Here is a 72,089-nt window from a genome sequence, read left to right on the forward strand (position 1 = left end):
GAGTTGTGTTTTGAGGACTTCCAAAGCCTGAGTCTAATTTGCTGGAGTTTCTGTGTTCTTTCTTGGTGTTCCTTGGTCTTCCTCTGTTCCATTTGCTCTTTAGCTGTCAATAGTAATTTAATTTTTCTTTTTCTGTTGTTTACTCATAGTTGTTGTTTTTTTTATCTTCTTTGCCCCCTGACATTGGCTGTAATCTTGCTCCTATGATTATTTGCTGGATCTGTGGGTTTGAGCTATTCTGTCCTGAAGGGGCTTCTTCTCTGCTCTGTTGATTGACTAGATTAGGCTGATTAATGAGTCCTGAGGTCAGATCTTCCCCAGATGGCAACATAAGCTGAAAGTGTAGGTGAAGATGTGGAGGCTAAAGGGAGCTGTGCTTCCCACCCTGTTATCAAAGTATTCGGTCATGGTTGCAGCCTTCTGGAGTTTTTTGAGTGTGGCAAAAATGGTCCCCTTAAGGCTGGATCTTACTTCAACAGTTATTCCCTCTAATTCATTGTCAACTTTAGTATATTAACTACTTCCCATCTGACTGAAAAATTTTCAATTCTAAATAAGTACAACTATCCCTGGTTACTGATATCTTTCATTTATTATATAATTTCTCTCTTCCATGCCAAACCTCTTGAAAAAGTAATCTATATTTTTGCCTCTACTACAAATCAACAAATCAACATAAATACTCTCTTTAACCATGCCTAAAAGTATATATCCTTCTGACTATTAGTCCATAACCTCCCTTTCAGGAGATGAGCAACTTTATTTCCTGTTGGTCCTTTGGAATAATGAATGAATTTGCATTGATCAGAGCTGTTCAGTCTTTCAAACTTGCTTGTTTTTACAAGGTTGTTTTTAAAGGATGAAAGATTTTTCTGGTTCTATTCCCTTTACTCTTCTTCATTTCATTTAAGTCTTGCCAGCATTCTCTGTAGTAATTGGAGTTCTTAATTTATTATAGCACAATAGTATTTCATTAGATTCATATTATATTAAACTCTAATTTCTGGGTGTTCACAGTCTTTTTTCTTTGACCTGGAAGTTCTGAAATTTGGTAAGATCTTAAAGAGAATTTTCATTTTGGAGTTTCTTTGAGGAGGTGACCAGTAGATTCTTTTTAAAAAATCTTTAATGTTTGATCTGAGAACTAGGTGATTTTATTTCATGAATTCTTGAAATATGTTCTTTTTGCTTTTCTATTTGGTCATGGTTATCAGTGATATGATGGTTCTTAAATGATATTTCCTTGATATATGTTCTAGTTTTTAATGTGAGAAGGGAGAGAGATTATACAAGTATCCCTTAAGAAATGTGATATCATCAGGGTTCTTAGAGGAAGTCAGACAAATTGGAAGTAGTGGCAGTGATTTTTAAAAAAATATTTAAATGAATTTTAAAGGAGAAAGGAAAAGAGGTAAAAAATACAATAGGGAAGAAATGAGAGTGCTAGAAAAATTTTTATATTATTGGGGAAGATTAGAATTCTATGCACACAAAATATTTTTAATTTGAATTTTGTTATATTTTTTCAGTCTTGAATTTGATTTTTTACTATATTTATTATTCTTATCAAATAGAGTCATTAATGTATGTTTAGTTCATTACATTTTTCATGGAATATTTTACTTGATTAAGGTTTTGTATCTCTTGTGCTAAACTGTTGTATGTCTTTCAAAGTCTCTCCTCCATTGGTCTCTTTTAAAATTGTCCTTTCTTTATTATTCTTATTTAATTTATAATATTATTTTTACTCATGTAGTTTCCTCTAGGAATTATAGTAAATCTTGTGAGCAATCTCCATTTTCTTTTAAGAAATCACTTCTTTTCTGTGTTTCTGTCTTAGGGAATAGCTTGTTATCTTTTTTGTTCAATCACTCTTAGCTGTCTTCACTGAATAACTCGGTTTTGCTGGACTAACTAAGAGCTCTGGCGATATCTATGATCCTGACTTTATTGGAAAAAATCCCTACTTCTCTGTCCTGTATAGGGGATTGAATTTAATATCTGCTCAGGATGATCCCAGGTTCAGTATACATGCACAACCTATGGGAAAACCTGAATTGCTGGTCCTGAATTGCTGGGGCTGAGGAGAAGCTGAATTTAAGATCATTTCTGAATGTACCCATGTTGATGGCCTAATTGGAGCTCTGGGCCTGGATGCCCAGCTCCTGGCCTCTACTGTAAATCCCAGTGCTATTATACAGGCCAATTAAGATATCATGATAAGCCCTAGTTGACCTGTTACAAACCTCTCCAAACTTAACTAACCTGATACTCAGATGACAGCATTCAAATCCTTTGTAGCTTGATAGAAATTTAGGCTAAATTTCTATTTCATCCAAATCACATATAACATCCTTTAACTTTAATAGCCTTGTTTCTTCCTACATTTCCAATCTTCTATAGTTTATTCCTCCTCCACATAATCTATATTCTAACAAAATTGGTCTTGTTATTCTTCAGAAATCAGACTCCAACTCTGCACTCTGCCTTTTTATCGACTATCTTCTATGTCTGAAATATTCTCCCTTCTCACATCATGGACTCCCTGGCTTCCTTCAAGACTCAGTTCAAATTCTGCTTTCTGTAGCTGACCTTTCTTTTTATCCAATCTAAATTATTTATTATTCTCATTTCAAATGAATCTTTCATACATCTGTTTTCCTTCCAGGACATTTAAAGTAATAATATTTTAGGGACAACCACGTACTGAAACTAAAGTTGTCAAGTATAAAATTGTGGCATATCTAGTTTTTATAAACTATATCTTTGCACTGAATATTACACATTACTAAGATTTGATATATAAACCAAGATTTTGATTTAAGCCTTACTCTTTCTTTTAAAATCTTCCTTAAATTGCTTTAAGCTAAATCTTAAAATATTAATAAGCAAAAACATGGAAAAATAATCTTACAAATGTGAAGAAATTGAAACTGTGTCTATTGGACACAGGATATGGAGGAATCTTTTTTTGCCCTTGTTTACACAGCCAAGGTCAGAAGGGAAACCTTACCCTTCTCTATCCTGATATTAGCAGATGCCACATAGAGACATTTCTTATTAAAGAAAAATTTCCTTTAGTGAATAGTTCAGTAGACCTTTCTAAATCATCACCTACACACACACACACACACACACACACACACACACACACACGTACCAGCCACACATTCATATACAAATACACATACACATAGAGTACCTTTTCTCTGAGGTTACCATCCATTTGAATTATATATAAAACAGGTCCCAATTAACTCAAATAATGAATCCCATTAAGTGTTAGAATTCAATTTTTTAATGCAGAGTTCAGACAGGGACTAATGACCATATTGTATATAATTCAAGTAATGTATGTTTGAATACATGCATATAATTCAAGGTATTTATTGTTTGCACTAATCTGGTCTTATTTGTATCTTAGAAATGCAAAGTTGTTTGCATGCTGTTTCTCCCATTAGAGTATGAGGGCAGGGTTCATGTTTTTGCCTTCCCTAATTACTGACTATTCAGAATTCTTTTATTTTAGACTTAGGGTTTCAACGGAAGAGAGCCAGCCTATCATTCAACTGACCTACCTACAATATTTTATTGATAACATACAAATCTTTGGTAGTTTAAAGAGTGTGCAAAAATGCTATATAGAGACAGGAGCTAATTTGGTTCCCTCATACCTTTGGTCTCAGAGTTTTTATATTCTGGTACTTACTTTTATTCTCTAAAAATCAGAATAAAAAACAACCCACATTATAGTTCCAGGAAACCAAACCATCACACTTGGAGATCAAAGTAGTTCAAGACAAAAACTGACTTATACAAGGGAAGGCAAAAGGGGCTGGCAGCCTTTAAAAGTATGAATATAGAATGAACAGACTCAAGGCACTTGCAAATATAACAGTCCTACTGAGGTAGATAAAGAAAATTTAGAGACTGGCAAAATTATTTTATGTGCAGTGGTTTCACTTATGGTCCATTCATTCTGGTTGTTTTTCTATCTGTCTCTGGTGGTGGGGAACCCTAATATTACCAAAATCAACCAAAAATCAACTTCTCTCTCACTGATCTCAGGAATCTTAAGTAAACAAATTCCATGATAAGATGTAGACATCATCTTTAGTGAATGTGTGAAATCATAATGTTCTTTTAAAACTTAGTACAAATGCCATTTAATTCATAAAGCTTTCTCTAACATTCCACATCAGATTTCACAGAGCCTTTCATCTGTGCCTCACTAATGGATTATAACTATTTATGCTATATCTCACGTACTAGATTGTAAGCTCAAAGAAGGTAGGAATAATCTTATTTAAACTTTCAGTATACATAGTATTTTACATACAGTAAACACCAAATATTTGTCTAATTGAATTTTTGAATGATCAAAAGCATGTGCATTTTGTAGCATTGCTCAGTCCTACCCCTGCCCACTGCAAACATATAATAATAATGATAACAACAATGAAAACAACATAGGAGAAAGCATTGATATGGTGGTTTAAGGTTTATAATGTGCTTCATATGTTATCTCATTTAATAGAAGTGGAACTTCCATCTCCAAAACTTCATTTCTCTCAAATAAAGCCCTGGAAAGACTTTACAGTTCCTAATTTGAAATTTCAGAAGCCAATGTTAGCTTAATATAAAGAAATCCTTTTAAAAAAGAGCTGTCCCAAAGTAAAATGGCCAACCTGGGAAGATAGTAAATTCTTCCTTTGTGGAGATTTTGTAGAAATACATGGGTCACCCCTGGCTGGATATGTTATAGGGAAGATTTGTTCATATGAACATTTGACTTAATGATCCCTCATTCTGTGATTTGGAAGGATCTTTGGTCAAAGGAACTTGGATTTCTCATCTCTTTTGAGGAATATACATTCATAAATAAAATTTAAATTCAAACATAAGCATTAACCAAATGGCCAATAAGAGAAATAAGATACAGTTTTAATATAATCTAGAAGAGGAACAAATCAAGACAAAGGCCCTGAAATAGCGTGGGAACATTAAGAATATCAAGTTTCCTAATGGGGTGGGAGATAATTTTCTTGTCTCTGTTTCAGTGTGTTTAGCTGTCATATGAAGACCATGACTTTGTCCTTGTTTGAGACTTAAGTGGCATTTCTATTATATTTCATTTTCCTCTTGCCACCTAGTTCCTATTCATTAGAGAATCAGAAAAAGCCCAATATTCAGATGTTTAGCTAGAGAACATGAAATTAAAAATTTTTGCAAAGTATTGTTTCTCTTAGATTCTGGGGTGAGAGATAAAATATGCATTTAGTAAGCATTAATCTTTGAGTCTATTGAAAGAAGTATGTTCTATTATTTTCTTTAGATTTCTTTATCCTAATGATGAATATCCACTTCCAACTGTTTTTTGGCAATAATTTTTATCTCCCAATAACTCTCAGATTGTGAGGATTTAGAAAAGAATTGCAAAAATATATAAGTATTGGATTTTCTTCTTTCAGTGTTCTTTGCATGTGGTTTGCTCTTTTGCTGAGCTCTTTTCAAAGAGAAAAAATGAATAGACATAACAAAAACAGATTTTCTTCCTTTTCTTTAATTGTCACTGTCTCAAGCTTTTGTCTTTGAAAAAAATTTAGTTTTTTTCTTATTCCTTTACTTTTCCTTCTTTTCCTTCCTCTCCTCCCTAATCCTCCTTATATCTTTGAGTTTTGAATTAAAAAAAGATTAAAAAGAAACTCATTTTAAGGACAAGGAAACTGAGTTCTAGAGAGGTTGATTTGTTTGGGATTATATAGTTAGTAGATGGCGGAATATAACTGCTTTTTCATCTTCCTACGTTTTCTTCCTTCTTTCCCCTTCCATGTGCTTACCCATTTCTTTTCCTCTTGCCATGTCTTATTTCTTTTCTTCTTATCCCTACTTCCTGTCCATTTTTCCTTTCCTACTTCTCCTTTCTTTTTCTTATTCATCTATCTTATTCTGTTTCTTTGAATAGAGGCTATATCATTCTAATTCATAAACATTTTTATTGAAATGTATAGTGTGATTTATTTGCAAATATGGAAATATTAAGAAATTTGAACTTAATCTCAGAATTCAGACTTCTATTGGTAAAGAAACATCTAGCAGCAATCTCTTTGGTAGAATAGAATTGCAATGTGATCCTCCAAACTTAAAGAATTTCAAGGAAGTAAAAGAAATCACAATATGTGGAAGAAATGATCTCGAATTTCCTCCTCTACTTCCTGACGCACTATTTCTGTAAGGTATTTGAATAATGTAAGTCAAATAGGAAGAAAATTATCCTTTCATTGTCCTACATAGGTTTCTTTTCTAGAAAAGAGTCCAATTCCTCAGGGTAGAAAGCAAATGGCTGTTTGGGCATCTGGGAGAAAAACATGGGGCTAACTGTAATAATAAAGTGCTATGTATCTGGAAACTTTTTTTATCTTCTGAAGGAGTGGTAATGTAAATCTGGGTATCATTAGGGCTCTTGGAAAAATAGCATTACTGAGAAGAGAGAGGAGAAATATTTTACTTTTTATAATATGTGATCGTTCCACTTTCTAAAACTTGGTGTTTTCAGGATATTATGTGGGCTGGTCTAAAGATTCTCCTGTACTAGATATATTCATTATTCTCTTGAGAGTGTATATGGGATCTGTAGATCATGTTTCTACATTTGTGAAAACCTATATACAAGATATACTTGAGGTCTGAGGTGTCCACAGAGAAATCTGAGTGCACAGAAATTGGCCTGCCTCCATCTAAAGTGTGAGCTTCAAGGAAATGGGCCATAATTTCTAGTTGCTACCTCCTGACTGAGTCTATAGTTGCTATTTTTTTTTCTATAGCAGTAAATGAGAACAAAGGTCTTCTTGCTTCTCTAGCTTATTAATAGATATGTTAGATAACATGCAATTCATGTTTTTCAGGATTACTCTGGCATTTCTTTGTCATTGATAATCCTATCTGGAGTTTCCCTCATCTCATAGCCCTTAAATATAACATCAATTATATTCCTCTTCAGGGGGCATAATCCCCCTATATGGATTTATTAGGAACATCAGGAAGATAAAGAAAAAGAGAACCAATATAGGGGGAAAATGAGCCAACTCAGTAAATGAATTAGCAAAATATGGTAGAGGGAGGTGGAAAGGTGAAAGTATAAGAATGAAAATGGAGAAAAAGAGAAAGCACATCAGGAAGGAGGTCAGATAGCTTATAAACACTTTTCTTTTGCCTATTATCTATCTTCTCAGTAACTAGAAGTCTCTAGTAGGTTGAACTATCTTTCACCTCAAAGTGATACTCCTTTGGTTCATAGAATATTGGAACTTGGAGTTGAAATTCTAAGGGATTTTGAAAAGGTTTTCCCTTTGAATTCTAAGGAAATTCAAAATTCTGTGATTCTCTAATTAATAATAGTACTTCAAGGATCTATGATTTTATTGCATGTCTATTCCCTCTGCAAACTTAGATTATAAATCCTGTCTACTTTTGAGAACTATCTTCCTTTTAAAAACATATATCTTCCTTTTGTTTATTTTACATTTTCATTATTTTATTTGTTTCAATTAACAAAGATTTATTTTCTCTCTTCCATCTCCCCCCACCACTCACATAAAAATGCTACCCACAACTGATCCACACAAATTCATAAAAATTGTTGACAGGAAAATCATTTGAAATCTTGCTATATGTTTGTATTCTAATTAATCCTTCTTTCACAGATGAAAAACAAATAAACCTAAGGCTTAGATGGAATAAATAAATCACTCAGAGTCACATAGGTAGTAATTGTTGGAACCAAGACTCAAACCTAAGACTTATGATTCCAAGTTTTATGCCTTTTACACTAGACCATGCCTGTAAAGAGAATAGATCTAATTATCAGACTATCAGATGTCAATTTCTTCTATGTTTTCTTTACAGTGACATTTGGAATTGCTTATGGTTTTCAAGAGAAGACTTCTCTGGGGTTGGTTATATTAACATAGTGGAAGTTATCAGAAATATTTGTGGAAACTCATCTGACACTCACTTGCTTCATGCTGTAGCTTACCTACCATTCCATAGGTGGCTTAAATGTGGCATTTATATGATACTTGGGAAGCACCTCACCAATTTCTCCTCTGATCTTGGCTCTGAAAGTCTACCCTGATTGTTCTCTGGCTTCATCAGATTCATGAATATTGAACCTTCCCAGAACTAATCCAGCCTACAACAGGGAAATCACATTAATTGTCCTCAATTTGGCACAACTAGACTCTACAGGTTTGGATTTTTTGGTCATTTTCCTTAGTGATACTAAAAAAAAAACCTCAGTAGATGTCCCAGATCAGGTCATACCCTCCATGGACTGAGATTAGAAACAATATTAATTTGTTCTGCTCAGTCATTGACAGCAAATATAGGATTTTCTTTCATCCTGAGAGAAAGTCTCAAATATCTAATTGCCAATGAAAATCCCAGCAATAGCAGCTTATTCACAATTGAAACATCTAATTAAAAAAAAAAAGATAAGAGACCAGCCAACTCTGAATTACAATTCACTGGGGAAAGTTGGGACAGATCTGTGTATCAAGGGTGTCAGGAAAATAACTTTAGATGTGAGCAAATCAAATTGTTCTGAGAATCACTCTTCTCTAAGTCACATCAGTGCCAGCTCAGCAACATGGGTAACAGAGAAGGATTTTCAGATGATTCTGGGAATATTTTAAACCTTCCTCAGCCTGCCTGAAACCTTACCAGTTTAACAATTAGAGAAGTGTGTGGGATGATCAGGTATGAGCAAAGAATTGAAGAGAGGAGGTGGAAGGAAAAAGTGGGCAGGATGTCACTGAAAATCCTTCCCTTTCTAAAAGTATTTCTTCACACACAAAATCAAAAGAAGTTTAATCACAGCATTTGAGAGTAGGACAGACCCCAGGGGCTATCTAGTCTAACCCTTACTTGAGTAGGAATCACCTTTACAATATCACTGACCATTGGATATATTGCCTCAACTTAAAGACATTGAGATAAAGGAAGTCTATGAGCTAGAGCCCACTTTCATTTTTGGATGGTTCTAATTTCTAAAAAAATATTTCCTACATTGAAACTAAAATACTTCTATGTGATTTCTACACACTGCTCCTACTTCTGCGCTCTAAAGTCAAGTAGTTCAAGTCTAATCTCCTGTTCTCATAATAGTTCATTATGTACTGGATAGGTGATGTGGGAAGAGTGCCAGGACCTGGAGTCAGGAAGACTTGAGTTCAAATTCAGTCACAGACACTCAGTAGCCATGTGACTCTGGGCAAGTCACAATTTTGTTCTTTGTGTTTTTTTTTCAGCTTCCTTATATGAAAAATGAACAAGAGAAGAAAATGGCAAATCGTCTTGGTATTTTTGTCAGGAAAACCTAAATGGGGTCGTAAAGAGTCAGACAGGATTGAAATGATTGAACAACAACAAAAGTGCTTGAAAGCACTTTTCCTGGCCACTCTGAATCCCAAATATTCCTTAGGCTAACTATCTTCAGTTCCTTCTATGTCCTTGTATGCTATGCTCACCATTCCTTCACCTTTAGAAGATGAAAAGAATTATGGGAACAGAAAGCTTATTTTCCACAATCTAAAATTAGCTTTCAATGAAAATATAGATTGATACAAATGCTTATAATTGTTATATCATCCCCACTCACATTCCTGAACACAAATACACACATGCTTACAGATATACTATTATACTGTGGTTCATCTTTCTATTTTGAAGAGGATCAATAGCATCAAAGGGTGATGTCTTGACTTGTTAATAAATTGGATTTAAGTTGAGGTAGAGTTGCGCAGTTATCAGACTCACCCTCTTTTCCAGAGTTGTAGAGAGCCATAAACAAGCAATTTGATCTGTAATTCTTATCAGATCCAACTATAACTGATGATTATAACCAATTTTAACTTCTTTCATTATTCAAAGTTTTCCTGTCTAAAAATCACGTTATTTTGAAAAGAAGGGGGATATGTTGGGAGCTATTAAGAGAAATTAGAATCTCAAGTAGATATTTTTATCTGGACCCCCTCAAAAGATCAATACAGACTGGCAGAGCCGTGTATTATCTTTCCGCTCTATTTACGGGACGAGACAGATGTGGGATATCTAATATAAAAATCTGAGATTCCTCTTTTGATTCCTTTCATAATTCTCACCTTCCTTCAAAATACAATATAGTCTCATTAAAAAAGCTTTGGACTCTCAGAACTCCAGCAGGAGGGGGGCTAACTCTGTTCCCCTTTACCCGAGAACACAGATGGCTGGTACGGCCAAGGCCGAACCCTTGGCAGGGCATTTTGCCCAGAATTAAAGTAAAATAATGAGGCTCAAAAAATTGTTTAATACCATCAAGGCCGAGAAACTGACGGGGCTTTCCAACCTAATGGAGATGTCCCAGGCTCCACTTAAAGATAACACATGTAGTTTAGCATAGGTTTTTGTCTAGGCCTGAAGGCTTCTAAGGCTTTTGTTTTGACTATAGTAAAAATCTTGCTCTCTGTAACTGTGGGAAACTTTCTTGGGCTTTTGGGGGAAAGGGATCTTTAATTTCCTTTATAATAAAGTGGCTACTTCAGTATTGCTTGAAGTACAATGAGCTAACAAGCCATGCTTCCAGTCTGTTTCATTCTTTGCATCCGATGACCATCCAGGCCACTCAGATTAGTTTCTGGTTATAGAGTATCGATCTCTATACAGAGTCATTGTAATTCAGTCACAAGACAAAAGTCAGGATGACTAGTGATGGCCCAGGATGAAATGGATGACCTTGGCATCTTCAGTGTCTGACCAAGCTCTAAGCATCCCACAGTGCCTGTTTTAGCTGCCTTCCTGGCTAATGGAATACATTGTTCTCTTCAGCCCCTTCCACTAGAGAAAGTCTTCACATGTTTGTGTAGACATCCTCCTATTTCATAGCTGGTTTTGAGGCCTCTTGGATACCCTGAACCTAGTTTATCCCATTTGCTGAGATGGCATTAACAGGGTATGGCTACTTCACATATTACATTTTCTTGAGTTCACAGGTGAGAGTTGAGTCAAAGGTGGACACCAAAGATAGATAAGCAGCCCTAATAAAGCCTTGTGAAACCCTCACATTAGAGGTGCTAGTCCTCCCTGAACATTCCATATACCCCTAGGTTTGTTTATATAATAGCTTTAGAAGTTAACTCATATATGTAGAAGCTTCATGCATTTATAATTCTCTGAACACTGCTTCTTGAAATTTTTTGATAGATTGAGGTTATCCTCAATAACTTTCAATGATCTTTGAAATTATGGGGAACAAGAACACATCATAGGACTAAGAAGGGTAAATATGTAATCTCAATTTTTAAGAAACAAAACATGGAATTCTAAAACTATAATCCTTGAATGTCTAATTAAATGAATCATTACTAAAAATCTATGAAAATATTTTTTGAACACAAAATCTGTGGTTTAGCAAGAACAAATAAAAATTTGGCAGCCATAGATTATGCAAAGATACAAAATTCAAGTGAAATGTGGTCTAAATTTAGAATAATTTTTTTAAAAAAAAGGATGAAAATGGAATGATCACAGCCTGAAAGTGATATAGGAGAGTACCCTTATTTGTCAGTCATGGAAGTCCAGGTAGCCTTTTAAGAAGATATACCCAATTGAGTTTAAGAGACATAATTGATTGTGTTTTTTTCAAGTCTTTTGAAAATGTTCATTGATGATCTTTAAACAATCATTCTCAGTGCACAAAGATGAACAACCTCATTCATAATAGGACATCCAGAATAGACCATTCCCTTGCAATAAAATACATACAGTTGAACAGAACTAATCTACACAATTATAATGTATCAGTCTACACTAATAGTCCACCATCTCTCTTTAAAGAGACAGGGTTCAGGAGGCAGCTGGGTAGCTCATGGATTGAGAGTCAGGCTTAGAGACAGGAGATCCTAGGTTCAAATCTGGCCTCAGACACTTCCTAGTTGTATGACCCTGGGTAAGTCACTTAACCCCCATCATCTAGCCCTTACTGCTCTTCTGCATTGGAACCAATACACAGAATTGATTCTAAGATGGAAATTAAGGTTTTTTTTTTTTTAAAGGAGTGTTCACTTATCACCATCAGTTTTCTTTAATCACAGAAATCCATTGCTGTGTTTAAAAAATAAATATTTTTCAGAAGGCCAGCTAGGTGGCTTAGTGGAATGATAGTCAGATCTAGAGGCAGGAGGATATGGGTTCAAATATGGCCACAGACCCTTCCTACCTGTCTGTGTGGTTCTGGTCAAGGGATTTAACCTCCGCTACCTTGCTCTTACCATTCTTCTGCCTTGGGACCAATAAACAGTATTGATTCTAAGATGGAAGGTAAGAATTTCTTTAAATAAGTATTTCTCTCATTTCAAAAATCATCATTAATAATTCAATTTCTATTATATTAATGCATTTGGATGTATTTTAATCAAGAATTTCTCCGATCTGCCATTAACATGTCTCTCTTTATATCTCCATCACTCTATGTTGTCTCCATCTATCTTTCTATTTGCCTTCATTTCTCTACCTTTGTCTCTCTCCTCTATCTCACTGTATTTTTAAAATAAGGTTACACTACAGGGAAGCCAGTATTGTTCAGTACCAAAGAAGAATCTAAAACACACAAATCTTAAGCTACTGAAGTCTAGAGAAAAGATATGGACATGAAATTTATAAAATACCTTCCCCTCTTCTTTCTCAGATACTTGGCGAAAAAATAATGTCAGTGCTTACTCCAAAGTTTCCACATTCCACTATTATAATAGAAAATTTATGGAAAAATATCAGACTTTCTTTTTTAATAGAAGTCAAGAAGCTGTTAGAGAGAAGGATTTTGAGTGAGTAAAAAGATAAACTTCCTAATATTTTAAACTAATAATAGAATGGAATGGAATGGTGTAATAGGAGATGGTGTAATTACCTTCAAACAAAGCCTAGATGGATACTTGTTGGGAATACTTTTGAGGAAGTCATTTTTCAGGCATTTGTTGTAATAGATGGTCCTGGAGTCCCTTATTTTAAGCAGAGAAAAATACTACTAATCTCATGTATTATGATAACATTTATATCCGTACTCTTTTGAGCTAATTTTCATCTTCAGTAAGGTCTTCTTAGATGGAAGTATTTGCCATATCTGACTTCCTGGGATGCTAGAAAAATAAAAGAAATGGAAAATCTTCTCTGATTTGCAACAGATGTGTGATTTCTCTCTTTTTAGATCTCCTATTGTGCTATTTTAACTTCTCTTAAGCACTTATACTGTTACTCATATTATAGTTTGTGTACTTGTTTTATACCTTTCTTGAATTTTAATATGCTATTCTATTCCATTTTATAAATTAGTTTCAAACAATTTTCCCCATCTGCTTACCCATTGTCTAAAATACACCCTGAACAAAAAGCAGACTTAATAAGTCTATTGGCCTGGCCACTAAAATTAAATGAATGAATAAATAAATAAATACAAATTATTAAGCAAAGGAGAAAGAATTAACTATTGATAGTTATTGGGCATAAAGAAGACAACTCAAATTCAAAGGATAGTGAAGTAAAAACATTTTCTTCAAGAATAGCAAAGAAACACAATAAATGACCACAAACTGAAAAAGAGCTTCTGGAAGAATTTGAAAAAAAAAAGACCTCAAGAACCAAATTAGAGTAATTAAAGAAAAATTAGGGTGGAAATATAAAAGAAGCATAATAAAATCAAGAAAATTATGAAACAAGATCATCCAAATGGAAAAAGACCTTGAACTCATGGAAGAAAATAATGTATTGAGAACTAGAATTGGTCAAGGGGAAGCAAACAATTTCCTAAGAATATAAATAATAAAGCATTTGAAAAAGAATAAAATAATAGGCAATAATATTAAATACCTTATCACAAAAACAACTGACATGGAAAATAGATTAAGGATAGAAAATATAAGAATAGTTAAATTCCTAGAAAGTTATGTTAAAAAATTAAGTTTAGACATCAAATTTCACGAAATCATCAAGGAAACTGCCCAGTAATTCTAGAATCAGATAGTAAAGCAGAAATTATAAAAATCTGCTGACCACAACCTAAAAGAGAACCAAAGATGAAATTGTACAGTAAGCTCATTGATAAGTCTATAGCTCTAGGTAAAGGAGAAAATACTACAAGACAAAAAATAATGTGGAGCTACAGTCAGAATAATACAAGACTTAGTAGCCATAACATTAAAAGAATGCAGGACATGCAACATAGCATTTCATAAAGCAGAAGAATCAGGCTTACATCCAAGAATAACATATCAAGCAATATGTTAATTAAGCATAATTATAAGATATTAAAAAGTGGATACTTTCTGAAGTAAAGGAGTTTCAGCTATTTCTGGGGGAAAGAAAATTTGACCTATAAGAAACACACAAAAGTAATGAAAGACTAATAATAAGCAACACAAAAATTCAAAGATTTTGATTTTTGTATGAGAAAATGTCATCTATGCCCCTGGGAAAACCAATATTGCCTGGGTATTTTGAAGGGACATGTATTGATGGAAGACTCAAGATTGAGATGAATCTAATAGAATGAGCTGAAATGGCAGTGGAATAGATCAGGAAGAATGAGTGGAGGAACTGCCACAATGAGGGGGAAGAGTTGAGAGCTATGGTTCTCAAACCGTATTCTCATCAGACTTGAGATAGAGAGAAAACATACACAAGGTAAAAGGGTAAAAATCTTATTGTACAGAGAAATAGGAGGGAAGGGGATAAGATAAAGGAGGGATCTAGGAGTCCCCTTGGGAGGCTGAGGGAATAAGAGAAGATAAGAGAAGGAAGGATGGGTTAAAAGAAAAGGGGATAAGGGAATAAGTAAAGGGAGGGAAATATAAAGGGGAGTACATATCAAGAGTTAAGGGGATAAGGTAGTAGTTTAAAGGAGGAACTCTTAGTACAAGATAGGGAAAGGATTTTTAGAGTTGAAATCATATCAAGAAGTAGGAGGGCATGGTTGGACAGATATAAAAAGGAATTTTGGAAAGGTGAATAGAATAATAATGAAAAGATAAGGAGGAAGGAACAAAGAAGGGACCCTTTGGAAGGTAGATAAGTTTGGAACTAGAAGGGCAAGGGGAAAGGATAGGGGAGGTTTTTTGGGAGGAAAGAGACAAACAGTGAGGAGGAATTGAGCAGATGGACATACACAACTAGTAACCATAATATTGAATATAAATGGGATGAAGTCACTCATGGAAAGAAAATGGATAGCAGAAAGGAAACAGGAACTAACAATATGTTGTTTATAAGAGACATACTGAAAATGAGAGACACACATAGAGTAAAGGTGAGGGACTACAGCAGAATACACAATGCCTCAGCTAATCTGCTAATCTAGAGAAGGTGGGGGTAGTAGTCATGATCTCTGACATATTTGGGGCTAAAATGGATATAATTGGAAGTGATGAATAAGGTAACTGTTTTATGTTGGGGGTACTATAATAAAGCATCATCAATATTTGACATGTATACTCCAAGAGTCAGATCTTCCAGATATTTAAAAGAAAACTCAAATGAGATACAGTTGGAAATAGATTACAAAGTGTGAGAATAAAATTGAATGAATCCTCATGATATTTTAAATTAAAGGATGTAATAATATCAAAAATCAGAGGGAATGGGATTCCTTCAGCCAAGTGAGCAGAGCACAGAGCCAGAGACCCATACCTGCCACACTTTAACCTAAGCAAAGCCCAAAAAGAGCCCCACAGCATGAGTCTCAGCCAAATTTATCTCCCAAATCTCTGTATGTCAAATGAGGATGTACTTAAAAGGATACTGGAAATGTAACTCAGATGTGGCAAATTTTCCACCTGCACAAAAGTAATAATAGTAGGGGAAGTTTCTTTTTCTTCCTAAAAACTAGATAAATCTAAGCAAAAACTAATAAGAAAGTTAAGGAGATGAACAAATCTTAGATAAATTAAATATGATAGATATCCGAAGAGCCCACCCACACCAGCATTAGGCTGGTAGTAGATCTAAATAGTTTCTGAGACAACAATAGTTTAGAGAACATAAATATTCTGTAAAAGTTTTAACACTCATCATACTATGGAGGTAGTTCTGCTTTCCCAAGAGGTTTGCCTTTGGAACAAAAGTTCCACTGGGTATGAATGAGCTGGAAAGATGCAGTTTTGGAAAAAAATATGGTCTTGGCAAAAGACTATACTTACTGCCCAAGGACCAATTTTGTTAAATATGATTCTAGTAATGTATGTTAAGTGAGAACCAGATGATTTAAGTTCATCAAATTAAATTCTTATACCAATATGGAGAAACAGGGCTAATATTACACTTCTAGAGCAGTTGTGAATTATTTTTTTAGAAATCAAGATGAAAATATACATTAAGAGTGGTAAAGCTATTCATGCTAATTAACCTATTGATCCCATTACTAGAATTAGGTTGAAGGCCTTTATTGAGAGGGTAAAAAGCTGTGCAAATATGAAAGTATTCATGGAAACTTTGTAATGACAAAATAAATAACATAAATGTAATGATGGGAAGAAATGACTAGATAGATATTTGAATGTAATAGTTTGTATTAGGTAATTAGAACTGACAAATATTGGAAATATCAAAAACAAGAGAAACATATAAAGAGAGGAAAAGGAAAAGAGAATAAGAATAATACATACTATAATTACATTAAATAATAACAGCCATGACATGACTCTATGGCTGCTGGGAAGAAGAAGGGAAGAGAGTGAGGAGATACGTTGGACTGTGTGATAGGAGGTCCTAGGCTGCAGTAGTAGGAAGTGTCCCTGATTGTTTCTGCTGCTATTAATTATGGAGACCATCCTGGACATCAAGATCAAAAGGGCCAATAAAGTATATTATGCTGGGGAAATGTTCTCTGGTGTAGTGGTTATATCTAGCAAATATTCAGTACAACACCAAGGAGTTTTATTAACAATGGAAGGTCTGGTGAACCTGCAGCTCAGTGCCAAGAGTATTGGTATGTTTGAGGCTTTCTGTAACTCTGTTAAGCCTATTCAAGTTCTTACCAGTTCAATAGAAATTGTGAAGCCAGGAAAATTTCCCAGTGGTAAAACAGAAATTTCTTTTGAGTTCCCTCTGCATGTGAAAGGCAACAAAGTTTTGTATGAGACCTATCATGGTGTATTTGTCAACATTCAGTATACCCTCTGGTGTGACTTGAAACGATCTCTTTTGACCAAGGACTTGACAAAGATATGTGAATTCATCATTCATTCAACTCCTCAGAAGGGTAAATCAACTCCAAGTCCTGTGGATTTCACAATCACACCTGAAACCTTGCAAAATGTTAAAGAGAGAGCTTCCCTCCCCAAATTTCTCATCAGAGGACATCTCAACTCAACTAACTGTGTTATCACACACCCACTAACAGGGGAGCTGGTGGTTGAGTACTCAGAAGCTGCCATTAAAAACACTGAGTTACACTTGGTAAGAGTGGAAACTTGTGGTTGTGTGGAAGGCTATGCCAGAAATGCCACAGAGATTCAAAATATTCAAATTGCTGATGGTGACGTTTGCAGGAGTTTATCTGTTCCCATATACATTATATTTCCCAGACTTTTCACTTGCCCCACTCTTGAAACTACCAATTTCGAAGTTGAATTTGAAGTTAATATTGTGGTCCTGCTTCATGATGATCACTTCATCACAGAGAATTTCCCACTGAAACTCTGTGGAATTTAAAGGAAGAAGATGAAAATTTTGGGAAATGAAGAGATCAAATAGTTGATAGACTTTTACTTGTTTTTCTTTACTATCTGATCAGAAATGAACTTAATGTCTCAGAAATCATAATTATAATTATGTTTCTAGAACATATGGCTTTTTAGTCACTGGGTTCAGTAACATTTTCTTTGATATTCAAGGATTTTCTTAGTGTTTATTAATAATGTTACTTGGCAGAAAAACATGTATTTGTACCTACACTTAACTTTTCTTCTTTAAGCATTACAGTGAAGAGTTTTATGATTATGGTGTTAACATTACTGAATATTTAGGAGAAGTAAAAGAAATTTTAAAGATTTCTCAGTGCTTTAAGCAACTTTCTGTCTGTAATATGCAGAGATGATACAGATCTGTGTCACCTGGAACACTGTGGGGCCCAGTCCCTGACTCTGTCCTGTATATCTCCCAAAATTGCTACCAAGGACTAACTGCTCTAACTCTGGGACAGCAAGTTTGTAGCTCAAAATACATCTTCAGTCATCAAAAGGGAGCTGAAAAGAACTCTACTTAATGCTAGTAATGTGGCAAAGGAGTAGATAGAGGGTGGTCCTTATAGTCTTGTCTTCCCCTCTGACACAAATCTCATTGCTTTTGTGACTTGGAGCAAGTCTCTTCATTGTCAAGGTCCCAGCCAATCCTCTGAGATTCTACATTAGAGTAAACCAGCTAATGGAGATCTACCTCTCCCCTAGCCTCTCTATTGACTTTCAGTCTTGTATCTCCAGCTTTCAGGCATCTCAAAGTGGATGTCCAATAGACATCTTAACTTCAAACCTCAGTATACCCAAAACTGAACTCATCTTTTCCTCTGAATCCTCCTGCTCTCCTCAAATTTCCTACTAGTATAGAAGGCAATACTACTCTGCTAGTCCCTGTTACTCACTAATTGTCATCCTCAAGTCTTCAGTATCTCACTCCCCATATCTAACTCCCTTATGTACCAAGGCTTGACAATTTAACTTTTAAAGCATCTCTCAAATACACTCTCATCTCTCTGCTGACACTGTCCTGGCCCTGGTGCAGGCCTCATCTTCTGGACTATTGCTTTAGACTTCTGATGACTCCATCTGTGTCAAGGCTCTTCCCCACTCTAGTTCATCTTCCACTCAGTCACCAAAGTGCTTTTCCTAAAGCACAGGTCTGACCATGTAACCCTTACTGCTCCTGGCTCAGTAAACTCCAGTGGTTCCCTTTTGCCTCCAGGATCAAATACAAAATCTTCTTTTTGGAGTTGAAAACCTCTTATAACACGACTCCTTCCTACCTTTCCATTCTTCTTGCACCTAGTCTTTGCCATAATACTGTTCAATTTAGTGACACCAGCTTCTTCACTGTTCTGCATACAAGACACTGCATCTCCTAAGTATTTCTCTGGCTGTCCCCTGGGTCTGTTTCTCTTAACCTCTCCCTCCTGGCTTCCTTTAAGCCCCAATTAAAATCTCATGTATTTTGGATATGGCCAGTTTTGGGATCTGTTTTATTTGACTATATTTATTTGATATAAGATTGGCTTTTGGGGGGATAAGGAAGTTATATGGGAAGGAAAAGTAGTAATAGCAAACCAAAAAAATTGCATCAATTAATTTTTTAAGGTTATAGGTTATTTAAGGATATAAGGTTATATTTATAGGATATATAGAAGGAGATGGAGCCAAGACGGCAGATTAGAGGCAACCTACTGAATCTTCTCAACATTCTACTCCATCAACTTTAAAATAATGCCCTTAAGCCAAATTCTTGAGTGGCAGAGTCAGCAAAAAAACTTCAACAAAAACAGAATACTGTATATTGGCTCCAAGGCAGAAGACTGGTAAGGGTAGGCAATGGGGGGGGGTCAAGTGACTTGCCCAGGGTCCTTGGGATTCACCTCTTTTTATAGTGCTGCTCTAATAGTCTTTCAACTGACATCTGGCTTCTTTGGGGTTCTAAACTCTGAACCCCAACTTGATGTTCCTTGTAGAAAATGGCCACTTGAAATAAGATGACTACAATGGGAAAAAAACCAAATATTTAATGAAATAGAGGGCTTTCAAGCATTCCTAATGTAAAGACCACAGCCAAATAGAAAATCTGACATTCAAACACAAGACTCAATAGAATAAAAAGGTAAACATAAAAATAGGTAACATGAAAGCATAATCATGAGGGACTCAATAAAGTTAAATTGTTTATGTTCCTATATGAGAAGATGATACATGTAACTCCTAAAAACTTTTTCGTTATTAGGGCAGTCAAAAGGAGTTTAACTAGGCAGAGGGCCTGGATGTGAATAGATTATGTTGGAATGATTGCCAAAAAAATTAAGGGAAAAGAAAAAGGAGTGCATTAGTAGAGGCAGAATGATGATGATTTTCTTATAGAAAAAAAGGCATGCAAGGAAGAGCTTTCACACTGGAGAGAAAATGAAGGATGTGGTTGCTTAAAACTCACTTATTGGAAATAGTTCAAAAAGGAAAGAATATGTGTACAAACATTTGAAAGTCTCCTAATAACTTGTAAAACATTTTTCTGAACTGAATTATTAAACTCAACCAATATTTGCAAAAAAAAAAAATAACAGCCACAAAATAGAGAAAAAAAGTATCAAAGTAAAACAAATCCAAAGGAAGCTCAAAAGTAGAGGATGTTAATATTAGCCCACATGTATAATTCACATATTTTCAAACAAATCATAAACAATGTTGAGTTTATAGTTTTGCATATAATTTTTTGTGTTTGTTTATTTTATTTTTTTTTGTTGCTGGTTACCAAATACATAGTCATTGTTTTAAAGCAGGCTTAGTTGAGTTGTAATGTTGCCCTTGTGGAAATGAGAATAAACAGTAAGAAAAACAAGAGATTAGTACCACAATAGATAGAGCATCAGATTTAGAGTAGGGAGGACTTGGGTTCAGAACAGGCCTAAGACATTTTCTGGGTGTGTGACATTGAATAAGTTATTTAAATCCCAATTTCCCAGTTCTCAGAAAATTTCTTCTGTCTTAAAAAGGTAAATGTTTAAAATGAAAAGAAAAACAAAAGAGTTTAAAATGTTTTGCTTTAGAGCTGAGCTAAATCTAATAAATAAATAAATAAACAAACAAATAAATAAATCCCATGAAGTCTGAGTTTCAGGGTCCCAGGGCTTCTGACATATATATATATATGACTTAAAAACAAAAAAGAGGTCAGAAAGTTTTGTTTAGATCCCATCTATAAAACTTTTATTTGTCTGATGCAGAAAAGGATGAAGTCATTGGATGCTTGCTTGCTCCACTTGCTTGCTTCTCTCCATATTTCTATACTCTTTTTCTCAAATACTTCCACTATGAAAAATAAGAACTTCCACCCTTTTGTCCCCCTTTCTGCACTAATGTAGTCTTTTCCCCTCTCCATTCTATTTGCCCTCAAAAATACTGAATCCACATAAATTTGCAGGTCAAATTATCTTTGCTTAAATATATATGTCTTTTGCCTTTTGTACTATTTTTTCCAACATTTTCTTTCATTTTCAGTATAATCTGCCAGTTTTTATGATGATAATTGTATTTACTTGGTACTTGAACTACTTTCTATACATATGTAGCAGATTATTTTTATTTATTACATAAGAACTTAATTTTATCTATGGCAGTCCTTGGATTTTCCTTTGAGAGAATTATTTCAGGAGATGATTAGTAGATTTTATCTATTATTTTACCACTTAGTTCTAGTAGATTTGAGTAGTTTTAATTTTTCATTTCTTGAAATACTATGTATAGATTTTTACAAACTCATGGCTTTTCAGGTAGTCCAATTATTTCTAAATAACTTCTCCTTGACCTTGTCTAATTATTTAAAAATTCATTTGTCCATATTATTTCTCCTTGACTCCTGTATGTTTTTAGAATCAGATATCTTATATTTTCTTTTTCTTTTTCCTAGTCGTTGTTTCATCATCATTGATTTCTGTTTGTTTTATGCTAGTTTTTAAGGAGTCTATTAATCTGGCAAACCTTATTACTTCCTCTTCTAAGTTCATTAATCTCTTTCCAATAATTTCCCTCAGAGCCTTTGTTTTCTTTTTTTTTTTTATTTCTTCATTTCCTGTAAGTACTCAAATAGATCTAATGAAAATCCATTTGTATTTGAATCTGTGTTGTTAAGGAGTTACTTTGTATTACTTTTATAGAATCTCTATATTTACAATAACATCTTAAAATGATTTTTGTCTATCTTTCCAGATTTCTTTTTTAAATTCAGACTTTGTTCTGGGATCAGGCTCTACTCTGCTCTGCAATTTTATGGGAGTAGTAGATCTTTGGTTTTGCCTTTTGTCAGCTGTTAAACTATGCTGAACATACCTCCCAAGTTAAGCATCCTATACTCCCGTCTCTGTTTCAGGTGGAAACACTGAATCTCCAGGCTCTTCTTTGGAGTCTCAGAACCAGAGTGGTTTTTAGGATTCAAAAATGAGGTCTAAAGATCTCAGAGCCCTAGAGGGTGCAATTAGGGCCCCTTTTGTGAGTTTACCAGAGCCAAGCAGAAATCCCTCTTCTTTTCTCTGAGTTACCCATAGTCCTGACTCTACACTGATACACTGGGAAGCCACAGGGTTTGTTTGCCTAAGCTAATACTGCCTTAGTTGCCACTCTTATTCCCCATTTTTGTGCAAATTGAGTTCCAGTAAGCTTAACAGCTAAGAGATGCATCTGCATCACCTACACAGCTTTCTTGCAATGTGCCTGCTCTTACTATTAATCAGATATCCAAATGCCAAACCAACAGGTGAGTTCCTTATTCTTGATGACATGCTATCGCCTGGGTACCAAGCTAGAGCTGGGGCTAGGCAGAGACTGATGTGAGTTATAGTTCTATTGGGCTGGCTCAGTGGGGTGGAAAACGGACAGTTATGACATGTGGAGCATCTTCCTATTTGTTTCCTTCTTCCAAAATCCTCTGAAGGGTATTATCTTAAGTTGTTAGAATCTGCCATTAGGATTATCTCAAAAGCTAATAATTAAATTTTGGACAAACAGCCCAGTAGAAATTGAATGATTTTATAGTTGTATGGCATAAGCAGGACCATGTAGTTTATGGTGTGTGTGGAAGAGGCACAAAGGCTAGAGTACTGGGTCTGGAATCAGAAAGACCTTAGTTCAAATCTAGAATTAGCCAGTTATTTGCTGTGTGATTCTAGGTAAGTGTGAAGAAGATCTTACTAACTTATTTCAGTTGCCTATTTCATAAGTCATTTAACCTCTGTTTGCCTTAGTATCCTCATCTAAAAAATGGGAATAATAATAGTGCCTACCTTCCAGGGTTGTTGTGAGGATCAAATGTGATAACAATTTTAAAGTATTTAGCAAATCCCTGGCACATAGTAGGCAGTATGTAAAGGCTTACTCCTTTCTTCCCCACCTTCTCATGGAGTTTCTGACTTTCTGACCTCATGGGCAGGTTTATATGATCCCATTAGGATCTATTCTTCTATTTTTTTAGCTCAGGAAAGGATATTTCACCAGTGTGTTGTTTGAGGAGCAAGACACTCTACCTGTGGCTAGATCAATATTTAAAATTCTATAGAAATGTTAGCTATTATTGTTACCATTATTATTGTTTTCATTGGGCATGACAATATGAAAGTCTCATGACTCTTTACTGAGAAGATTGCTAGGCTTTATTTTTTTCCCCTGGCAGAACATTTTAGTTTATAATCAGAGAATATATCACTTGGTGTTGTCCATAAGAAATATAAAGCACATTTGGAAAATGAGTATGGTATGCGAGGTGGAACTAATTAAACAGAGAGAGCTCCAGCAAAATCATTTTTTTATTATATGATATGAACAAAAATAATTCAGATTGTCTCTTGTAATTCATTCTTTTCTACTATTCAAAAGCACATAATCTCATTTCAATCCTGAAAGACATAAACGCTAGGGCAATTCTTTATTTTGCTAGAATACTCGGTCAACTAAAGCTTCAAGTGGACTGTAATGGTTTTAAAGTACAGCTGTTCTTGTGGAGGGAAATTATACCTTGGTACACAGTGTCTAGAGGTAGAAACTACATTAATATTGACTTACCCAAACTTCTCTTTCTACATAAATGAAGGATATGGAGGAATAATGGGCTTGCACATGGGCAAGGTAAGATCCACTCATGAAACTGGTTTCACAAGCCACAGATAAAAATCAATTTTGCTGTTTTAGAATGACAATGTGTTTGCATATACACATCACGGGGATAATGAGATCATGTGTCTGGAGGTGGGAATCTAGTATGATAGATAGAATGTTATCCCTGGGATCAGTTAGATCTAGCTTAAAAACTCGCCTCCGACACACTTATCTTGGAGACTATGTTGGCAATTCACATCTCTGAACCAGTTTTCTTAGCCATCAAAGTGAGATAGTGTTATCTGAAATATCTCCCTTATGAGGCCATTTTGAATCTTAAAAGACATAATAACGTAAGGTGCTATAAAAATGTGAGCTATTATGCTATATATTAATACTTTATTCATATTTGTGAATTTAACACCATAACCATATAAACACATATGTATACACACTTAAATGTATATATATATGTACATGTATACATATACATTGATGTGTATATATGTGATTAAAATATAAATTATATCTAATATTTACATTTTATTTTCAAGTTCTCAAGCTGCTTGGCAATCATTTTACTTTAACCTCAAAACAACCCAAATCTAATTAAATTTCAAAAGCTTGTATTTATTTCAGTTATCCTTGTTGCAGTTTTTGTTGTTACTGTTAGATTTGTTGTTATCCATGCTTTACAGCTGGGGAAACTGAGGTCCAGACTATTTAAGTGACTTATTCATGATCACACAATGAATAAATGTAGGAGACTGGCTTTGAATTCAGGTCTTGCCTGATGCCAAGTCCAATACTCTTTCTATTAAGCCTCCCTGCAGCTTGCAAATGATTCCATCTCATTAGATCAAAACTCAGAAATATAGTATACATAAACATATATACATGCATGGCTGAGAAGAGATAATCTTGATAATTAAAGGCTTCGACAGTTAGAAAAACTATAAATATCCTAAACAACCTTTCTGAAGGAATTGTGAGAAATTATCACATATAGAAAGTAACAACCTTGATGACAGTAACAGCATCTGCCAAAACACATTTACTTGATATCTGAGAGATTAAGTCTCTCCAACCACCTTCCTCTATCTGTATTTTGCAGACATGTTGCCTTTAACATGATCTGATTTAGAGTTTTTATGCTGGTAGGAGGAGTTTTTCCAATATGTTGTTCTCAACCCTTTCCCATCCCTTCCTGAGCTTATCTATATTGCCCTTGTCCCACCCAACTATTGTGCATGCATGTATATGTGTATATATCTCCATGCATGTGCACCTATGCATACTCACATGCACATACCTATATACTTTGTTCCTCTTGCTGTCTGTCTTCATTGCTGAAATTGTTAAGAACTTCACACTTCCAAAACTACCTGTATCGTTTAGATTATTGAATCTTGGAGGCAAGGAGGAATAGAAGGAAAGAGGAAGAGTAAAGTAGATGCCAAAGAAACCAGGTGTCTCAATAGAGTCTGTAATATGTTGGAGATACCATTCAATTATTCCTTCTAACACAGATAATGAAGACTGAAAATGAAGCATTTAGTTGTTGGTAAAATGTGATGCTCTCTTCGTTAACCTAACCTTGGACAATGGTCCCACTTCCCATTTTCTCCCTAAAATATTTCAGGTTCATATACCTGAATATTGGTACTAAATTTTTATCACAAACTTCATCTGAGGTGTGTTTTAAGGGAAGAGAAAAGAAGTCTATCTTTCACTATTTTCAAACTCTGTCAGAGGGGAAATTAGAAATGACATTAGAGAAAAGCCTTTTCACACTGGCTGGCTCCCAAGAGATGAAAAAGATGGGCAGACCATTGGGAAATAACAAGCATGTAAAGGAATGCTTTAATTTTTCCACTAAGTGTTTCACTTAGCAACCAGGAAAAAATGATAATTTTTCCTCCCTGGGAATTGAACTGAGAACAGATGATTCAAGGGTTTCAAGGAATTCACTCTTTTTTTTTTAAAGCTCTAATTAGGTACCCCTGAGACTTTGTACTGGTTATATTCTATGTTTGGAATATATATTCTCACATCAAATCTACCTTGTAGAATCCCTATGTTCCTTCAAAGGTCAGTCCACATCTATATTTTTCAAGAGGTCTTTCATGATCCTCCTAGCTATGGTGTTTCCCTCATCAAATTACCTCTTATTTCTCTTTGTATACTCATATTTATACACATTCTCTATCCTAAGTGAATTAAGCTTCAAGTCAGAAACTCTCTCATTTTTGTCTTTGGAACCCTAGTGCCTAGCACAATACTTGGTACATGGTAGGGGTTTATTAAATGACTGTTAATATTAATTAAACAATTACTCAAATGGTAATCCTGATAAGCTATCATCTATGTCCAATGAAGGACAGACATTTTAAGATTAAGTCAGAGATGAAAATGATCGAGGCAAAGTATCTTAATGACAAAGTGGTTTAAATTGTTGACATAATTCCCATCAGGGATCTACTGTTTTTTATTTTATCATTGCACATACCTGAGACCAAAAATCATTGTAGAATCATTTTTTTCTTGAAGTCATAACTGATAATTAAATTTAGAAAAACTATATTTTGGAATCTAATTTCTCTTCTGATAGTTCACTTTGGCTTGGTAATGACTTTAGGTTCTCATAGACTTTTCCAGTTTAAGATAGGTTCTTACAAATTCTGCCTTGAAAGGCTTTTATTTTTGGCCCAGAGCTGGACTTTATATTCAAATATTAATTTAAGAGATATACATCACAAAATGCTTTGGCCATAAGACAATTAAGATTTTGGTTATAGGAAGTCATGAAATAATACCCTAAAATATGGTAGGCCTGCAATCTGAACCCCTAAAAAGAATAGCCATGTTCAGAGTATCAGATAGCCTTAGAGTGTTGAATTTAGTCTGATTATTTTCAATGACATACATAGATAGGAATGACTATGGCCAAATATGCACATATATTTTCCTCTTTCCAAAGTCTTATAGCTCCCATTGGGCAAAGGATAAAGGAGAGATATTTTCCCCATATATTTTCCCTTATTTCTCAGCATTGTTTCTGTAACATTTTGTAATATTTGTAAGTGCATTCTAATATCCAATGTGAAGAACATTGGATTTGGACTGAAGATTTTTGGTTTGATGTCTTGATTTAAAAAATCTTTTTGACCTTTAGAAAGTCTTCTCATATCTCTGGATTTCACTTTCCTCCATACAGAATTGGACTCATTGTTTAATATTCTTTCTGATTCTACGTTTATTAATGCTAGAAACTATGAAAGTTTCGCATCAGAGAGTTGAAAGTCAGTCCTCTGGCAATTAATAACTTTAATGAGTAACTCATTAACGGGCCTCTGGATGTTGGCAATGATGGTGATTAGACTCTGTATTTCTAGGACTGTTTAGTGAAAATAAAATTATAACTTCTTGACACTTAGAGAAAGTAGCATAGGCATGTTTGTAGCTGTCACAAATATTTAGAGTTGGAAGAGATCTTGAAGCCATCACACACACACATACACACACACACACACACACACACACACACACACACACACACACGAAAGAAAACAGAGTCTCAGAGAGAAGCAACTTATAAGTTACATGGGTATTAAATACCTTTCAGGAGTAGAATCCAGGTCTTCTGTTTCCATACTTAGTCCTTTATGCACTGCAACAAGCAATCTCTATAGTATTATTGAGTGGTCCCATTTTCTTCCCTTTAAGAGATATTGTAAAAAAAATGGTCAGCATTCCTTTTGATATATAAAGTAATATATATGAATATTTAATTCTATAAAATAAACTAAAGGGTGAAATAATTTTTCAGCCTAAAGGAACTTATGAAGTCAACATGAAAGATCTCATTGACCAAGGTGGAAGTGGAGCACAAAGCAGCATGTCAAGACAGGCTTCACCCCTCCACTCCCAACCCCTTCTCCTGAGCTTTCAGACACAGACAGTAAGGGGAGGTCAGAAAATTTTTCAGAAGGAGTTATAGGAATCCATTTTCTGGCTCTGAATGCAAGGCTGGAAGGGTATTAAATACCCCTCTCCTTAGATGATACCAACTTGCAGGAACTGAAAACTTAAAGGTCCCCAGAGTTTACTATGAAGGCAGTCACAAAAAGAACCAGAAGCTTGGAACAGTGCTCCCCTCACCACATGTATAGAGCTCAACATTAATAGTTTGTTTTTTTTATTAAAAGAAAAGAAAAGGGTTAGAAAATGAGCAATCAAACAAATAGTAAAACTCAACATAGAAAGTGATTTTGGTGACAGAAAAGACCAAGACACAAACTCTGAAGAAAACAACAAAGTAAATACTGCTGCTTTCAAAGCCTCCTAGAAAAATAGGAATTGCTTTCAGGTTCTCCAAAAATCAATGGGGGTGTTCACAAAAGATTTTAAAAATCAAATAAGAGAAGGAGAAGAAAAATAAAAAAAATGATAGTGATACAGGGAAAACATGAACAAAAGAATAGTTTGGGGAAAGGAGTCACAAAAATTACTGAAGGAAATAATGTCTTAAAAAAAGAATAGGCTAATTGGTAAAAAGAGGCACAAAAGTCCAGGGAAGAGAAGAAATCTTTAAAGATCAGATTTGGCCAAATGGAAAAAGAGCTTCAAACATTCACTTAGGAAAAGAAATCTTTATGAAGTAGAATTAGCTAAATGTAAAGGGAGGTCCAAAAGCTCACTTACAAAAAATCATGCTTTAAAAATTAGAATTGGGAAGGTGGAATCTAATGATTCCATAAGACATAAAGAAATCAAAATCAAAAGAATAAAAAAAAGAAGAAAATTTGAACTCTCTCATTGGAAAAACAACTGACCTAGAAAATAGATCCAGGAGAGATACTCTAAGAATTATCATACTACCTGAAAACCATGATCAAAAAATGAACTTGAACCGCATCTTTCAAGAAATTTTCAAGAAAAACTGGCCTGATATTCTAGAACCAGAAGGCAAAATCAAAATTGAAAGAATTCAGCAATTAGCTCCTGAAAGAATAATTATCAGCAATATTATAGCCAAATTTCACAACTTCCAGATCAAGGAGAAAATATTGCAAGCAACCAAAAAGAAACAAATCAAATATTGTAGAACCACCAGGATAAGACAAGATTTAACAGCTGCTACATTATAAGATTGGTGGTCCTGAAATATTTTATTGCAGAGGATAAATGAGCTAAGATTTCAATCAAGAATCACTTAACCAGCAAAATATTGAAAGGGATATTCACATTCAATAAGTTTAAACTGTTACATACCTACACAGGAAGATAATTCTTGTGACTCCTAAGAACTTTATCATTCTTAGGGCAGTTAGAAGGAAAAAAATAAAATTATGGCATGAGTAAGAGGAATGCATTAGGAGGAGGGAAAATTGAAAAATAGAATGGGATAAATTATCATGCATTAAAGAGGCATGAGAACTCTTTTATACTGAGGGAAGATGGAGCAAGTGGGGAGGTAACCATGTGAACCTTACTCAAATAATTGGTTCAATGAGGGAAGAACATACACAATCAATTGGGTAGAGGAATCTATTTTACCCTAAGGGAAAGTAGGAGAGGAAGGGGATGAGAGAAGAGGGGTAGAGCTGATAGAAAAGAGGACAAAGTGGAAGAGGCATTAATCAGAAACCAAAGAAGGAAAAATATGGAGAAAAGTAGTGTAGAATGATCATCATGGTGCAAACATATTTTTAGAGGTCTCAAATAAAAGCTTCATTTCTCAGACATGTGGAAATGAGTCAAATGTATAAGAATACAAGTCATTTCTATTGATAGTCAAAGGATATGAATAGGAAGTTCTCAAAGTAATTAAAGCTCTCCATAAATCTAAATCACTATTAAAGAAATGAAAATTAAAATAACTCTGAGGTACCAATCGACACCTATCACATAGGTCATTATGACAGAAAAGGAAAATGACAAAGGTTGGAGGCAATGTGGGAAAATCAAGACACAATTGGGGAAGAAGTAAACTGATTCAATCATTCTGGTGAGCAATTTGGACCTATGCTCAAAAGGCTATAAAAGAGTACATACCCTTTCACCCAGCAATACTATTACTAGGTCTGTATCCCAAAGAGATAAAAAACAAAAAAAGGGGAAGGACCTATGTGTACAAATATATTTAAAGCATCTCTTTTTCTGGGGTCAAAGAATTGGAAAGTGAGGAGATATCTATCAACTGGGGAATGGCTGAGTAAGTCACAATGTATGATTGTAGTGACACACTATTGTGCTATAAGAAATGATGAATAGAAGGAGCTTAGAAAAATCTGGAAAGATTTACATGAACTGAAGTAGATTGGAATAATCAGAACCAAGAAAATATTGTATGCAGTACCAGGAATATTATGCAATAAACAGTTGTGAATAACTTAGCTATTCTCACCAATACAATGATCCAAAGCAATCCCAAATGGACAAATGTTAAAAAAAATGATATATGCTTCCAGAAAAAAAACTGATTGTGATCTAATCCAAACCAAAGCAAAGTTTTTTTACTTTATTTCTTATTTTTTTTTGCTTGTTTCTTTCCATAAAAGGATTAATATGGAAAAAAAGTTTTACATGATTGCTCATGGACAATCTGTATTAGACTGTTTACCATATGGGGAAGTGTGAGGATAGGGAGGGAGAAAATGTTAAACTCAAAATTATTTTTAAAATGTTGGGAACTGTTTTTATACATAATTGGGGAAAAATAAAATAAAATTAAAGAAAACATTGAGTTATACACCTGAAAACCCTAACAATAAGATGTCCCAATCCTACATAATCTTTCATATTTCTTCAGGAGACAACTGTTGCATAAAGGATGGAAATGTACATTGGAAAAAGGCTCTAAAATATTTCAGTCTACATTTGTTCTTATGAATTCAATTTTACCTTAGTTGGGAAAAATCACAAATAATTCATGTCTTATACTGTGTGATTTTCATCCATGTTTTACCATAAGGTATACATAGAAAAGTCAGTAAATAGAACTTAACTCTAAACTTTTTTTTCAACAGTCCATGGGCATTAGCTTGGACCCAGGTTTTCCCTATGCTAATCCTCCTTGCATTTAGCTTAAAATTCTTTGCCTTCTCATTTCATTAAAAAAAGGTATTATTGATGTGATTTAGTATCTGCTATAGAATGTTACCTCATTGGTAGTTAGATGAGCATCTTACCTTAGCTCTTGAATAGTATGCCAGTCCAATTGAAACCCTAGAAAGTTCTTTTGAAGTGGAAAACATTAAAATATACTTCTGATGTCAAAATATGTCATCTGTATGAGCATAATCCTAGCCACATTCCATGAACCTCTTTACCATTAAGCTGGTCAACAAGGTGATAAATTATTCAGCAGTGGTAAACTGTAGAGCAAAAAAAAATTCAAAATTACCCTAAGTTCTATTAAATATTTTCTACTTCTTTAGTTATGTTGTCAGACTGATATTTAAAGGGGAAGTCTCATAAGAATCATGGAGTTTTAATCTTATTTTCAATAACAAAAAATAAAAGAGGAATACTTAAACAGAACAGACAGTAAGTACTCTAACAATACAAAGAAGGAAGAGGTTAATGTGGAATGATCAGTTGTAAAAGTCTAATAGAAAAGTTATGACTTTAAGTCAGTAGGTAAATAAACATTTATTAAATGACTTCTACATGCCAGGCACAATGCTAAATGCTGGGATACAAATACAAATGAAAACAATTCATTCCCTCAAGTAGTTTACAATCTGATGGGGAAAACAATTTACAAAAAGAAGGTTTAAAGCCGGGCAGAAAAGAAATAGATGAGCCTAATGTGTTGCCAAGAAGGAGATTTCAAAGAACTACAAAAGCAGTGTAGTTGGTAGGAAATGGGGATTAAAACTGTGTAGAATCCCTCTTTAAATAAAATACTGGATCCAATGTCCCTGCCCTCCCATCAAAGGGTACTGATGAGATTTGAGTATCAGATAGATTCAATCTTGCAGTATAATGAAATTCCCCAATGATGAGTTTCCTAAGGAAAGAAGCAGGGGATGCAATGTTCAAAAGAAGTTCAAAGCATTGGAACTGAGAGTATGAGTAAGATTTAGACAAGAGAGGAAGAGAAAACCATTCAAAGGAATTCCTGGAACAAAAAAGAGTAAAAAAGTGTTAATGTTGAATTTGGTGGAAAGTCTCGCAGGATCTGAGTGTGTGGGAGAGAATAGAGATAGACTTTGCTAAGAAAATTGATTTATCATCCAACAAGCATTTATAAGCATTTACTATATACTCATTTGTGGTTATTGCTAGAGATAGAAAGGTTTTTTTTTTTTTAAATAATTTACTCCATAAAAATGAAGTGGGGGCAGCTGGGTAGCTCAGTGGAGTGAGAGTCAGGCCTAGAGACAGGAGGTCCTAAGTTCAAACCCGGCCTCTGCCACTTCCCAGCTGGGTGACCCTGGGCAAGTCACTTGACCCCCATTGCCCACCCTTACCAATCTTCCACCTATGAGACAATACACCGAAGTACAAGGGTTTAAAAAAAAATGAAGTTAATTACTCTTTAACCAAAAAAAAAAATGGAATTACTTTTTAATAAGATTAAGACAAATATCTAACAGAAGCTTACCATATTTAAAGGTTTTGGGGGAAGTCTATTGGGATTATATGACTGTCCTTAGTACTGAAAGTAATTCCTTGATTATATTCCTCTAGCAACCTTGAAGGGATAGTAACTCATATTTATGGTATATAGTTTTATAAATCTTACAAATTACTCATCTCAGAAGACCCATGTGAGGTAATGATTTTATAGGTTAGGAAACAAATTTGGATTTGCCTAGAGTTGCACAACTAGAAAGGGATATTGAATCTGATTTAAAACCTGAGTTTTTACTGATTTTTTTTAATGTGCCATATACATTTATATTTCAGAAGTGTACATTTGTATGTATATAAATGTAATTATCTTAAGCCTGATGCATAACACACAACTTAATTGTTCTGGAATTCTATGCAAGATATTAAGTTGCACTGTGCATTTTGAGAACTATTTCAATATTTATGTCAAGGTGTCAGTAAAAATATATTAATTTATACATGTCAACTAGTGTGGGGCCAGTAGTAGAGTGCTATATAAGATGAATTTATTGGCCACATTCTGTTTAATATATTTATCAATAACTTGAATGAAGATATGATACTTATTAAATTTGTAGATGCCATGAAACTGAGGAAAAGATAATGAATTAGATGACAATCATCTAAAATTCTCTTGAAATATTATGTTGATGAAATTACAATAAGTTGAAATTCAAAGATTCAAAATCAAATGTTTAAGTAAAGAGTGAAGACTATGTCTCAGGGGGAAAAAAAAAAACATGAGCAAAGACAGTGGATTATAATTCAGCTAATGATAAGGCAATGAAAGACAAGAGAAAGGAAATTATTAGCCACTTACAATTTAGGGAAGTGAAGAATTATTATTCTTTGTCCCTTTTCCAAATAGAGGTCCTAGAAGAAACTCACAAATTGAAGAAGGGGTGATGTTCCTTGGAGAGCAGAACACAGAGATGGATGCACATTCTGGGCTATAGGGAGCTCCCAGAACTCAGGAAGGCTAAAGGATGAGGCTACATTTGTGACATGAGGTCGAAGTCTAGAAAGTAAACAGCACAATGAGGAGGATATAGTCAACATGGAACATAATGGTATGGAAGCCAAAAAAAGAAGCTAAAGTACTTTTAGGTTATGTTAGGAGAGACATTATAACTAGAATAAGGGGAATAATAATTCTGCTGTATTAAATTCTTGTCATAGCATATCTGAAATATGTTCAATTCTATTCCCATATTTTAGGAAGGAAACTTTAGTACATACAGGGATACTTAGGCAATGTATTGAAGAGGGAAAAATGATAGCTTTCTTTAAGTTCTTGAATGACTGATATGTGGAAAGGATGTAAGGCAAGACTATGAGATCAAATTGATGGCCGTGTTATCATACACATGAGATCTCTACCTCTGGGGGAAGACTAGGGCTGGTGGGTTATTTGAGCTCAAGAATTGGGAGCTAAAACTCAATCTAAAGCTTTAACAGACCTAACAGTGTCTGCACTGTCTAGCATCAATATGGTAAGCCCCCAGGAGCATTGGACTGTCAGGCTGCCTAAGGTGGGGTGAATTGGAGGTAGAAGAATTTATGACTATCAAAAATAAGACCATTTTTAGTATCCACTCTGCTTTGAATTTGTGAAAGATAAAAGGACAGTCTCGAAAAAGAAAGAAAAGAAAAGAAACATAAATAGTTGCCTAGGGAAATTAATCCATTATCATTAATAAAGCGCCCATGTGCTAGGCTCTCTGGGAAGCAATGAGGATACAGAGAAGGTAAGAATAGTTAATGCTTTCAAGAAACTTATACTCTAATCAGGGGGACAACATGTAAAAACTATAGCAAGGACCTAATTAGTATAAGCAATTAGCCCATGAAGTTCTCACATTATTTGAATTCATACTGCATGTTTCAATTGGGCTAAAACTAATGAGAATACTTTATTATAACCTGGAGTAATGTAAATTGAAATACATATGACAATTTCATGAGACCATTTCAAGAGATTAATTGTTTACACTAATTGGTACCTAGAATTTTTATTAAACAAACATGCTATATTCATGATAAATTAGAAATAACGAATAGAGGAAGACACTTGAATTAAGGAGGATTGGGAAAGGCTTCCTATAATAGGCAGGATTTTAGCTATGAATTGATGGAAACCAAGAAGAAAAGAAAGGAGAGGGAGAAGCCCAGGCACAGGAAACCCTAGATTTGGGGGAGGAGTAATTGTCAGAGATAAGTACCTTCTTAAAAAAATTAGCAAGGACAGTATCACTGGACCTTGGATATGTGTGTGTCTAAGAGTAAGGTATTAAAAGATCTGGGGGGTTGGGGGGGGCAGCTGGTGGCTCAGTGGATTGAGAGTCAGGCCCAGAGATGGGAGGTCCTAAGTTCAAATTTGACCTCAGACACTTCCCAGCTGTGTGACCCTGGGCAAGTCACTTAACCCGCATTGCCTATCCCTTACCACTGTTCTGCCTTGGAGCCAATATTGGCTCTAAGGTAGAAGGTAAGGGTTTAAAAAAATTTTTATTAACAAAAAAAGAAAATCTGAAAGTTAGGAAGGGTGAAGGCTGTGAAAAGTTTCCAGTGCTGTTTTATATTTGATTCTGGAGATAATAGGGACCCACTTGAATTTACTGAGTAGTGAGGTCACATGGTCAGATCATATGTTAAAAAGGTTGCTTTGATTGCTTATTGTTATATAGATTGCAATAGGAAGGTATGTGGTGAGCAGTCCAACCAACCTGCAATTTTAATTGCTTAAAAGTAGCATGATAAGGACCTGCCCCAGGGTGGTGACCTCTGCTGGGGAGAGAAAGGGATGTCCACAGAATTTGATTATATCTAAAAGATAAAAATAGTTCCTTGCCTCCAGGAACTTTCATCCTAATAATTAGAGTGTGAGTATTCAATGATTGGAAATGAGATTCTATGATGCAGTCAATGGAAGCTTGAATTAATTCCTCACAAAATATATTGACCTGTCACATGTGTAGGCCCTTCAGAGAAGTTTATAAGGAAGAGTTATTTAAATGCCCCCAGGCGTATTGGGCTTGGGACTTCCCTATAGAACTTCCTTAAGGAAATTTATCATGTCAATGAGCTACCATTAAATAAACCTTAATGAGACAAAACAGAGTTAGCTATGCTCATTTATAATGTTGCTTAGTAAGGAATCATTTATTTGAAAACTCATGCTCTAGGTAGTCCAATATGCCAGATAAATAATCTTCTATCCCCCAAACCCCATAGATAATCCACATTTCATATTTCCTGAAATGTGTTAAAGGTTTCATTCTTATCCTCAATTATCTCTCAACTGGGAGAACATTGTACACAGTTACTGCAATATTGTAAAATGATTATCTGTGATCACTAGGCTACTCTCAGCAATGCAATGATCTGAGACAAACCTGAAAGACTTATGACAAGGAATGTTCTTTATCTTTAGATCAATAAGTGTTGGAGTCATGTTTCACATCAGTGTAGTTATGGGTTTTTTGGGGGGTTTTGGTTATGTTTGAATGTGCTTTTATAACAGTGATCAATCTGGAAGTATGTTTTGCATGACAATAAAAATAACAATTTAAAAATTATCTCTTAAATATATTAAGACATATTTAAATTCATTTCTCCCTTTCTAAAAACATCAGTAACAGCAATAATGACAACATAAACACGTGTGTGTTTATGTATATAATCACACACACACATACAGAGGTTTATAAACGGATTTGCCAGAGTGATAAATTCATCAAAATACTTCCTTTAACTAAGACCTAGTTTGCATAAATATCAAATATAAGTTGGACTAATTGGTCTCTAAGATATTTTTGCTCTAACATTTTATGATTATAATTAAATTCCACTTAAAATCCAGGCTGAGAACAGTGTCTCTGCTAGAATTTTGCTTGCTGTCATCAAACATATCATTATCCCTATAAAATCTTCCATCTTTAATCATCCTTCTCTCTTTTCTTTTCCTGGAGTCTGTTGGGTTTTTTCTTGTTTGGTTTTTTATACTTGTGGATACTCCTTAATATTTGCCTTACATGACCCATCTGTGCAAAAATTTCCCCCTCTTTATTTCCACAAAATCACAGAATCTCAGAGGCTATCTAATCCAAAACATACCTGAAAAAAATTCCTTTCACATTTTTTCTGGAACCTGTACATTCAGCTTTTGTTTCAAAACTTCTAATGAAGGAGAAAACCATAATCTCCCAATGTTACCCATTCTACTTTAGGATAGCTTTAACTATTAGGAATACTTTTTCTTACAATAAGCCTAAGTCTTCCTGCAACTTCTACTCATTTCTCCAAACTCTGCCTTCTGTGGCCAAAGAAGAATATATCTTCTTTTCCCTTCTTTCACATGATAGTTCTTCAACTACTGAAGAATAGGTATCTTGTGTCAAAATTCTCTCTTATACTCACATTTTCTGTTCTTCAAGCAAATAATTCCATTTTTCTTCAATCAATGCATATATGCCAGTATTCTGAGTCTATTTCCAGTATTATGTTTGAGGGTGTGGAAAACCTTCTTTGGGAAGAAGGAAAACATCTGGAAAACCTCCATCTAATAAATATTTTTCTTAAAACATGGTGAACATAGCTGAACATAACATACCAGAAATGTTCATAATAGGAGAGAGCTCAAAGAATCTGCTACCTCCCTAGTCCTGGAAATTATATGTCTTTATGCATTCAAAGTTTACATTTTCTTTTTTGGCTTCCATGTACTTTTGTTGACTCATGTTAGAGGAGATTCAATGTAGTGTTCAAGATGAAGTAAGATTGTTTTATTATTTGTATATGATGAGATATTCTAGACATTCCTATTTATGTATAATGTTGTACTGGTCATTTAAAGTTCTGGAATGCTGCAGGACCTCTTGTGAAAGATCTGTAACCCATCAAAAGATATTGTTGTGACCATTACTTGGATGACTACATGAAATTTTATACATGACCTATAAAAACTGTCCATCAGTAAGAATAGCTGAAATAGATTGTATAAAGGATGTAGAATTAAATGGGGAAATAGAGGGCTGGATTTCCTTTCAGGTACTGAAATATTTATTTGTTTGTTTTAAACCAAAAACGTATTCCAGAAGACAAGGCCCTTTTCTTAATACCAGTTTTCTGCCAATATTGTAGTATATCTGTTAAACATGAAACACAACAATCTCCAAAGAATTGCAAAATGAGTGACAGGGAAATAAAGAGCATGGTAGGTGAGAAGATGCAGTAGTATAACCAGAGAGGAACATCAGAATAGAACAAGGGTAAATGTAAATAAAAAATATTCACCAAAATAATCTATAAATAGAGAATGAATTATCTGAGTGGGAAATTCATCAGAACAATGTATAAACAGAGAATGATGTTTTAAATAGAGGAGATTAGCTGGTTGTATGACAAAGATGAGAAATGATAGTGTTATAAGCCTGAATGATCTTCTGGACATTGGCAGGAGGTGAAGAACACTTCCCATACATTGGTTGGATCCCCTGTAGAATATTTAAGGAAGGATATGGATAAGTGTCACACAAATTAGTCAGGCATATGTAGGCTATGATATTCATTACTGGAAAGAATGTCTAAATTTAGTGTGATTATTGATACATTTGATTATTTTGAGATTACCTGTAAAATGTTTCTTATATCTGCTTATAAATTTACTTGAAGTTTGCCTCTGACATACATGAGATATTTTTTAAAGAAAGTTATTACTGATGATACATATTATGAATATTCTTTAATATTCCAATTCAAAAAACTCTATGAATCTTTTAGATCTAATTTCTTTCCAATATCTCCATATTTTCATTTATGTAAGGGGTTAAAATAGGGGTTTTAACAAAATAAGAGAGCAGCTTTTAATTATTTAAGTTTTAATGAGAATAGAGTTATAAATTAATATTATCTCTTTAAGCCAGAGAAAAGAAAACTTCTAGCAGCTTTTAACAATGAACAATTTAGTTTATTTAAAATAGAGATAGTAAAAGAATATAGTAAATGTGAGAAAGATAGGAAATATGAGAGATAACTAATCTTATACCCTATAAGTATACCTAAAATTCCTGACACTACCTAAAATTCCTAATAACTACCTCTAACTGTCTTCCAAGTACAGTTTCTTGCCTGGTAAACACCAGGCCTGGCTAATGTAAACTATCTATAGATGATTCACTACCTAAATCACTAAAATAACAGACAGCTACCATTTAATCACTCTTTCAATTAGTTTTCTATAACAGTCCAAACTGTCAGTAACCAACTGACAGCAGATCCTTGTCTATGAGACAGATCTCCTGCTCTCTAGAGATCCCAGAGGTGAAAAACACTTGAAAGGCTAAAACTAAAAGCCTTCTCAGTAAGTTCAGGCCTGCCTTTATATTCCAGCAACTAAATGCCAACCCACACTCCAGGTAACCAAGTCCCAGTTACTAACATCTGGCAGTTAAATTCCCTGCAACTTCCAGCCTAACTGACAACAACTGACAGCCTGCAACTGAGGCTAACTCAGCAGGGGGCTCCTTGGATCCACTTCCTGTCACTGTGGATTGGTTAATCCCTACACATCTCTATGGTAAGAGGACCTCCAGGTTCCCTGTTAAATTAAAGAAATTAAAGAATTCCTTTTTACATTTGTTTATATTTATGTTTGGTTTCTGAGAGAAAACTAATAATTTCTATAATTATTGTGTTGCTATCTATTACTTTTTACAATTCAGTCAGCTTTTTCCTTATGAATTTAGACCATGACATTTGAGACATATAAGTTTAGTATTTATGGAGATTTGTTGTTTGTTTTAACATTAAGCATGGTATAATTTCCTTTTTATTTTTCTTGATGTCAGAATTATTTTTTGTTTCATGCATGATTGCAACTCCAGGTTTGTTTATTTATTTTTTTTGGAGGGAAAAATCATTTCCTAGCCAATTTTTTCACTCTTTATGTATAATTCTCTTGGATGTATTAGTGGAGAACAAAAACTTGGATTTTATTTTATAACATTAAAAATCCTGAATCTATTCACACTTAAGTTTATGATTATTTGGCTTTTATTTTAATCTATTTTATTTCTTTTGTCATATTATCCTTTCTCTCTTTTAACTAAGCACTTTGTCCATAAAATTAATTTTAAGTTATTTTAATGTTAAATATTAACCTGCATATAAGTCACCAAATATTACAAAGGAGGAATTCAGAAGTAAATTTTCCAGAAGCATAGCTAAAGAACAATTCAACTACTACATAAATTAAGGGTAAGACATGATACATTCAAAAGGAGCCCCTATCTCAGAGACTTATAGTACCTGTCTCTTTACATGTGAGTCTCAAAAGGAGAGCTGGTTGAGATTCAAGTCCCTTTGAATTAATATTCACTCAAAAAGATATTTCAGGTGTCCTGAGTGCTGAGTAATTTTCTCAGGCAATCAAAAGATAACAGTATTTCAAAAACAAGATTTTTTAATCTAACACAATGCCAAAAGTTGAGAAAAGATCTCACTCATGAACAAGTGGGATATAGTTACTCATTTGTTGTCATATTTCTAGTGAGTAAGGGCACATAACCAGTGAGTAGGGACATTCAGGGAAGGATGCTTATATATGAAAATGTGTGTCCAAAGAACGTATGAGAATGAGACAACTCAACTAATGCTTAGTTTCATTTAAAGCAAATCTTAAGTATTCTTTTTTTATGTGCAGAAATTAAATCTTTACTTTTGTCCCCAGTTATAAACTCTTTACTTTGAAAGTGCTTTAAAAAATTACACATACATTGTATATATATGCATACACACACACAGCTGGGTGACACAGTGGATAGAATGAGCCTGAAGTCAGGAAGACTCATCTCCCTGAGTTCAAATATGACCTCAGACATTTACCAGCTATCTGACTCTGAGCAAGTCACTTAATCCTATCTGCCTCACTTGCCCATCTGTTAGAGAAGGAAATAGTTTATATACTGTGTCAGTATTGATTGAATTTAATTTTCAAAATAATTTTTGAAATAAAAAATTTAAAAACATTAAAATATTTTTCAAATTAAAAAAATTAAAAAAGTTAAATAGTATTTCATAGTATATCATAGTAACTTACTCTATTATCTTTGTCACAAAAACTCAGATTGAGTCATAAAGAATCTGACAACAATGATGACTGAGCAACATATATTAATTATTTTTATAATTGCCACAGTAAAATGCATGCTCTTTCATAGCAGGGAATAATTTATTTTTACTTTCATATTCCCATATATGTCTATGTTTAATAAACATTTGCTTAATGTGTATGCTTATTTTTTTTCCTCTAGGTATCTCCTCTTTGGAATATCATTGCTCACCTTGTTCCTACTGCCCATCTCTGCTGAACTCTTATATGTTCAACTGCTCTCTATTTCCATCTTCTAAGGGGAAGTGAATGGATAGCCTCTTACTGACAAGATCAGGCTGTTGCTTTTTTCAAGATATACCTGCTATTTTAATTCATAGTCATGGATACGAGCCACAGCACTTATTTTGAAAGACAACAAAAGTTAGAAGAATGCCCAAAATGAAAATTAAGTTTGTTCTTTTTATTGTCTATATTTATAGGCATCTAAGTTTTTCAGTGAATGGAATACTCTGCCTGGAGTCAGGAAAACTTGAGTTCTAATCCAGACTCAGACACTTACTGTTTGTGTGACCCAGGCAAGTCACTTCTTTATGTCTCAATTTCCTCAACTATATGGAATAATGATTGCACTTATCTCCCAAAGTTATTGTATCAAATGAGATATATTTAAAAATTTTACTTAATGCTTGTCACACAATAGGAATTTCATAATTGCTTGTTTCCTTCCATATGACATTTTGGAGGCCACATGCACACACAGCTATTTGGATTGTATTTGAAAAACAAATTATTTTAACTCCCATTGAATCCTTGATTGGGAACCTAAATCTCCCGAAGCCCATTTTGGGGATTATGTCCTGCTGAAACTCAACATCTTATGTCTGGAAAATGAGGTACCTTGGTAAATCTTCCTCCTTCCCAAGATCCTCTTTGTTCATTATGAAAAGGAAGTTAATACGTACAAAAGGTATGAACACTTGGGGTAAACAAGGATACTAGCATAGACAAATCTAAAGCTAGAGGAAGTAAAATGCTGCACACACATTTCTCTTTTCATAAGACCAAAAATCAAATGTTGTAAGAGACTTCAGAGGTCTTCTAGGAAAATTCTTTCATTTTACAGGCAGGAAAGTTATGTCTATAGAAGTTAGATGAGTTGCCCAAGAAGTATTAAAAATCAGAGATGGTAGTTGAACCCAGTTTATCTGACTTGGGAGCTAACACTCTTGTCTTTACATAATGTTTATTTCTTAAAAATCTTCCTATAAACATTTATGAAATACCTATTCCATGCCAAGCTCTAAGCTAGGTAATTAAGCAAAGTCAAAATCAAACCTTCTGGGTGGGCCCTTAAGAGGATTATAGTCTAACATAGCAAACATAGTACAAACAAGTTAAATGCAAGATAATACATCCTCTGCCCAAAACCTTACCTTGCATTTGACTTGTGTGTATTTATAAGATACATGTTGTTTCCCATAATAGACTATAATATAGAAGGTGACATGAGGATAATTTTGAAGAAAAGGAAGAATTCTAAGAATCTTATTTCAAACACTTTCAGGAAGGCATTTCTGTCACTTTTATTTGGCAGGTAATAATAGCTTACTTTTAAATAATTATTAAAGGAACACAGAAGGGACTGACTGCTTACAAAATGGTCCAATATAATAAATGTATTATTATCTTCCCATTGCACTGATAAGGAAATGAAGGCTCAGAGAACTGAAAATGGTTTGCCTTGATCTCAAAGCTATTAAGTGTCCAAGGTATAGTTTTAACACCAGTGCTCCTTCCACTATTCTCTACTGCTTTTTGTCCTCTAGATACAGAAACCAAATAACAAAGAAAGAAAATGGATTGAAGAAGGACACTAAGTATGTCAATGACAGATCCAAGAATGGAAGCCAGGTATCCTGGCTAAAAATTGAATTATCTGAGCCTTTGGACACACTAATATAATCATATCACTATCACAACCTTACCATGATAATTCATGAGCGAGGAAAGCCAGAGGAAACCAAACATACCTCCTTAATCATGGGAGCTTCCAAGTGCAGCTCACTATCACATCTTACTTTGCCATTTGCTTACTTTAGTCTGTTTGGCTTTTACTTTTTTATTTTATTTTACTTTAATTTTAATGACAAATTTATGATCTAAATTGTCTTCCTTCTTCCCTCCCCTCTCCCAGAGGTGCCAAGCAATTCAATATGGGTTATACATATATTATCACACAAAATATATTTCTAAATCATTCATTTTTGTAAGTAAATAATCTTATAAAACAAAAATCCCAAAACATATAACCAAATAAATAAGTGATAAATCATATGCTTTCATTTACATTCCTACTCTAATAGTACTTTCCCTGGAGGTGGATAGCATTATTCTTCATTAGCCCCTCAGAATTTTCCTGGATCATTGTATTGCTGTTATAGCTAAGTCTATCATATTTGATTATTCCATAATATTGCTGTTGCTATGTACAGTGTTTTCCTGGTTCTGCTTATTTCACTCCACATCATTTCATGTAGGTCTTTCTACCCTTTTGTAAAATCATTCTATTCATCATTCCATATAGCACAATACTATTTTATCACCATCATATATCACAGTTTGTTCAGTAATTTCCCAATTGAGGGACATCTCTTTAGTTTCCAATTCTTTACTACCACAACAAGAGGAGTGAGAAATATTTTTGTACAAGCAAGTCATTTCCAATTTTTTTTTATCTTATGGAAAGAGGAATTCCATTTAAAATCACCTAAATGATATAAAATATCTAGGAATCTACTTGCCAAGACAGAGGAATTATATGAACACAACTACAAAACACTTTCCACACAATTAAAACTAGATCTAAATAATTGGAAAAACATTAATGCTCATGGGTAGGATGAATTAATATAATAAAAATGACAATCCTACCCAAATTAATTTACTTATTCAGTGCCATACCTATAAAAATAATAAGAAACTTTTAAAATTGAATTAGAAAAAATTATAATAAAATTCATTTGGAGGAACAAAAGATAAAAAATATCAAGGGAACTTGATATTGAAAAAATGTGAAATGAAATGAAAAAAAATTGGGAAAGATAGGGGCCTAGTAGTACTAGGTACTATAAAGCTGTGATCATCAAAACAATAAGAAATCAAAGGGAAGATCAGTGGCATATATTTGGGGTAAATGACCTCAGTAAGCTAGTGTTCAATAACTCAAAGATCTCAGCTTTGGGAACAAGAACCCACTATGTGACAAAAACTACTAGGCAAGTTGGAAAACAGTATGGGAGAGATTAGGTTTATATCAACGTCTCACACACTATACCAACATAAATTCAGAATTGGTAAATGACTTAAATATAAAGAGGGAAATTATAAGTAAATTAGGTGAACATAGAATAGTATATCTGTCAGATCTATGGGAAAGGAAAAATTTTAAGACCGAGCAAAAAAGAATATTACAAAATATAAAATGAATAATTTTGATTATATCGAATTAAAAAGGTTCTGTACAAACAAAAACAATGCAACCAAAATTAGAATGGAAGCAACACACTGTGGGGAAAAACACACAAAAAAAACTTTACAACAAAAACTTCTGACAAAGGTCTAATTTCTTAAATTTATAAGGAGCTAAATCAATTTACAAAAATCAAGCCATTCCCCAATTGACAAATTGGCAAGGGGCATGAATAGGCAGTTTTCAGATAAAGAAATCAAAACTATCAATAAGCACATGAAAAAGTTTTCTAGATCTCTCATAATTAGAGAAATACAAATCAAAACAACTCTGAGGCACCACCTCACACCTAGCAGATTGACCAATATGATAGCAAAAGAAAGGAACAAAATATTGATGTGAATGTGTAAAAATTGGGACATTAATGCATTGCTGGTGAAGTTGTGAATCTATCCAACCATTCTGGAAGACAATTTGGAACTATGCTCAAAGGGCTTTAAATGACTTCCTGCCCTTTGATCCAGCCATACCACTGCTGGGTTTGTATCTCAAAGTAATAATAGGGAAATATATGCGTACAAAAATATTTATAGTCGTGCTCTCTTTGGTGGCAAAAAATTGGAAAAAGAGAATGTCCTTCGATTAGGGAATGGCTGAACAAATTGTGATATCTATTAGTGATGGAATACTATTGTGCTCAAAGGAATAATGTACTGGAGGAATTCCATGTGAACTGGAAAGACCTCCAGGAACTGATGAAGAGTGAAAGGAGCAGAACCAGAACATTATACACAGAGACTGATACACTGTGGCACAAACAAACATAATGGACTTCTCTACTAGTAGCAATGCAATCATCCAGGACAGTTGGGGGACTTATGAGAAAGAACACTATCCACATTCAGAGAAAGAACTGTGGAAGCAGAAAAACAGAAGAAAAGCATATGATTGATCACATGGTTCAATGGGGACATGATTGGGAAGTTGCCTTTAAATGATCACTCTATTGCAAATAGTAATAATATGGAAATAGGTTTTAAATAATGATACATTTAAAACCCCGTGGAAATGCTTGTTACTTCTTGGAGGGGGAAGGAAGGAGGGGAGGGAGAGAACGTTAATTATGTATGGGAAAATTTTCTATTTTTCTATAAAAATAACTATGGGAAAAATTCTAAATTAAATAAATAAAAACATTTTTAAAAATAAAAAATAAAAATATTTTTAAAGTAATAAAAATTTTCCATTTAGAAATTTTAGAAAACTTCACATACCTACATATTTTTAAAGTATTAAGCAGAATTTGGACATCCATCCCTATAGGTATTCCAATCTAGTCAAAGATCTCAAGTTTCATAGTTTTCTATAGCCTAAATTTACTTTTCTAAAGGATGATGTTCATTGTCCAAGGAAGAAGAGCAGTAAGAGTTAGGCAATTGAGATTAAGTGACTTGCCCAGCGTCACACAGCAAGGAAATGTCTGAAGTTAGATTAGGAAATATTGCATTTTAAAAATCTAGTTATTCACCAATCTAATAAAATAAATCCATAAGTCTTATTTGCCAAAAGCTTAGAACAACTTAATGGAAATACAATTTCCTAATGAAATAATGCTGCTGTTTGATACCAATATAATAACCACTATAGAAGCTATGTTTTTTTAATTATAGTTAGAAGCCATAAACATTAACATTGCTTCAACATCCTTCTTTGCAACATGGATTTACATGATTAAATAGGCTGTTCTTAGATAGGGGATTAAGTTTTATGGGCAGAAACATTTCCATTAACTCATTTCCTAAAATGAATGTGGGAAACCTCATGGTCTATACAGGAAAACAGTAGGCCAAGAATTGAGGTAATTAGGTTCTATTCCAGTTATTGTAGTCTTGTTTCTATCTCTGTGTGATCCTTCATTACTATAGAGTAGGCTCATAACTAGCTTAACTGTGCTTAGGGAAAACTGAATATGGGGAAGAAAAGACAGAGTAGTGCAGAGAGCAGCGTAAGAAGAACAGGGGGAGTGACGTGGTGAGAAAAATGGGAAATGTCATGGTGTAGAGAGCCCCAAAGACTTCTGGATTTTGCTTTCCTTGTGTGTGTGTGTGTGTGTCTGTGTGTGTGTGTGTGTGTGTGTGTTTATAAGGTAGAGAAGCAACATGTAGACATGTTTGAGGGAATGACAATTAAAGAGTAATTATAACATGCACTTCTGGAAAATGCAAAGTGAGCAATATTGTGGATGCCACCTAAAATCATTACACCAATCCCTTCTTGTCAGCACCCTAAGCAAAATTCCATTTTTCCAGTGCTCATTCTGGCTCTGCCATACTACATTCTTATTAAAGGAGTTCCTGAAGTACAGCACTTTTATTTTACTATAAATCACTTGAGGACAGAGTCTTTGTTCTTTGTATATTGTACCTAAGTGGATTAAACTATTTTTAAAAGAATAGGTTAAATAATTAATCTCTTGTCATATTCAGAAAAAAATGTATTTGTGATTAGGTTACTTGGAGAGAAACACTTCCATTAACTTACATTCCAAAAGAAATGTGGGGAATTTTATGATCTATGCAAGAAAACCACAGACCTAGAATTAAGGGAACTTGGATTTAGTTCAGTTGTTTATAAAAGGTAAAACTGCATTGATAGAATCATAGTTCTTGGAATCATAAAGACAATGTCAGCATTAGTTGACACAAGTCATACCATCATTGTTTTCTTAACTGTTTGTACGAATACCTACTCATTTCTAGTCATCGTTTCAGATGGACATTGATAAAGCCGATGTCATTAATAGAGAGCTCACTAGACTGATGAAAAGGCAGAAATGAAATCATGTCATATTGATTTTAAAAAATGTGATTTTTTTGGGGAAAATTTAGATATGACATAATAGTTATAAACCTGCCATGTAGAATAAGGGTTAAATTATTCTTCTTGATATTTAAAGTTAAAAGTAAGGTGAATAGGTGGAAATTACTGAAAGGCAGATTCAGGTAGGCAAAGAAAATGTTCAAAAAAACTGCATTTCTCCAAAAGCAGGCACTAATGTCTTGGTATATCATGGAGTTCGCTCTATTGGAGAAGGGTTAAAGTAAAAGCTAGATGTGTGGGTTAGTTTTTAGGAGTCCTAGCTCTAAGGTTTTCTAATTTCATAAAACTATATACTATTAATCCTGTTATGGTACTTTAAAGAATTATTTGTCCATATGTATATAGTCATTTTCATCTATATATGATCTCATTATATGGAGTCCTATGCTGTCACCAAGGCAGTGAGGCTGAGGGTACACTTTACAAGGTAGGATTTATATTTATGTTTATGCATCTTAGAGAAAAAAATTATCATCAGGCAACCAGACTTCAAAGTGCTGGAGAAAAGGTAGACATAGAAGCTGAAATACTTGAATGTACTTTGGAGATTTCTTCATTCCAAAAAGCCCTGCTTACTTCCATTTATCAAAGTTATCAGTTTTTGGAAAGTGCCATTTTCAATTTTGCTATGTAATAGTAATATTCTGACCAAAATAACATTAGTGCCTTAGTGAATTATGGTTGGTGATAGACAAACACCAGTATTATGTCAACATCTTTCTCCATCATATGAATGTACAGCATTAAGTAAACCGCTTGGGGATATGGTAAAAATGGACTTGGTTTCATATATGGTCAAAAATATGTTAATGACACTGAGAAAAACTCGGGGCAAGGACAGACGTGAGTAGTTCTTCTATTTACCCAAAATGACATGCCAGATTTTTTTTCAGAGATATTTCTTTCTCAGTGACTAAGGTACTTGTAGCTTCAGCTGACAACTCTGAAAATGTTAAACAGCTCAGTGTAACTATTATTGTTTAAACATATATTCTGTATTTCCAGTGGGTATAAAGTATTTTTGTGCTTGCTAAAGATAAAATCAGCTCAATGCTGCTTTTAAGTCCTTCTAATGTCATAGGAAGAAAGTGAGAGAAAGAGAGAGAAAGAGAGAGAGATAATATGGAAGGAGGAAGGGAAAAAAGCAAAGAAGGAAGGAAGGAAGGAAGCAAAGAAGGAAGGAAGGAAGGAAGGAAGGAAGGAAAACTAATCTCATTAAAAGAACACTCCTCATTAAATAATAATAAAAATTGAGTTCTTTATGCAAAATACCAACTGAGGGTAGACCAAATGGATGGAGTACAGTACCTGGAATCAGGAAGATCTGAGGTCAAATTAAAGTTCAGAAATTTACTAGCTATGTTACATTAAGCAAGTCATTTAAGCTTTTCTTTACATCAATTTTCTCACTTGTAAAATGGCAATAAAAGCATTTAACTCCCAGAATTGTTGTGAGGAAAAAATGAGATAATGCTATAAAACCCTTAATTCAATGCCTGGTACATGGTAAGGTATAGATATATTTTAGTTTATTATTATTATTATTATTATTACTAAATATCAACAACTATATATCATATTATATTGATGAGAGTATTATTATATTATAATTATTATAATGATTTGATCATTATAATATTTATTATAACTGAATGTCAAATATAGAGGACAAAGAACAAATGGGTTTAATGTGGGAAGATGGCAAATATTCTCAGTACTGCTATTTACATGGAGTCCTCTGAAATCCTTAAAAAACATTACAACAACAAAAATTAATTTTAAAACTTAAAGGAAAATTAAAACAGTAAAACAGTGGGGAAATATAGTGCCATAAATATTAGAAAGTGAAGGGACCTAAGAGATCATCTAGTTAAATTTATGGATGAGAAAACTGAAACCCAGTTTGGTCAAAGGCCTTTCTCAATTTCACAAAACCAGTCTTCTTGCTCCTGGACCAAAATTTTTTCTTTGTAATCCTATATTGTCTAATAACAATATTGGTCTTCAGTTCCCCTACTATATTTAACTGCCTCAAAAAGCTGCTCAAGGTTCAAGGCACTCTGTGGATCAACATCCTTTCTCAGAGCAATAAAAGAGAGATATGGTTCCCTTACACATAATAAAGTTTCCCCGTTTGTTTCAATATTATTAATTTTTATTGTTGTTTTGCCTGACAATCATGACTCACACACAGTATACAAAAAGTCTTGTTAGGTTTTGAGTTATTAAAGCAATAAGAAATATATATATGCATTTACATAGATTTCACATATATAAAGATATGTATATTCTCTTATAACCTTTTCATATATTGTCTCAAAAATACCCTTACTACCATTTATCATGTCTAGGTCATCATTAGAAATATATCGAATATTTGTATCAAAATCTCAGAGAAAAAGAGGCCCAAGGGTTGAATTAATTATACATATTTTGAAGATTTCTTCATTTCAAAATGATTATTTATTCCAAACATACTAGAAGTTTACAGATGAATCTCTTCACTGACTTTTGGCTCATCGAAATTTAGTTCTATGGAGAACCACCACAGAGAAGCAATGGGAATATTTTTGTTTTAAAAAAGAGAGGTTTTATAAAAAGTGCTATTGTTGCCATTTTATAGTTGAGGAAATAGAGTTAACAGAAGTTTAAATGAGATGTCCAAAGTAAAAGAGCTAGGAAATTTCTGAGGCCTGTTTAGATCTTGGATAAAGCCCTAAAGACCATTTTGGATCATTAAAAACACTTCATAGATTACCAGATGTAATATACTCTACTTTTTCCCCTTCCCTCTATTCAATTCTGGATTAAAAGTTGACATGGAAATGTATAGTTCCATTCATGTATGTGTGTATATATTTGCATACATGTATGTGTGTAGGTATGTGTTTAGGTGCACTAATATTCATGCACATATATGCAGATATGTGTACATAGTCTATATCATAAATATATGTAATATGCTTATGTATATGTATGCAAATATATACACCTTATACAAACATGTACCATATATTTGTGTATGTGTTATATGCACAAATATATATATATATACACACACATACATGCTTTGTTATAATGAGACTAACTGTATCCTGCCCATCTTTAGATTTAATCACCAAAAATAAAGACATCTCCACTTAACTCACAAGTTGGGAGGTCTATAATCCATGTGTGCTAGAGTGAGTGACAAATCAGAATTTACTGACAGACTAAGAGGAAGGCACAGGAAGTGACACAAAAGAGGCCCCTTTAAAAAGAGAGTTAAGTGAGCTGAGGGGTCTCTTCTGGTTCTTGCTTGGTTGTGGAAAAGAGATGGACCTGAGACCCTGAGACCTTGATGAGACTGCTCTTAAGTCTCTCTCTTAGAACTACACATAGTGATTGAAGAAGGCTGATTACTTTAACCTCCCAGGAGGTACTAACCTCCAGGAGGCTCCCTTGATTGGGAGAAGCCCTTGTGGCTAAAACCCTTGTTAATTGACTTTAAGGCTCTGGCTGGGCCTCTGGAGCCCTGCTGGAGTAAAGCCCAGACTTGAATACAAATATCTTATTCTACCCTCTTCTCATCTCTCTACTTCCACTCTCTCCTATATTTTGTAAATAAACTTCCATAAAAGCCATTTTATTGACTTGAGGTTATTCTTTAATTGGGGGTTGATAATTATTCAATTCCCTGGCAACCTAACTTTTTAATATTAGCCCAATCAACACCCCTCCCTTTTTGCCCCTTACAGCTTACATATTAAAGGAGTTTCAGATGTATAATTATGTGAGCTCAGAATTGAAGAATTGAATGTAGGTTGGGGAGGAAGTAGGATAAATTAATATGGGAATCCAGGATTGTTTTCAATGATCCAAAGATATCAAGATACAAATGTCTTTTTCTTAAACAAAAATTTCTCTGGTGTTCTTTGATGTTTATCTTCAGTACAATACAATGTCCAAAGAATGTAAGTTATGATGATCCAAAAGTCAATGGATAGATGCATTTGTAAAACTCTGGTGTGACTGGAGTAAGTCAGGGCTGATTTTGGAATGAAGAAATCATCAAATTATATTTAAGTCTTTAACCCCTTGTTTCTACTTTTCTCCAAAATTATGATCATAAGACATAAAGCGCATTATATTTCTAATGCTGCTATATGCTTGATAAATGATATAGGGGATGCCATTGAGACAATTAAGGAAAAGAAGGTAAAGCTGGCATATGGTAAGTGCAGTGTATTATAAACTGACAAATTTTTTGTTTGTTCCCTTGAGCTCTATGTAGTTCTAGAAAAAGGATTTGAGCACATTTGTTTGATCTCAGGAATAACAAAATGTACTAGAACAAAATAGTACTATAATAAAGTGTATAGGCATTCCATTTATGTCAAGAAAGAAGTGAGCCCATTAGTAAATTCACAGAGTTTCTAAAGTATGCTGGACTATGTGTAATGAGCAGCAAGGGGGCTCAGGCAAAATGCTAGTGATTATGTTTAAGTAGGAGAGAGAGAGACCCTAACCACAACTATATGTGAGTGTAGGTTTATTCCCACACCAGCTGGGTTAAGCCTCCTTTAGGAGCCCAAGATTCTCTGCTAAAACCACAAGGCCTTAGAAACCAATCCAGTCAGGCAATTGGTAGATGTTACCAGGAAGTAAAATGTGACTTCCTGAAATCTTAGGTGGAAATAGAGGATCACATTGGCTTGAAAAGACTAAATTAAAGCCAGCTAGTGGTGTTATCTGGATCTGACTGCTTGAGACTGATTGCTGTTACTAAGGTAAGTAGTTGTTTCAAAGACTAGTGAGGCCATAGGATCAAAAAGAGTTTATTTGTCACCAAACAGAGGGTAGGTAAGAGAGAGTAGGAAAGGTGGGTGAAGGTACCCTAAATGATCTTGCCTAATATTAAAAACTAGAATAAATCTTGAAACACAAGTTGTCCCTAAGGTGCAGAGTATGTGAAGGCCTTGAGGGCACTCCCCAACTCTGTTGCTGTTTGTAGCTAAGCCCAGAGGTTGTCAGGCCCCTGAGTCAGATGTTGTTTCTTGAAAGTAGCTGTTCACTAGCTTGATTAGAAGATTGTTGGCTATGCCAATTTGGCTAGCAATGAAGGTTGTCCCTACCTGCCTCCCTATCCTAATCTCCCAAACCACCCAGGGGCCCAGTTCCACCACCTCCTCCCTAACCCTTGAGATGAGAGAAAGACGTGAAGTCCCCAGGAGTTTGTGGACCCCCTTTTATACCCTGTCCTTAACTGACACCCTGGAACACTCCCTGGGGTGCTTTGCCAGGTTCTGTGTTCCAAAGTGACAAACTGCTAACTTGCACCCTCAGAAAAATGGTTGCCCATTTCTGCATATCACATATGTCTTTTATCTTTTTTCTCATAAATTTTAAAATGTTGTGATAAATTTTCATGTTAGAGTCCCATCATTCCTAACTCAGCAGATAACTTTCCCTTATTGGTAAGTATCATGGTCCAAAATAGCAGTTTTCTTTATTGCTTATTCTATATTTTTAAGAATGAAATAAGTATTAAAGTAATCCAAGGTTTTATTAACTTCTCTTTTTTGGTAGAGGGAATTCAAAATGTTCAGATGTCCAAAAATTTTTGGTGTCCCTCACCATTATTGCATATCATCCTCTGTGCCTGACATTACCATCTTCCTAAACTTCTCAGTGTTCCTATGAAAATTCATTTTGTTTCTACAGGAAACAAAACATCATCCACTCTCAACCACATCAACCCTACTTGGTTCTTAGATTTTTTTCACCTAAGTGTATTTTCTTAATATTAAAGTTTCTTTTTCAACCTACCAGTCAAATAAACTTCATTTCTTTGCAACAATATATACTCTTCTAGAATAATGTTTGAGTCATTGATAATATAACTCCAATTTCAGTGATACTTATGAGTTCAAATTTTTATATATGTTCAACTTCTTCTTGCTTATTAACCCTAATTCAGTTATTTGTATATAGGTACTGGAAGCCATGGATTTTATTACTGGCTCCTTTTGTTGCATTATGTCTCCCATGAATCATGAGGCATCTCTGCTGTTACTATAGCTACTCTTTATTATATCTAGTTTAGTTTATATATGTGAGAAATTTTCTCTCTACCTCTCTTTCCAGTTTGAATCCATTTTTCATAAGTTTTATAGCATTCCAAGCCTTTTTTCCTGATCCTTCTTAGGTGTCTCTGGAGAAACTACCACAATATTTCTATCTTAACCTTGAGTCAAGAAATCTAAATGCATTCATAGATAATGTAGTTCTAAAAATGCTTATCTTTTCCCAAATATATTACCCTTTATTTATAATAGTAACAAAACATCATTTTTACCACTGTAGCCTCTAGTTTATTGCTCACAATATTAAAATTCATAGCAATGTTTTTGGGTTTATCAAGGTACAATCATTTGACCCTTTCTGAATCTTCAGCAGTCAGGAGTTACCAGGTTTGATAAATCTTGAGAGATTCTTCCTCATATTTCAAAGGCAAGCTGTGAGTTAGTTAACAACAGACTTTCTTAATGTCACATTGATTAATTGCTATCATGGTACCCTTCAAAAATGATTCTCTATTTATTCCTATTTTCCATCTTCTTAAAAAAACCCTTACCTTTCATCTTGGGATTAATACTGTGTGTATAGGTTCTAAGGCAGAAGAGTGGTAAGGGCTAGGCAATGGGAGTCAAGTGACTTGCCTAGCCTCATATAGCTAGGAAGTGTCTAAGGCCAGATTTGAACCCATGACTTCCTATCTCTTGGCCTGGCTCTGAATCCACTCTGAGTCACCTACCTGCCCTTTCCCCCCACATCTTCTAAACTTTTGCTTGATGATCTTTTTCCTGATGACACTTGTAGTTTTATATCATGGTTCCCAAACTTTTTTGGCCTACCGCCCCCTTTCCAGAAAAAAAATATTACTTAGCCCGCTGGAAATTAATTTTTTTAAAATTTCAATAGCAATTAATAGGAAAGATAAATACACCTGTGGCCATCACCACCCTACTGGATCACTGCAGCACCCACCAGGGGGCTGTGGCACCCACTTTGGGAATCACTGCTCTATATTGTAATTTTAGGGTGTTAAATTTTTTTCAAAGGAGCTGTCCTCTTCTACATGAAAATTCTCATATTTCCTCACTGTATCATATTTTTCACCCTTTAATCTCCTCCTATAGGTGACCATTACTGCTCCATTTTCATAATCATGTTTTTCTTTGACCTTATATTCACCTTCCAGTTTTTCTGGAGAGATTATTCTTCTTGAGATACCATAATGGAGCAGTCTTTCTGTGTGCTACTTTACTTTTTCTCCCAACACAAGATAGACACAAAAGACTCAGAAACACAAGAAGACAAGAAATGATGCAGAGATAAGGAGATAGAAACCAAGAGAATATTGTACACAGTTACTATAATGGAAAGGTGGTACAATGGATAATGTGCCAGGCTTAGGATCAGGAAGATCTGCATTTAAGGCTGTCATCAGATACTATTATTTTAGACTAGTCAAGTCACTGAACTCTATTTCCCTTAGTTGTCTCATTTGTAAAAGAAGTTGGAGAAGAACATGGTAACCCACTCTAGTATCTTTGCCAAGAAAACCTCAACTGGGGTCACAAAGAGTCAGACATGACTGAAAATTATTAGAAAAAAACATGATTCTATAATGTTATAAATTATATAGAACAATGAAATATTGATAAATTGTAATGAACTATCTCAGACCTGAGGAACTGGTGAGGAAGAATTCCTTAATTTCAGCAGAAATATGGGGAGTACAGATGTGTATTACAATATATAATCATTAATAGCATACTGGTTGGTTTTGCTTAAATGTCTTTATCATAGTATTCAAAGAGAATAGGGAAATAAAAAAATTTGGCACAAAATATATGACAATAAGAAAGTTAGATTGGTTAAATTATATATGATATAAAATATATAATATATAAAAAGTATATTTTTGACAGAGCAGAAGATAGTGGACAATTGTTGTTTTTTTCTGCTGAAATAATGTCCATTTAGATAACTAATAGCTAGTACCAATTCTTTTGCCTACTTGATTGTCTCTACAAATTTTAATGCATCTTTGATGAGATTATTGGAAAGAGAGTCTAACTTTCACCCAATCCAGGGAACCCTACTTTTTATAGTTATGAGATGACTGATAAATGAAGATCATGTAAAATTCCATTGTGCTCATTGCTTTGCTAATTACAAAAAGGAATTGATTTGGTAGGACAGAATTGTATTTTAATTATCTCCTATGCATGTTAAAATAATGAAAGTGTTCATAACTTTAGCAAAGTTGTAAAATACGAAATAAACATACATATATCATAATTATTTCTATATATTACCAACAAAACCCAGAATGAATAGATAGAAAGAGAAATTCCATTTAAAATAAGTACATATAATATAAAATTACTTCTTCTAGTTCCCTATGTAGGATCTTACAGTCCTTTAGTGTAGTTTAAGGCAAAAGTTGTTTTTTCAAGATTATTATTGAAATTTGAATATGGAGTTGCTAAGTGTCACCCCTCTGGGTGAGGGTGCTGAGATATTATGGGTTTTGCTGTCATTATTTTGCATTTAAAAGGACTTTGATTCCATTGCATCATTACCTAATCCCCTCTATCACTTATCTTTCAATGGATATCTCAGGGAAAAAGGATGAGTATATTAGGATGTATGCTTCTAGCTCAGTCCACAAGGCACCCTTGGAATTCCAAGTGAAAAGTATTAATAAGTCCTTTCATGTAGTGTCATTAAGAGTCAAATTGTTTTATTTTCTAGGGCTTAAAATGGTCAACTGATCATTGAATGTAAAAGAGAAAATATAGAGAAAATTCTGGGATTAAGCCAATCAAATAAATTCTTATTATCTCCATTCCTCCCTCTATTTCATGGGGCCCTGATCTCAGTGTTCCCAAGGGATGATTATGAAATAAGATGAGAATTTTTAATTAGCCTAGGAAAGAAAAAATTCTATATCAGCACTCTGTAGCTGATCCTCATCACTCACCTGCACTGGCTTCAGCACCCAGTTTTTTATTTTTTTCTTTTTTAATCAACCATCTACTTTGTGTTGGAGGCAAGATTAATTATCAGGTGAAGCATCTACCTAAATATTGTGATTTAAAAGTCACACTAATTCCTATTAATCATAAATTTTCTCCTCTAGCCCAAATGAGAGCCTATAATTCTCATCATTAGAATCTCTTGTTGGGTTGAAGGATATTATAGCTCTATACAGTCTCTGTTAAAATTAAAATAAACGTCCTGGATTTGGAATCAAAAGAGATAATTCATATACAGATTCCACCATTTCATAATTCCCTGACCACTGGCAAGAAACTTTATTTCATTGATACTGTTTGCTCTTCTCTAAGACAAAAAATTGGAAAACGAGGCAATGCCCTTCTATTGGGGAATGACTAAAAAAAATGTGGTGTCTGTTGGTGATGGAATACTATTGTACTATAAGGAATAATGAACTGGAAGAATTCCATGTGAACTGGAATGATCTCCAGGAACTGATACAGAATAAAAGGAGCGAGAACATTGTACATAGAGACAGATACATTGTGGTAAAATTGAATGTAATGGACTTCTGTACTAGCAGCAATGCAATGACTTAGGACAATTCTAAAGGACTTATGAGAAAGAACGCTATCCACATCCAGAGAAAGAACTGTATAAAAAATCAAGCCATTCCCCAATTGAAAAATGGGCAAGGGACATGAATAGGCAATTTTCAGATAAAGAAATCAAAACTATCAATAAGCACATGAGAAAGTGTTCTAAATCTCTAATAATTAGAGAAATGCAAATCAAAACAACTCTGAGGTATCATCTCACACCTAGCAGATTGGCTAAAATGATAACAGGGGAGAGTAATGAATGTTGGAGGGGATGTGGCAAAATTGGGACATTAATGCACTGCTGGTGGAGTTGTGAACTGATCCAACCATTCTGGATGGCAATTTGGAACTATGTCCAAAGAGTGATGAAAGAATGCCTGCCCTTTGATCCAGTAATACCATTGCTGGGATTGTACCCCAAAGAGATCACAGATAAACAGACTTGCACAAAAAATATTTATAGCTGCACTTTTTGTGGTGGCAAAAAACTGGAAAAGGAGGGTATACCTTTCAATTGGGGAATGGCTGAACAAATTGTGGTATATGCTGGTGATGGAATACTATTGTGCTCAAAGGAATAATAAACTGGAAGAATTCCATGTGAACTGGAAAGACCTCCAGGAATTGATGCAGAGTGAAAGGAGCAGAACCAGGAGAACATTGTACATAGAGATGGATACATTATGGTAAAATCGAATGTAATAGACTTCTGTACTAGCAGCAATGCAATGAACCAGGACAATTCTGAGGGATTTATGGAAAAGAACGCTACCCAAATTCAGAGGAAGAACTACAGGAGCGGAAACACAGAAGAAAAACAACTGCTTTAACACGTGGGTTGATGAGGACATGATTGCGGATATGGACCCAAAAAGATCATCAATGTAATAACTATCAATAATATGTAAATAAGTCTTGACTATGGGGTGGGGGCGGGGTTGAGGGGTTGGTGAAGGGTAAAGTAAAAACATGAATTATGTAACCATGGAAGTTTTTCTAAAAACAAAAAATTAATTAAAAAAAAGAAAGAAGTATGGGAGTAGAAACACTGAAGAAAAGCAATTGCTTGATCCCTGTTATTGGGGATTTGGAAGGGAGGTAATATGGGGTTTAGGTAGGATGTAATAGGAAGAAGCAGGATATAATATGAGGCTGAATCTAGGGGTAATAACTGATAGGATCAGGGAATAAGACAAGGCAAGGGATCCAAGGCTGGAGGTAATCGAGTGAATAGACTAGGTAGTAGGGAAGTTAAGCCAATATAGTGGATGAGGAAGGTTCAATGATGAAGGATGGCAGTTGAGGTGGTAGGAGAAATAAGGGAATGTCTGAGTTCAGGGAGTATAACACTGAGGTAACAAGGATTGCCAGGGAAAGGATGAACTAATCTAAACAGGCAAACAGCAATAGGGAATACAGACTAGGATTTAGGCTAAAGACAAACACTGAAGGGAAATAGACTGATTGAAATTAACTACAGGCTTTAGTTAATATCACAGGAAGAGACTTGTTTTGAAGTTACACTTCCTTCAAGATGGATACCCTGGCTTCCCTCAAACCCAGAGTATGTGGATTCTATTCCTCTTCTTCCCTTTCTTACTAATTAACTAATGAAGTAACCAAAAGGTCTGTTTTAAACACAAAGGGGTTTATTGTCTTCTCAGGTTAGATTGTCAGGGTAAAAGGATCAAGGAAGGCCTAACAGCTGCTTAGAGAAACCTCAGGTGGGGGAAGGGAAGTAGGAATGGAGTCTGAGAAAGGTTCTGCCTTTACTCTGCTCTCAAGGTTATTTTGAAATCAAAAGGGATTAGGATGATGGATACAAAACCTCTCTAGATAAATTAAAGCAAGGGTAGGGCTAAATTCTCACAGATTTGAACTAACTCTCTGATTCACTCTCCTTATTCACTCCTCTCAGACATTTGGGTAAGGGGAAATGAATATAGGAAATGAGGTAGGGTATGGAGATTCAAAGGTTTTATCTAAATTAACAAATCTCAAAAAACTGCAAAACTAGGCTAAGGTTTCAATCTCCAGAAGGAGCTCGGCTGGCCCTGGTTCCCTCCAAGAGTTCCCAGGTCCAACTGAAACTCTTCCAAGATTCTAAACTCCTAACTGACATAAGAACTCAGCCAAAGCCTGCAAAACTGTTATGCCCCCCATCTCTGTATAACATCCCATGGGTTGATGGGGACGTGATTAGGGATGTTGACTCCAAATGATCACCCTAATGCAAATATTAATAATATGAAAATAGGTCTTCATCAATGAAGTGTAAAACCCAGCAGAATTACTCATTGGCTATGGGGGTGCTGAGGGGTTGGGATGAGAAGAGGGATAAAGAGGAGGGGAAAAAACATGAATCATTTAACAATGGGAAAGTATTCTAAATCAATTAATTCAATAAAATTTTTCAAAATCAAAACAATAAATTAACATAAAATAATGCTATAGTAAAACCCTCTTTATCAAGGAGCAGATAAAGATCACATATTTATGGAGTCAGCAGGTGTTTGCTTATATCCTCAGTTTTAACAATCATTGGTGAGTCTTAAAATGTGAGCCCCACTGTACTATAACTTACATTATGAATCCCGTAGATGAAATGAAATAATGCATGTCAAGGACTTTGCAAATTATTTGTACTATCTAAATGTTAGCTATTCTTATTGTTATCTGGAAGAGGAAATATATGATTCCCTGACCTTCAATGTGGCTTCTTTCCCACATTTAACTTAAATTCAATTATTTCTGGACTGAATTTGACTGCATTATAAATCTGGACTCCACACAGCTCTTGAAAAATGATCGTGCTCCTCTTTGCCCTGAAATATCTGTGCTGAGAGCTCCAAGAGCTGCTCCTGCTGCTGCTCCTGCTGTGCCTAACAATCTTCATTACAATATCCCTGAAAAGAGGCTCTTGTTTTGAGTTCTCTAATAAGAGGGCATTGCTATCATCTGATGTAGGAATTCAGCTTTCAGATAGTCTGAAATGCTTTCCCTTACATAATTTTTGAAATCTATCTCTCTAATATTAGCCTCTATAGCTAATAGTTCTGTCCTTTTGACCATTCTTCAAAGAAGTGAAGATAGCCATTATAGAACACACCATCAAATTTTCTCTTCTCCAGATAAAATATCCATAGTTTATTCAATTAATCTACCATACCATACAATAATCTACTATATTATACTATACTCTGCAAGATACTGCTTTCCCTCTCCTGCATACTTTCTGGCTTCCAAAGACTTTCTTAACATGTTTTATACTGAATGGAACATAATGTTTAATCATTATTGAAAGTATGTCTTTTTCAAGATAGTCTCTCAATTGGCCTCAGCCCAAATTATTCACTAACCTAAGATGCTCAGCTGGATCTAGCTCTGTACGAATCTTTAAGGGGCCAGGCAGAGTTCCTAAATACCTGCTGTCTGTGCCAGTGAATATAAATTGAATATAAGGAGAAATTGGATCTTTTGTTGGCATAATGGGTACTCAGGTCTCAAAGTGTACTTATTTTGGGCATCTTCTTTAGTACAACGATTGACAGCTTTTCCTAGTAAATAGATTCTTTTAAAAGTCTAATTCATCTCTGGAACCTGGCATGGCATCTTAACAACTAAAGAAGAAAAAATGGAAGTCCTAATAATCTATTTTCCTTCCTCACTGCTGTCTCTTGTATCATTGCTTGATAAAAGATGAAATGTATAGTTGGCATCTCTCTGGATTTATAGTGAGAGTTTATATTAAAATCTCAACTATACCACTTTCTACTTCTGTTACCTAGGGTGGGGGACACTCTTATGTTCTGGGTTTTAGTTTCTTCATCTATAAAAAGAGTACATTGTACTAGTAGACCTCTAATGTTACTTCTAAGTCTATGAAGTAGCATAAGACTTTATAAATCAAAAACTCATTGTGAGGGAATATAACTTACAAAGGCAAGGGACTTCAAAAATACCAAATTCATAACATGGTAATTGGAGATCAAAAACCATCCTATTAGATGACTTCCATTTTTGAAGCCAAAAAGACCGAAACACTCATCTTTTCTGCCTATCTCATTCCTCATTCCTCATTAAATTCATGCCAGAAAGATAGTCTTTAAATGTCTCTAAAGAATGAGCTTAACAAGTCCTACAAGTTGGAGGAGGCCATGCTGCATGTAATTATCCTTGGTATGACTGCTTTAGAATTACTCATTTCAAGTCAGTGAAAGTTGGTTATTTTTGTTTCCTTGAGCATCAGTCTCACAGGACTTAAAAAAACTGATGTCACTGGCTTGATTTGAGGTCAGAAGAATAAAGTTCAAATAGAAATTATGTAATTCAATTACCTAAGTCTTCACTTAGCCTCTTAAAATTATTGATATCATTTGTTTTTATATCACCTGCATTCCCCAGAGTATCCCTCCTTATATACTTTTCTAGAGAGCTACATACCCACTTTGAGACTGCTTGTAGTACTACAAATTTCTGCCAGTTCCTTATATGTCATGGATATGAGACTCTTACAAGGATACTTGATGCAAATATTTTCTCTTTAGTTTTTCTTATCTATTTGTACAGATTTTGTTCATGAGACGTATTTCAGTTCCATGAAGTAAAATTATTTTCTGTCATTGCCTCTAGCCCTTGTTTGCTAAAGAATTATTTCCTTTGTTTCTGTCACACTTAAAAAAAAGCCAAAAAGAAGGAATAGAATAAAGTCTTCAAATTAAACATATAACTTGTTATATTCAAAGGAGGTCACTAACTCTATTTGATGTATATTAAGTTGGAGTACAGAAAGATGATAAGATGACACTTCTCCTTTATAACAGTTGCCCAGGCAGGATCCTTCAGGTCAAAGTGGTTTATCCCTTCAGGACCCACCTGGGGTTAATTGATACTATTAAATTGGGCTCTTCTGCTGGGATAACGTTCATATTCTGACTGCATTGGCTCCCTTCCCAAATAAGCTTTGGAAACCAATTTAGGAAGGTACTTTAAACTTTATATATATATATATATATATATATGTATATATATATATAATAAGAAGGATGAGGGAAAGGATTGAGGTATTAGGAGACCCTATTTAAATTGCTACTAATGAACTCTCACTGCTGGCAATGAAGACTCAAGTGATAACTTCCTCTGGTCTGGCCTGGCCAAGGCTAAACCAGAGTAGATAAACTGCTGGGAAATCTTCAGCTTCTTCTTCTGTAGATCTTAAGCCTAACAGTTGAGATGTATCTACCCTTTCCACCCTCTTCTTTGTCTCCTGCCCACTTCCCGGATGCCTCCCGGGCCCTGGGAAGCCTAGATAACTAGATGATGAAACTCCTAATATCTAGGGCAGTAGACAACGAGGTGGTGGTCAAGTACAGGTTGATAACAGAATATGAAGGAAAGGAAGAGCTTTGCAGAGTAGTGTTTGCAACTCTCTCACTCCAAGACCAGGAGCCACACCGAGTCTCTAGCCTCAGCACAGGTCAAAGACCCAGAACTTCTCAGGGTTCTCAACCGACCCCTCCTGCCTCTCGCACGCCTCTCTGGGAACATTCTATCCAACTGACTTATCTGTCAATCATTGAATGAACTTCAAGCTCCCAGAGATTCAATATAACAAACTTCAATTCCTGGCAAAATTGAAGAATATTATTCAATAAACAGTGAATATTTATTGTTTCTCTTTATAATTAATTAATTAAATTTATTTAGAATGTTTTTCCATGGTTACATGATTGATGTTCTTTTCCTCCTCTCTCCCCTGCCCCTTCCCATAGCCAATAAGCAATTCCACTGGGTTTTACATGTATCATTGATCAAGATCTATTTCCACAATATTAATATTTGCAATAGAATGATCATTTAGAGTCTACATCCCCAATCATATTCCCATCAAACCATGTGATTAAGCAAATGTTTTTCTTCTGTGTTTCCACTCCCACAGTTCTTTCTCTGGATGTGGATACTGTTCTTTTCCATAAATCCCTCAGAATTGTCCTGGGTCATTGCATTGCTGCTAGTAGAGAAGTTCATTACATTCAGTTGTGCCACAGTTTATCAGCCTCTGTGTATAATGTTCTTCTGGTTCTTCTCCTTTTGCTCTGCATCAATTCCTGGAGGTCTTTCCAATTCACATGGAATTCCTCCAGTTCATTATTCCAACAGTGAATATTTAGAAAAAGAAATGATAACTTCAATATTTTGAAATAGCTTCTGTCAGAGAAATCATGGGAGATTAACTTCATTTAATTTACCCTCTTTCATAGTTTAACTAAATTTTAAGAAAATATATGACACAATCTCTTAACTTGTTCCATTGAAAAACATGGTGAGAAATGTGATGGATATTATGCAACTGGATAAATTCATAGTTAGATATATACCTTGACTCATCTTTAAAAGATGCCTTTGCTGAGTTTCTAATGGACTCTTGTCCACTTCTATGCTATTTATCATTTTATCAGTGAATTGGATAAAGAACAAATGACATACTTGTCAAATTTGAAAGTGCCATAAAACTAGGAAAGATTTCACGCTCATAGGATATTAGAGATAGTATCCAAAAATGTTAATTCTAATTCCATTTCTGAAATCCTGTGATATTGTCCTCAATCATCAAATTTTAAAGATGGAAAGGGATTTAGAGCTAGTCAGCAATATTCATTCTTTCACTCAATCAATTATTCGACAGGCATTTATTGTTGGGGAAACAAAAACAAAAGTAGTTATTGCCTTCAAGAAACTTATAATTTGTTAAGGGAAGGACTACACGTAGGTGGATAAATAAATGAAAATAGATAATAAAATTCAAAATATATTCAAGAAGAATTCAAAATAATTTAGAGTGGGAGAGGGAGGGGACACCAGAAACTGTGAGATCAGATCAGGTTTCTTATAGTAACTGGTATGAAGACTGAACTTTGAGGGATTGTAAAAGGCAGAGGAAGGAGAAGGAAGGAGAGAAATAATATTTTATTGGGGCAACAGCAAATCAACCACTTATATTGGAATATATTGTATGTGAAGGAAATCTCAGAGTAAGGAAGAATTGGACCCAAATTCCTGTTCTGATACAAGTTGTGCAATAACTTCAGAATCATTTGATTCTGAACCCTCCATTTCTTCCTATGTAAATAAGGATAATATCTTTAAGTATCTTCTTTGTAGAATTGTCATGAGTTTAAAATTAGATAATCTATGTAAAAATCTTTTCAAAACTTAAAGGTTTTGTAAAATGTCAGTTATTATTATCTTGGTTTTCAAGTAGTCCAACCTTCCTCATTTTACAGAAGAAAAGCTGAGGCTCTCTGAGAGTATTAGCTGCACAGGGTCACTCAATTAGCACCGGGCCCAAACTAGACCATGTTACAGAAAGTCACTAATGAGTAATTGCTACCTGTAGGAGGAGGAAAACATTCACAACACATATTTCTCATAATTTTATTTCTCATAATTGGTATTCATGGCAATACCACAGGCATATAGAATGTCATATCCTTCAGTGAAAGTTTACCAAAGTCAGGTCAGAATCTTCAAAGTCAGAATGAGGAGGAGAAAGAGGTACTCATTTTGGATTGTACTGTGTATGGTAAATGGCATTGATGATTATTGTTAATCTACCTGTAGATATAAATGAGTTGTTTATTGATGTTTTGGAAAGGGGTTCAAAAGTAAATAATATCTTTCAGCAAGTTGGCATTTACTAAGTACAAGTTTTCAGTAAATGTCAGTGATTTAGAAACTGAGCATATTGTTGAAATGAAAAAAGAAAAATATAAAGGAAAAACAGATCTACAGTGCTATGGATTAACATTTGTTCAGTAAAAGCCATGAATGACCCATTCCCCAATCTGACTATTAGCCCAGTGGTGTGATATTTTTCTGTGCTTAGGAAAGACCTTCCCTCATCTGTCACTTGATGAAAACCTAACCCACTCGTTGCCCAAAAAGGAATTAAAATCCATAATAGATGTTTCACCATCCTTTTGGGGAATAAGAGCTAGACATTTGTCCTAGGCTCTTAGATACCCTCCCTATGATATCTTTGTTGTTTTGTTTGGGTAGCTAAAAGAAAATGTTGTTCAATATTCACACAAGGCACTGGACCACAGGAAGCTTTCAACACAGTGCATTTAGGTTTGTGGTGATTTAAGTATTTTTTTTGCTTTTATATCTGTCTGTATAGCAGCTCAAAGGGGTGTTGTTGTCCATATTACATAAGAAAAGCAGCACACATAATACAGATGCAAGTTAGCCAGAAAAGCTTTTAAGTGGTTCCATGGTGTCTTTGTTCTTTAATCTGCCTCCTCCCAATAATGTGTATGGAAGACTGAAAAACAATCTTAGATTTGAGAAAACTTGGGGGCCCTTAGTCCCAGGTAACCCTGGGTGATTTTTTAAGATGATACTGAAATGATTCTGGATGTTTGTAGTTTTCCAGTTAGAAATTGAGCAGAAAGCTAAAGGACCTTCTAGCCCAAAATCAGAGGTTTGTCTATGGCAAAGCGAAAATAGAATTATTCATAAGGTATTAAAAAAATCTGAGTCATCCTGATGGCATTGGTCCTACTTGGTTATGATGACTTATATTATTCACTATTAATAAAAAATTGTCCCTCCAGCTTTATCTGAGAGAGGCTCCCTAGCTATTGCACTTACTATGGAGCCAAACTAATGGTTCAACTCTTTGAAGAGCAAGAGTTCAGAAAGTGCTAACAGAGGAAAGTTTTACAGACACAAGATTATGTGTACTGTAGAGCCATATCCATTAGCAGTGGGAATATGTGCCCCATACCTATGCTGCTCTCTAAGCATGCACAATGACAATATGTTTCCCTTTGTTTCTCTACACATTCACAAAATACAACTATGCTTTCCATTTGTGATATACGTGCTTATAGTGAGTATACCCTGGATTTATAATGGGGCATTGTTTTTTTTTAATTAACCAAAAATAGAAAAAATGTAGGCTTTTTATATTAAGTATCTTAACTTTAAGGTAATTTTGTCCCCAGGCTACCTAGGAAAGTAGGTGGGTGGAGACACATGATGTATGGTTTTGAGTGGATATCAACCTGGGATAATTTTTCTGGCAACTTCATGAGAGATAATGAGGGCAACCCAGATTCTGCATGTTTTTCTCAAAATTTCCATGATATCATTTTTTTCTCTTGGCTTTTCCTTTTATGTACATATCTTCTATTTTTGCTAAACTTATTGCTTTCTTTTTCCTCTATTCTACTATTGTATGTCTCAATTATTCTCATATTAGAAATAGAACTTTTTCTCATTGACTTTGATTTTAGATCTTTTTATTTATAGGTAACAGGTTGTGGAGGGGAATTAATTACCCAAGAAAAACATTGTGCCAGCTGGATTTTGATTGAGACTACTTGTCCTCACTCTCTGGCTATCCATTGTGCTTTGGCTTTTCAGTGCCTAATTCTTATTTTTCTCCCTCCAACATGAATTTCAAATGAAAAATATATAGAACAGCTGCTCTTAGAAATGTCCTTGCTTTAATATAAGCCTCATTTAATACTATCCTTAAAGATAGTTTAAAGAAAATGAATTCCTAAACCTATTATGGTTTTAATGGGTAATTAAAGAAATACTAATTTAAAGTGACCGGTTATTTTTAATCATCTCCACGTAGAAATAGCCTATCAAGTTAATTTATCCAAAAGTTGTGAATTCAAAACAAATCTTAAAATACTCCTGGGTCTCCTCCATATAATCCATGACCATTCTAAAGAGATCAAACAATCCACATATGAAAAATCACATAGCTAGAGAATGCTCATGTTCAGATAATGATGTGTAGTTGAATGGACACTGTATAGATTTAGTCTACCAGTTCATATACTTTGGACAGACACCTAATGTGGGCAATTAACCAAGTGCAGTATTGAATAGAAGGAATTAAGCAGGCTCATTTCCATTTGAGAAATTATTCTATGCATTCATTCATCCCAAACTCCTTGATGACAGTAAACAACATCTTTTAAATATAAATATTCATCAGATGATGCCATATTGCTTCAATTCTTGCAATACAACAGTCTATGAAGAATCAAAATAGTGATTGACTCAAATAACAATGGAGAGAAGAATGGTAGATTTAATTCAGTTGAAACATATTATTAATGACCACTTGTGAGTATGAAAAAGATAACATTTAGGAAATGTACGATTGGAAATGGATGTGGAGTGATCATGTAGTAAGAGCAAGAGTTAATAATAGAGTTCTCAAAATTTCATTGTTTTTACATTACAAAAAAATTAAAGATTATTCCCATTTCATGAGAGGTTTTTTATAATGCAGTAAAACAGTGAAAATGAATAATAAGAATGACTTCATCTGAAATATATGCAAAATTTCACATCCGTAACACCTCTTCTATTTTTTAAATGTTGCCATCCCATTGGCCAAAAGAACAATACATTTCTTTTAAAAATATACACATACAAGCAAAATAAATTCCCTCAATTGTTCTGTGTTTTGCATACGTGTGTATATATGCATGCATATATATCATATGTGATAGTCATATTTATACACATTTACACATATGCACGTCACCTTCTTTATCAAAAATTAAGACTTTTTTGTTAAAAAAAACCTATAGAAACCAGAAAAAAAGAGAGAAAAAGAACTTCTGTTTAAAATTACAATGGAATATTTTAAACAAAGAAAACATTGGGAATCTAACACCTAAGACTTATATTAATAGAACTATAAACAAGAGAAGTAAAGGCAAAATTAAATAATTAGAATGATGTTTATGTATAGCATGAGCCAATTTAAAAAATAGCAATACTAAACTAAATTATTCTATTCATTAATGTCAAACTAATAAAACTCTGAACTGTTAACTTAATAGAATTAGAAAATAATAAAAATCAAAAGCATATGGAAGAAAAATGTATCTCAAGAGAAATAATGAAAGAAATAAGAATGAAATGGCCATAGCAGTTCCAAATCTCAAACTAGTCTTAAAAATACTAAAACAATCCAGAAAAAAATTAAAAATAGAGATTTTTCAGTAGAACATACATAATATGCATATTTATTTAAGGTTAATTTTAATAGAAAAAATCAGTTGCTACATCAGCCAGTCAATCAACAAGCATTTTTTAAAACACTGATTATGTGCCAAGAACTTTGCTATTTTTTGGGTATAAAATAAAGGTCAAAGCTCTAGAATCTTCATGTAGGAGATAAAATACAAATAATTAAGCACATATAAGATCTAAATAGAATATATGTGATAATCTATGATGAAAGGAACTAGAAGCAAGAGAAGGCAGAGACCTGGAAGGACTTCCTAAAAAAAAAATTGGGATTTAAGCTGAATCTTGAAGATCTCCATATTGGTAATAGTGATAAATCTGAAGTCAGAGTATTTGGGCACAATCCCACCTCTTCACAAACTAGCTATGTGATTGCTACCTTTTTGGATTTCGGGTTCCTGATCCATAAAACGAGGTGGTTTAAATTATATAACTTGTACAATTACTTCTAGTTGTAAATCTATGATGCTCTTTGTAAAGAAAGTACATGATCTATTACTGGATTTCTGGAGGCATTCAAACAAGCATGCCACAGGACAAGAAATCATTGATAGGATATAATCTGCTACATTGGCAACAATATCCACATTGATAAAATCACAAATCCATTGCACCATATCAAGTCAAAGTATCTTGGAATGTTGAATGAAAATAAAGGGAAATTTAGAAAGAAACTTGATGTTCTATTCATTTTGACCCACACAAACCCTAAACATTAAATATGGAAAAAATTTGCTCTTTGAATGTTTTTTTTCTAAGATAAATTTAATTAATAATTCTTTATTGAATTATAGAATGTAATGATACTTCAAGAATTCGTGGGTTCTTTTTTGTTTGTTTGTTTGTTTGTTTGTTTAGAGAAATGCATTGTTTAGTCTGCCAAAGAGAGATTCTTATATCTCAGATTATAACATACTTTTTCGTGGGAACTTGTTGCAGCATCAGAGCATTTTCCCAGGAGAGAAGTTGTTTCTGTTCTCCAATTAAACACTTTCTAGATGCAACTTCAACATCATTCTTCTTGCTTAATCTTCTGGGAATATGGGAAAAAATGGGTCAGTGTCATAATAACTTCTATACTTGAGAATTTTACTCACCAAAAGAAAAGAGAAAGTCCATTTTCTTAACAAAGTCTTCCAAATACCTTAGCTTGCTTATAGTGTGTTCATTACTTCCAGTCATCAAATACTATAAAATCTCTTAAATAAGATCTAAAATTTTAAAGAAAAAAATAGCTTTGACCTATCCACTCACATATGAAAAATAAAAAAGGTGGGCAAAGAATACTTTTTTTTAAGCTGTAATGTGCAAATACAAAGGTAACCTAGGGAGTTTAGCCATTAGCATCTGTATCTTGAATGATTTAAACAATAAGCTGATCTCAGAGGTAGACAGAAAGAGGAGAACAGATTGTGTTACTTTTGGATAATCCACAGAAACAACAGAATTAATTGAATGAATCCAAGATTTTCTTCCAGTCAAAGGTTTAACTTTTATTTTTTAATACCAACATCCTTGTGAGTCATGCTATTCTACAGTCTCTGAAGGATTCAAGGTGAGAGTCACTCAAAGGATAATGTAAAAGTTCATGTTTGATGTGATCAAACTACATAAAATTAAATCTAAAGAATTATACAGGAAAAGGTATGTAAAGGATATCATCAAAGAAATTTTGACAGGAAAAATAAAAAGATAAGCCATTTAGTAGTGAAACTAATCAAAGGACAACACTCCTCCCATGAATTCTATGTGATTCCATGTATCAAGAGATTTTCAGGAAGGCTCCTTGAATATTACATGGACAACATATGATAAACATCTCGAAGAACACAGACGAGTTCCCCAATGCAAACAGGTATAGACTGCTTCAGACATACATCATTGGACATAACTCTTACATTGATAAGATTACAAATCCATTGATTATGCCAAGCTATCAAATCTTATTTCCTAAAGTCATAATCAATATTATACTTGGCTTTTTAACCACAAAGCTTTCCTTCCTCATGCTGTTTAATATTTTGAACATGGGATAAAAAGTATAAGAAAAAAATTAAGGGAAAAAAGAAATAGAGAGGTGTGGATTGGGTTCTAGAGTTGATTGCCTAGATTAATCAGCAAGGCACCTTGAGGGAGATAAGATTCAATGCATTTAACAATTTGACAAATAGAATAAAACACCTGCCTGGACATAGAATCATTTCACACACATTTCAACGTATTTCATTCTATATCTGCTTATCATGTGCAACTCTGAACATTGGATTGCGAGCTCATTGAGAGGAGGGACTAGGTTGTTTTGGGGTTATTTTATTTTATTTTTTACCCCAAACACTTAATATAGTATCTGGCACATAACAGAAAATAAGTGTATGGAAACTGACTGAATGAACAAATGAATAAACAAAATTCTTGAGAACTCAAAGATATATTACCTCCTTGTCAGAAAGTATGAGTAGGAGGTTTTCTATTTCTCCTATTGAGATATGTATACAGTTCTCATTACAAAAGATAAAGCACTGGTTATAATTCTAAGGAAATATAATAGGACTGAGAACCTGAGATTAAAGTCAGAAGAGAGTCAACAGAAATTTGGGCAAGTCAATTCTGGATATTTTACTATAGACTGTATGGAAATACCAGTACATTGAAAAGAGCACTGAATGCATTAGTTCTAGAATTGCAAAGGTATATAAATTATCTAGTCTAACCAGGACCCCAAAGGAGTGAATTGGCTTTTTAAGGATCACATAGGTAATAAATAGAACTAGAATTAGAACTTGTTTTTTTTTTAATTCAAAACTGATGTTATTTTCATCCAGAAGACTTCTTTCTCATTAAATAGTTACATTATCATTAGTAAAAATTTTAATTTTCATTATGTTTTCTACGCTGTTATTCTCAGATTAATTCGTCAAATCAGAACCATTTTCCTGGCTCTAGTCTCTAATCTCCAACAGGTATTAGCCTTCTTAAATTGAATATAACATAGAAATCTTACTGTCAACATGCCTAAAATTGAATTAATTCCCCTACCCCAAGTGGTTCCCATCTTCCAAATGTTCATATTGCTTTGAGAGCACCATCATTCTTTCAGTCACCTAGGCCCATAACTAAAGGCATCCTTTATTTCTCATTCTCTCTCACCCTCATATTCAAAAGTTGCCAAGTCCTGTCATGTCTACCTTCAGGGTCTCTAGTATAGGCCTCTTTCTTTCCTCTGACATTGGCACCATATAGATGCAGGCCCTCATCAACTCATCCCTGCATTTATCTGTAAGTTGTTTATAGAAGGATAATCCAATGATTAGGGCAGCCAAATGGCACAGTAGATATAATGCTGAGACTGGAGTCAGGAAGATTCATCTTTCTTACTCCAAATCTGGCCTCAGATACTAGCTATGTGACCCTGAGCAATCACTTAACCCTGTTTGCCTCAGTTTCTTTATCTGTAAAATGAGCTGGAGAAGGAAATCACAAACTACTTCAGGATTTTTGTCAAGAAAACCCCAAATGGGTCACAAAGAGTCAGATGTAAGTTAAGGACTAACTACAAGATACCATTACCTAATGGTTATTAGATAATATCATTGAGTTCTATTTTCTGCTTCTAACTTTACTATAATAAAGACTTAATTTTTTTTTCAATTTAAATGAACTTTCATCTTATTCTTCTCCATGTTTTGTTGTTTAACTAATTGGATTCCTGTCAAAAAATTTCATTTTCCATTAAGAGAATTTTCATTCTAGTTTTACATTGTTTTCTCCATATTTTGGCTTTATTAAATGTCTTTTCTGTTTTATAATTATGAATATTTAATTATAAAAATAATATATTTCTTCTTAAAATAGATTCTTCATTTAATTTAAAATGTTTATTATCCAATATTATGTGATTTAATTATATCCTGGTTCACTTTTTTGGCAATTATAAACTTCATTTTCTTTTTAAAACTTTTAGGATCTTCCAATCTAATGTATTTTTCATGTTGGAAAAATTTTTTGAGTTTTGCTCCTTTTTACTGCTGCTTACTTATTTATGACTTCTTTGGTTTTCCTGATATGAGTTTATTCTCTTTTAAGATTATACATTTGCTCCTCTTCTTATCTCTTCTTCTTCTTTATTTTTTCTCTTCTGCATATGTTACAATCCCTCACTGAACCATCTTGCCAAAAGTCTTTCCTTAAAAAAAAAAGAAAAAAAAAAGAAACACAGGAATCATACAAACACAACTATGAAACCCTTTCCACACAATTAAAACTAGATCTAAACAACTGGAAAAACATTGAGTGTTCATGGGTAGGATGAGCTAACATAGTAAAAATGACCATCCTACCCAAAATAATTTACTTATTTAGTGCTATACCTATCAAACTACCAAAAAACTTTTTTACTGAATTAGAAAAAAAAAACTATAACAAAGTTC

At 34.1% G+C, this 72,089-nt stretch overlaps 1 protein-coding gene across 4 annotated transcripts; it reads left to right on the plus strand.

The window, feature by feature from the left end:
* The first annotated feature begins 16,839 nt into the window (after positions 1-16,839).
* On the plus strand, positions 16,840-17,733 carry LOC123234786 (vacuolar protein sorting-associated protein 26C-like). 4 transcript variants are annotated; one of them, XM_044660758.1, is made up of 2 exons: positions 16,840-17,190; positions 17,272-17,733. In XM_044660758.1, the coding sequence occupies exons 1-2, from the start codon at positions 16,840-16,842 to the stop codon at positions 17,731-17,733; spliced, it is 813 nt and encodes a 270-aa protein (XP_044516693.1). The 4 variants fall into 4 exon arrangements, with proteins under 4 accessions (XP_044516693.1, XP_044516694.1, XP_044516695.1 ...); XM_044660759.1 differs by having other exon boundaries at positions 16,840-16,911; positions 17,041-17,733; XM_044660760.1 differs by having other exon boundaries at positions 16,840-16,895; positions 17,271-17,733.
* The last annotated feature ends 54,356 nt before the right edge of the window (positions 17,734-72,089 follow it).

Source organism: Gracilinanus agilis, chromosome 2 (genome assembly GCF_016433145.1).
Source record: "Gracilinanus agilis isolate LMUSP501 chromosome 2, AgileGrace, whole genome shotgun sequence".
NCBI classification, from domain to species: Eukaryota; Metazoa; Chordata; class Mammalia; order Didelphimorphia; family Didelphidae; genus Gracilinanus; species Gracilinanus agilis.

What these genes read in the sequence shown, in the direction of transcription:
- LOC123234786 (XM_044660757.1), top strand. Translation starts at nt 16,840, where the DNA reads ATGGAGACCATCCTGGACATCAAGATCAAAAGGGCCAATAAAGTATAT.